The following is a 72,089-nucleotide window of genomic DNA, read 5'->3' on the forward strand; positions in this document are numbered from 1 at the left end:
TTCTAATTTTTCGAGTTTCACCTGTATTACATTTGTTTTCACTTTTGTTTAGATTCTTTTTATTTATCCGCTTTTGTATTGTGTTATTCTTAGGTCTGTGTCATGATGGACCTAAAGACTGCCAGTCAGTGGTGTGTGGAGCACTCTAATGACCTCATTGGTTCAGTTCAGCAGCCTCAGATTCTTTCTATGGAGGATGAAGAAGTTGCTCCATTGATATTTGCTTTTACATTTACGCAGGACATGCCTACATTTCTGGAGCATATTGTTGACCAAATGAAGCTAAAGATCTACTGCCGAACAGAACATTTTGAGTAATAGTAATAATAGTTTCTTTAATAATTAATTTTGTTTTGTGTTAATTTATCATGCATGTACTATGTTAAATAGTCCACATTGTTTCATAGTGGTGTTATAGAAGTGCCATGTTCTGTTTTATTATTATTATATTTATTGTATTATTATTATTTACTAAAGTCATAACAATCAACAACTGTCTTGTTAAACTCTTTTTCTTTCTTGGTATGCAATTGTTTGAAATACTGGTATGGCAAGCTTGTCAGCATATTAACGTATTGAACCTGACAGCAGCAGAGCTCATGCTTTAATGCTGTGTTAAGCATTCAATGATTTAAAAACAAGTTATTATAAAGAGATACATATGGTCTACAGTGAAGAAATATACACAGGTGCAATTTCAGTTTCAAATTAATTATTATTTAATAATTTGTCGGAGACATTAAACACCACGTCCCGTCAGATCTTTGATCTGCATAGTAATCATATTTTATTAGAGTAGACGTTCAACATAAAGTCCGTGAACAATGATTTATATAAAATCCCGACGGTAATATTAATAAGTCGTAAGCTCCATCCCGAAAATGGGGTGTTTAAAAATCCACCTCGTAAAACTGTCATTTTCAGATACATTTTAAGGCAGCGCTAATTGAAATGTCTTCTCGGCTGTACCTTCAGTTTGTTTGTAAACAGTAACTTGATCTATTTTCGATATCCCAGAGCGTGTTTCTGGATTCGACATAGCGAAGAGTATATGTTGTCACAGCAAAGAGTGCATGCATGACTGCATGTCTGAGAGTGCATCTGCATGTCTGCAGCCAGACTCCATTGATAGCTGATGCCTTTGACGATGTCAAGATGATATTTGGCACAAAATACCCAACTGGTATGAGTGCACAGATGAGGTTCTTTGCCAGAGAGATGTTGTCAACTGTTGTAAAGTCATCTTTAAAATAGTTGAACAACACAATAAAGTTCAAAGTTTGAAATCAAGGCATCTCAATGCTTTATTGTGTAGGCTTAACCCTAACCCTGCTTAACGAAAATTATCCCATAGTAGTACCTGGCGTTCTACCAGAGGTGTTCATCGTTTTCCTGCATATTTTATTTTTATTTTTTTTACCAACTGACCAATCAAAATTTGGACCAAGACTCTTCTCATTGACTAACGGTTAGTCGACTAACAGGGGGCAGCCCTAGTTGTAACCTTATTAGTATAAAAATATGGCAAAGTCATGTGCTGTCAGTGATGTGTCAGGTGGTGGAGGGGGAGGACAGAGAAGTGTGTTGAATGTTCTAAACAAGCTGCGAGTGTCTGTGATGCTGTTGATCTTGTTCTGGTAATAGGACGTTTTTTGCAAATTTATGTTATCTGAAAAGGTTGCAAGCAGAGACTGATACTTACCTCCCTAGATCTTTAGATTTACGCCATCACCTCTTCGATGTTCACGAAGGATGTCAGACAGCCAGGGGCTGGGTGGTGTAGTACATGCTGGCTAAGAGGAGAGAGGACAGATATTGTCTAGACAGGTTGTTAAAGTAGAGCTTAGTGTGTCTGTGGCAGTGTTTACATCAAGGGTGGAAAATACCTCTTGTGATGAAATTAAAAACTTGTCAGTAGTACCACTGTTGTATCCAGGCCGAATGCTCGCAGTACACCTGAAACCACTGTGGAAACAAGAAAGACAATAAATTATGCTACACTTTAGCAATAAATAATACTGTAAAATGAGTGAAACACTGTTTGTAGACATTTAAAACAACGATGGAGCGTGCACACACACACCAACACACCTTTAAGCAACGTGATAGTTCAAGACAAACAAACAGCACAAGTCTAGCAATAAATACCACTCTACAACAAAGTAAAAAATAAATAAATAAATAAACACACTTACAAGCAACTGCGGGCTCCTGTAGATAGATTGCTTCTCCTGGAGGGAGGACGTCCTAAATTTTTTATGTGAATACATTGTACAAAGGACCTTCCCATTCCCAATGTATTCACATTATCAAAAATACATGGTTGGTGGTAGAATATTTTTTTTCCATGAAATTAATTTTATACGAAACACCTAGTAAGTTATATAGGTGTTCTAGTGATTATGCTGATTGACTACATGAACATCCTATGGTCTAATGTAAAGAGTTTGCTTTGATTTAATAATCAGACTGTCCAGCCCTCCAGTATCAACACTTTAACTTTGACTATTGAAAATGTCATATTGATTTTAAAGTGTTTTATTAAGACTGTCCAGCCCCCCAGTGTCAACACTTTAACTTTGACTATTGAAAATCTCATATTTGATTTTAAAGTATTTTATTAAGAATGTCCAGCCCTCCAGTGTCAACACTTTAACTTTGACTATTGAAAATCTCATAGTTGATTTTAAAGTGTTTTATTAAGACTGTCCAGTCCTCCAGTGTCAACACTTTAACTTTGACTATTGAAAATCTCATAGTTGATTTTAAAGTGTTTTATTAAGACTGTCCAGTCCTCCAGTGTCAACACTTTAACTTTGACTATTGAAAATCTCATAGTTGATTTTAAAGTGTTTTATTAACACTAGAACTACCGGAATTCTATTACTACTAGAATGGCCATAGCGGTCATTCTGACCGTTCATACTAGACTGTACCAAATGTCATTTTTTTCATGTCATATTTACATTTGAAACTTCTATTGAGGTTTTAGAATGAAGCTTCTAATGTCTGTTGTCATGTTTCATGACATCATCACCCTAAAAAATAAAAAAAAATCCTCGAACAAAATCCTCAATTTGAATAAAAAAGAATAAAATGGATTAAATGGAGTGCTCCGTGCCAAGCGAACCCAGATAGGCCTACATAATACGATATTTTTTGTAATATATAATAGTGCTAGACTATATATATATATGTTTTTGAAAGTCTAAACGCCAACAAACATGGATTGAAGCAGAATATTTTGTTAGATAAAAACATGTTGTGAATTTTAGAAATTAATACATCTATCTTTTTTCAAAACATGTTGACTTTTGGACTTTACAACGCTCTTGAGTTATTGAAAATGTTTGGACAACACGAATTGGAAACAATCCTATGCAGCCACCACTGGAATCAAAATCCATGAATCCATGAATTGGTTCAATTTAAATTTAAATTTAAATTCTAATGAATGTGAAAATGTATTAGTTCATCGACAACCACAGAACTTGCTATTGTAGCTGATTACAGATACAAATTGTATACTATTATAATAGTATAATACTATTTTTTTCTTTGTAAAATAAAAACAAATCAATACAAAAGCTTATAAAAACATCACCAATGTGTATTTCAATGCATATTAAAAACCTTAGACATGTATGAAACACATATAGGCCTAACCCAAAATGGCCAAAATGGTAAATAAAGAATATGAACATTCGCTAAACTGTGGGAAAATGAACTGATTTAGAAAGCAATATTTGTTTTACTGTGAGCAAAAATATCATGCTGTAAAACTATAATGAAAATATTATGCTGTAAAATCATTATGAATGAATTCTCCTAAAAGGCTCACTTGAACAAGGCATCTGGTTGTTTTGGGGGGAAACACCGCATATCATTCACTAATGCTTGTGAATCGATTACTCACAGTCAACATAGGTACTCTCTACCTTCCATGTGCAGCTCCCACACACTACCTTTTGACATTTGTCACAAGTGTCCTTAGTTTTGTTTTTCTTGCAGTTCCTCCACACTTGGCACTGCCTTCCCCTCTCCATCATCAGCTGCTCCTGTCTGGGTCCTCGCACCGTCAGCTGTGTGGCTTTTGCTCTCATATGGCCGTAGCGAAGTTCATTTGCCAGTCACATTATGAAGTTCCTCCGTGACATTCTCTCATTTGTGCATTTCTTGAACATGATGGAAGCATTTATGGCCATCTACATGTCCATCTGGCCATCTACATGTGGGTGTTATCACATAGTATTTCCTCACAATTTGATCTAGCACATCTACTCCGAACTTGGTTCTGTTGGAGTATGTGACTGTCTCTGGTTTAGCCTTTTGGCCACTTGTGATGGCAACAGCTGTGGACAGTGCTTTCCTTCTTTTTCACTGATAGACTGTGAGCTTTGCATTGTCACTTCTCAGCACCTCCGTGTGAACGGCACCCTTTGTTCCTTTACATAGCAAACGCTGAAAAGCGTGCGGTCAAAATGACCGTTATGGCCATTCAAGGTAGAAACACTCAGGACTCTTTTTTGTTTTGAAATTTTAATAAAATAACAATTTTAGAATAAAATATACACACATTTAAGAAAAGTCATGGTCCTATTATAATATGGGTTTTATTTCAACAAAGTTATTACATTGCAAAATTTGAAAACAGTCAAAATGACCACCGTGGTAGTGTTAAGAATGTTCAGTCCTCCAGTGTCAACACTTTAACTTTGACTATTGAAAATCTCATATTTTTTATTTTAAAGTGTTTGATTTAGACTGTCCTGTATTTTCCACACTTTAACTTAGATTCACATGGTGGGACCTGGGACTGGTGGGTATCGAGCGTGAGCTCAGGGCCATGCAAAAATCCATGGTGAGAGGCGTGGTCATGCACCAACATGCAGTGAAGCAGCTGAAGGAGAAAAGGATAATTCCAAAATCAGTCCTTTTGAAATGTCGAAATCTGGCCAGAGAGGCCATTCCATTGGTCCGAATTAAGTTGTTTTTATGTGTTTTATCTCAAATTAATCTAATTAAAATTGACTCCATGGGAATGTATTATTTAATCACTGAATGCATGTCCCCTGTTGTCTGCTCTGTGTTTCTCCCCTGTCACCTGTCCAGAACTACACTTCCCATAATCCCCTGCCCTCATCACTGCCAGTGTTATTGTTCTCACCTGTGTGTAATTTAATCATTCATCCCTGTGTATTTAAGCACTGTTGTTTGTTCATTTGTTGTTGATCATTGAATGTAATGGTTGTTCTTGATTGTGTTCCTGCACGTGCCCGCCGTGGCTGTTTTTCATGTTTATACTTTGTTTTCCCCTCGTGGATGTTTTGTTTGTTCCCTGTGTTGTTTTATTTTTAGTTGTCCTGTTCACCGTTTGTTCCTTCATTAAAAAGAACTGCATTTAGATCCTCACTCCTCATCTGCCCTCGTCTGATTCATAACAGCATGCTATGTTTTGTGTGCAGCCAGTCTGGAGGAGAATCCAGTAGTGAAGATGCAGTGGAGCTTCTACGGCCACTTCGCTGCATACATTTCATCAATTTATGGTCACCGGTGTGGGGTCTACCTAAATATGACAGTAGAGGGGGCCAGCAAATCCACAACGGAGAACACCTACCTCATAAACGTAAATGTTTTTCAATTTTTTTATATGCCTCAGAACACTACACTATTGATTCGGTTGAATGTTGATTGTGGTTTGCTGTGATGACAGGTTGCATTGCACAAAACCAACCAGGCCTTTGGACCTGAGCCGATGTCTAGGTGAAATTCCTCGTAAGTTTCCTGGTAAACTAAAGCCTTTTTTTTTCTCTTTCTTTAAAAGGCAAATAACCAGCATGACCCAGCCAATCGTCCAAAAATTGCACAATTTATGTGTCACGACACCGCGACGGCAGATAAATTCAACGCGGCTAACCTCAACCCCCGGCAGGCCGTAGAACACCGTCGGCTCATTGAGGCTGCACGCGAGGGACCCGAACTCTCCCCTGTAAAGGAGATAGAGGAACCATCACAAAAAAGAAAGCTTGAAGCTCCAAAGACAGTTGGGCCCAGGAAACGCTGTGCACCAAAGGGTGCAGCAGCCGCATCTCCAGGCAGCACCACCCCAAGAAGACTGCCATTGTGTTCCAGGAGTCTCCTCTTCGGAGTCTGAAGAGGTAAGATGATCTCTCTCTTAAACAGTTTGAGTCAGTGATTGATTACAGGCTGGCATAATTGGTAATTTCTCATTTATTTTATTATGCAGTACTCCTGGGTTAGGCATACCGAAGGCTCTGTAGAAGACTTCCACAGAACCTTTGGTATGCCTAACCCAGCAGGAAGAGGACAATCCCAGAAAGACTTGATGGCACAGAAAGAAAATTTGTGGGAAATTTTTCACAAAAATTTGTGTTTCTGACACCACAAAAGTCCAGCCTTAAGATACACTTTAATTCAAAACAGATTTCACCTATGAAGTTGAATAAGGCGGTGGTTTCAAAGTCACACACAGTGACTGGGCTTTCACAAATCAAAAGGGCGAAGGAAAATAGAAGACACTCTCAGGAATATTTATTACGAAAGAAGTGATCCAGGTCTTTTTTGTCCTTTTTGGTGACACTGGATTGCCATGGACTTATTTTTTTGTGCATGTTCTGTTTATTAAACATTTTACACTGATTTTTCTGACAATGTGTCTCCATTGGTTCAAGTTTTGTATTTCTTATTGTTTACATATGTAGCTTTCGTATTGTTTGGATAATTTAAGTTTTGACATTTAAACTGACATTCTGTGACTGTTTCTCAGCTCAAATGGTCAGAATTGTTGTTTTAAAATTCCATTTTAATGTGTCAGATGTATATTGTGTGTTTGTTGTTTTTTTTTTTACTGTGATCGCTTGCCAAAAATGGTCTAATTGACCCTAACAGCTCTTTTACTTTCAGTTCTTTGCATCTGTTGCTATAATAATTTACACTCTTTTTGAACGTTCTGTTTATAACACTTTTACATCACCAAAACTGTTTGTCTCATTTGGGTCGTGGGGTCAGCTGCTCCAGCAGGGGGCCCCAAACTTCCCTATCCCGAGCCACATTAACCAGCTCTTTTTAACTGGGGGACCCCGAGGCGTTCCCAGGCCAGTGTGGAGATGTAATCTCTCCACCTAATCCTGGGCCTTCCCCGAGGCCTCCTCCCAGCTGGACATGCCTGAAACACCTCCCTAGGGAGGCGGCCAGGGGGCAGATCTGTCCGTCGAGGCCCACGGCCTCCACTGCCACCCATATGGCAGAGCACCCAGGGTAACTAGAAGGATCCCGATGTTCGTATGGGGCATTGGGGAAGGGTACGTGCAGCCGGGTACAGACGATGCGTGGCACTGGATGAATCCCTGCCCGCCTCTGTATCGGCAGTTCACGTACACGGTTCAGCACATGGCAAGATTGGAATGGGTCCCCTAGTGTCGCTTCTCCGACACAACGTGGAGAGAGCGACAGAAGGGGAACGTTTGGTTACGTATGTAACCTCCGCTCCCGAGGGAGGAACGACATGTTGTGTCTTTCCTCCGCCATGTCACTGAACCGAGCCACTGTTGTGGCCGGACCATTTCCGGCTCCTCAGAAAAATCCTGAATGAACTCCCGTATTTGCGCCGCTTAAATACCCGTATGTCCGGGGGCGGGACATGCAAATACTGGCTGCCAACTCTCATTGGCCTTTTTTCATAGATCAGAGGTGAATATCGGCACTCGAGGGACCCCTAGTGTCGCTTCTCCGACACAACTTGTCGTTCCCTCCCTCGGGGAACGGAGGTAACATACGTAACCAAACGTTTGTTTGTTTTTTCCCCAGGAGTAACAGAGCTGGACCAAATTCTGAAAAACACAATGAACCTGTGCAGGATGACATATTCAGGCTGCTGGTTAGGGATAGGTTAGTTTAGGGTTAGGTTGGGTGAAGGAGGAAATGTTTTATTCTTAAAAGTAGAGAAAATGTTCCTATTTATTTTTTAATGTTTCTAATCATTTTGAATTTTTTTTTATTTTAATTTTTAAATTCCATTTTCTGGTTTATGTACTGCACATATTTTTTTCCTTTTTCCCTTTTCTTGGAAGAGATATACACAATTGATTACCTCTCCCATAAATTACCATCTCCCAACTCCAAATCCCAACTCTCAGCCCATTTTACCTTTTTGGAGCATTTTTTTTCTCCAACTTTTTAACTGGTCAGGAGATACGCTAGGCAGGGTGCCATGTCGGTTACTCCCAGGTGGCCTGTCCACCTCGTGTGACGCCCAAAGTGGTTCTTCAGTCAAGCCTTCACCACTGATGACATAGCCCACCCTGGGGCCTGCTCGGTCACCTACCCAGCACCACTCCCTCCAATCTTCCCTTTCATATCCACCATAGCCCCACCCAAATAGATTTCCAGTGGGGACTACGTTAAGCCCTGAAGTAGAGGTTAGGTTTAGAGTTAGGGTTAGAGCTAGGATCAGAGTCAGTGTTAGGGCCCAGTTAGGTTAGGGTTAGGTTAAGGTTGGGATTAGGGTTAGAAGTCACATTCTAATTGTACCTAAGATTGGGAATTAATTTTATGTCCCTATTTACAGATCCTAAGTGTTAGGGTTAGGTTACAGGTAAGAACTGTAAGAGTTAAGATTCAGGTTGTCTCAAAGTTTAGGAACTCATTTTATATTAATATTTACAGATCATCTGTTTTGGAATCTAAATTAAAATAGGGTCAGGTTAGGGTTATTTTGTAACTCTATTCAGGATAATAAATTATTAGATAAATATAAGTTTAAAAAAAAAATACATATAAGAGAGTTTGCAGATGCTAAATCTTTAAGCACTAAACCTTTTAGTGCTATAAATTGGCGCAAGTGCTATAATTCATATCAGTGCTCAAAATCGATCCAAATATATTCACTTAAAAATTGAAAAATAAATTAAGAAAAGTTAAGGTTAGTTAAATCAAACCTCTAAGTGCTATTTTTCATAAGTGCTCAAGATCAATCAAAACAAACCCAAATCAAAAATAATTTTATTAGAAGACACAACCACACATATGAATGGAGTCGGTTTTTATTCAATACCTATCACTTAATATATATATATATATTTACACACACACATACAAACACACACACACACACACACATACACCTCTCTACATATACACCTTTACAAACTAACTACAGGAGTCTGCAGTTGATGCAAGTGAATTTATTTCATTGTTTTTAACGTTGGTAGAGTGGTATTCATTGCTAGATCAGGTGCTGTTTGTTTACTGTCTTGAACGCGCGTCGCATAAATGTGTGTTTGTATGTGTGCGCTATATTTGTTTTGACTTGTCCCATAGTATTCGCTGCTAGATTTAGGGTTGGTTATCTAGTGTGTGTAAAACTATAATTGTTTAAGTGTCTGCAAACAGTGCTTCACTTGTTTCAGAGTATTATCTATTGCTATAGTGCAGCCTAATTTATTTGCGGTGTACGGAAGTCACATTTGTTCCCACGCTTGGCACCTCGCGCGACCCTTAGTTTCGGTTGATCATGTGACTAGCTTTGTTGTGCTAAGTAGCATTAAGGCGTGGCTGCTTTTTCCACTGAACGGCTCATTAAGAGTGTGTATTTATTGGACTGAATGCCACCTTTGGTTTCCTTTCGCCGTAACCTCCATTCCCTCTCACCCTCTCGCCTTTTCACTGATGTCTCTACCTCTCTTCCCACAATAAATGTATTTTCCACGCTTGATGTAAACACTGCCACAGACACACTTAACTCTACTTTAACAACCTGTCTAGACAACATTTGTCCTCTCTCCTCTAGACCAGCTCGTACTACACCACCCAGCCCCTGGCTGTCTGACGTTCTTCATGAACATCAGACTGATCTCAGAGCAGCTGAGAGGAGATGGCGTAAATCTAGAGATCTAGCAGATCTAGGTAAATATCAACTTCTGCTTGCAACTTTTTCAGATAACGTTAAAGCTGCAAAAACCTCCTATTACCAGACCAAGATCAACAGCACCACAGACACTTGTAGCTTATTTAGAACATTCAACACACTTCTCTGTCCTCCCCCTCCACCACCAGACACATCACTAACAGCAGATATCTTCGCCACATTTTTTACAAATAAGGTTACAACCATCAGCAAAAAATTCACTGCACCACACCCTGTCAAACACCTGCAACCATTCTTTCTCTATGTTCTCTCCTCTGACTGACACTGAGGTCTCAAAACTCCTCTCCAACCAACCCACCACCTGTTCCCTTGACCCCATTCCACCACACCTTCTCCAGGCCATCTCTCCGTCCATCCAACCTGCACTAACACACATAATTAACATATCTCTACTTACAGGCACTTTTCCCACTACATTTAAGCAGGCTCGAGTAACCCCACTGCTGAAAAAACCTGCACTTAACCCCACACAGTTAGAACACTACAGACCAGTCTCTCTCATCCCATTCATGGCAAAAACACTTGAAAGGGCAGTTTCCAATCAGATTTCCGCCTGTCTCTCAAAGAACAAGCTGCTGGATGACAATCAGTAAGACGTCAAAAGTGGACACTCCACCGAGACTGCCCTGCTGTCTGTCACAGAGTCGCTGAGACAGGTGAAAGCTGAATCCAAATCATCCGTTCTGATTCTGCTGGACCTTTCTGCAGCCTTTGACACAGTCAACCATCAGATCCTTCTCTCCATGCTCTCTACTCTCGGCATCAGAGGAACTGTGCTGGACTGGTTGACCTCTTATCTCTCAGATAGGTCCTTCAAGGTAGCCTGGAGAGGTGAGGTTTCCAAGCCACATCAGTTACTTACTGGGGTGCCTCAGGGATCAGTGCTTGGGCCACTTCTTCATATACATCACTGGGACCCATCATTCAGTCACATGGATTCTCTTACCACTGCTACGCTGATGACATACAACTCTACTTGTCTTTTCAGCCCAATGACACCACAGTGACTGCTCGAATCGCTGCCTGTCTGGCAGACATCTCGGTCTGGATGAAGGAACACCACCTGCAACTCAACCCAGCCAAGACCGAGCTCCTTGTATTTCCAGCCAACCCTGCTGTTGAACACATCACCGTGCAGTTGGGTTCAACTACAGTATCGTCTTCCAAAACGGTCAGAAATCTAGGGGTAATATCGATATCAAGCTAAATTTCACAGACCACATCTCAAAGACTGCAAGATCATGTAGATTTACACTCTACAATATCAGGAAAGTAAGACCTTTTCTCTATGAACATGCCACACAACTGCTTGTTCAGTCACTTGTCATAACTAGACTGGACTGCTGTAACTCTCTCATTGCAGGGCTTCCTGCATGTGCAATTAGACCTCTGCAAATGATCCAGAATGCAGCAGCACATCTGATCTTTAACCCTTTGGGGTCTGAGGGTGTTTTGGGCCCTGGAGAATTTTTGACATGCCTTGACATTTGTGCTTTTTTTCAGTTGCTTAAAAACATATTAATGGCTAAAGTCTGATAACACTGTATTCAGCACAAACTGGGCTCCAGTAATATGTGAGCAACATGTATGTATAGGTTTGTATTTTTGAGAAAATAACGTTTATGCATGGTTTTTGAAAAAAAAACAAATTAAGTCACTGAAAAAAGGCCATATAACACATACTAAACATTTATCCACAAGACTTTTGAGAACTGGATTTTGCCTAGAGTTTTTGCTACAAAATGAGGTGAAAACCATCCTGATCACTCATTCATACAAAATAATATAGTAATGTAACTTTTGTATGACAATTTTAGTGTTGAAAGGTAATATGCGAGGAGGCATGAATGATCATGAATATGGAGGTGATTTACACCTGAGAAGACAAAGACCCTCCCCTGGGCCTATCAATGAGGGATAGAGAATGAATGCGAGGAGACTTAATGGTCAAAATCAAGTTTTAAGTTAAAAGAAGTAATCTGACTATATATTTTCTTTACATAAAGACTTTACTTATTTTTAGAACTACACAACCATTTAAAAGAAGTCTCTTCTGCTCACCAAGACTGGATTTATTTGATCTGAAATACAGAAACAACATTGATATTCTGAACTCTTTTTACAATTTAAAAGAACCGTTTTCTATTTAAATATATTGTAAAAGGCTATTTGTGATCAAAGCTGAATTTTCAACATCATTACTGCAGTCTTCAGTGTCACATGATCCTTCAGAAATCATTATAATATGCTGATTTTCTAATATGGGCATATTTAAAGTGCATTTTACTAATTTAACCTGAACAAATATTTGCAAACACAAGCTTTGTTGATGATAAAGAGGCATTATAAACACTAGATAAAATATAATCTAAACATTCATATTATTTTTATATCATACTACATATCATATTTATATTATACAGCATACAATTTAAATACCTGCTTTAGCCGGAACATCATTTAAATGTAACTAAATCTTGCTTATTATGAGTCATATTTCAAATGTCAATACTCTGAATCCTGGCTGGCAAATCTGGAAACAGTCCCACTAGTAAAATATGTACATGTTTATATAAAATAGCATGCCAACTAATGAAAACTAAATAACTTACTCGTCTGAAATTGTATCTTCGGCTGGATCAAGTCTCTTCAAAATACAACTGTTCAGAGGAACAAATGTAAAAAAAAAAGTATTCTGAGGAAACTGTTAACTCTTCCTTTATACACATTCGAGGAATCTCCTGGATATTGTTACAAACATGCAGAAAAGTTGAGTTGTGTTTACATTAAACCTCACAGTCGGGGGCGTGTACATTTGCGTTGATAGCCTCAGCACATTAGCGTATGAGTGGCACGCTCTGCTGGTGGGTGGGATCACATTAGAGATAATAAGTTGCGCCAGAAGAAAATGTACATCGCTTTATTTCATACAGATTACATTGCAGGAGAATATTTGTTTTAAATTTGAATTGTTTTATTTAAAAGTAGACATTTTAAGCTTTCTTTAGACACATGTTTCATGTTTATGTGATAAGTATTCGCAGAGTTTCAGTTAATTTTTCTGACGTGTTTCAGAAATATGCTCGTGAACACGGAGACTGCTGAAAGCTCACCCTTTTTATTTTCTTTATTTTACAAAAGCACAAGGTTTTGTTGTTCTTGTGAGTGTACACAAATAAAAGTAGACCCTTTATAGTCTCTAATGATGTCTTGCACTTATCTGAATACCCGAAAATGAAAGTATTTTAAATTGTTTCCGCTATAATGACGAAAATATCCAGCAGGACGCGCCTGCGACCCCAGAGGGTTATTGAACCAAAGAGAGCGCATGTTACACCACTCTTTGTCTCTCTCCACTGGCTGCTGGTTGATGCACGTATTAAATTCAAGGCTCTGATGCTGGCATACAAAATAGTCACTGGGACTGCTCCAGCATACCTAAAATCATTTATGCAGATCTACACTCTTGCCAGAAGCCTGCTGTCGGCTAAGGAACGTCGCCTTGTCATACCAACCCAGGTAAAAAAGTAGTATACTTTAGTGTATTGGAAATATGAATGAAGTACATGAAGTATAAAACAAGTATGCTTCTACTTGTTGTGCTTTATTTAAAGAGTACTTAATATGTACTTTTAAAAAGTATACTTCAAAAAAGATGTAATTAAATTCAACTTAAGAGTCCAAAAAAGTAAGTGTACTAATTTAGCAGTAATCAAATTATTTTTTAAATGTACTTTTTGAAAGTGTACTTTGTTGTTAATGTATTTTAAATTGTATAGAAGTTTATTTTTTTTAAGTGTATTAAATGTGACATACTTAGAGTGGCAATTCAGTGTACTTATGGGAAGTATATTTTTTTGGAAAATAATTGTAAGTAAACTGTTTTAAAGTGTACTATGATCTCACTTCATTAGAAGTGTGACTTCTGTACACTTTATACAGTACACTCTAAAATAAGTGTATTTTTAGTGGCATATCAGAGTACCCTCATAAAATATGTTAAAATACAAAAATGTATAGTGGTAATTTAGTGTACTTTTAGTAAGTACGCTTATTTGTAATACAGAGTTAGTATAATTTTTGAAAGTGTACACTGATTTCACTTCATTGGTAGTGTAATCTTAGTACACTAACAAAGTGCACTAAAATATAAGTGTACTTTTATTAGCATATCAAAGTACTGTCATGAAATATGCTAAAATAAAAACACTTTTAGTGGAAATTTAGTAATTTATTAATTTACTGTAGCCTACTAATGGAAAGTGTATTGACATTGTTAGGCTGATTTCTGCTAGGGTCATATGCTACAATGCTGCAAAGACAAGTTAATTTTGTTTATCTACACTGTTACCATCATGTATCAATGCACAAACACTTGATTGACAGAAGGGTCACTTTATGTAACAGGTAAAGAACAGTCATTATTTGTACAGGTATTGTATTTACATGTCAATTCAATAGGTCTCAGGGAATCTCTGGACTTCTTGGCAGTAGTACAGCAATTTTCTTGTAGTAGTAGTAGTAGTCCTTTATTGTCACATAGTAAACCAGTGAAATTGGCCATCGACCTGTCCATACAAACATACATATGACAAGGGGATAGACAGGACAGGAAGACAGGGAATTAGAAGAAATACAGCATGACATGAGGAGAGGAGAGGAGAAAAAAAAGGCAGCCCCCAGACTATGCTCCTTAAGAAGTACAGTGTGGGAACAGGGAAAAAAACACCTCAGCAACATTAGCACATAATCAGTACACTCTACAACATGAACAAGACTTGCAACAGGGGAGGGATTGGGGGTGGAGGTGGCCCAGCACAGGCAAGCAGCCATCCGGACCTGCAGCCATGTTCGGCGCTGGTCACAGACCCGCCTGTCAGACTGGGGGTACAAAGCGCAAGGCGAGGGATAGGGTATCGGGCGGATGATTGCATATCTTTATATATGTGTAAGAGTTCATGTGTGTGTAGGCCTGGAGAGTCACTATGCCAGCATCTAATCTAGGTGCTTCAGTCCGCAGGGTTGTCATAGCGATACACAGCAAGTTGCCATGGAGACAACCTTGATCAGGTCCCAGACATAGTCAACAATCACCAGGTGTCTGGGGAGTCGGGGAAGGAACGCAGAGTGGCTCACTGCAGTGCTCTTCCGGGAGTTGTTGTTCCAACAGCTGCCTTGGCCAAGGCCAGTGCTGGTTGAGGGTGGCCGAAACAGATAAGATTGGGATTGTTTGGTCTTAAGGAGAGTAGCCGCATTCTAATTTACACGGCTATTCTCCTGGTCCATTTTGGTCTCTGAAACGATCCATTTGCCTTTGCAAAGCTGTGAGCTTCTCCATGATGTTATCCGTATTTGGTTCATAGACCCAGTCTGAGTGCAGACAGCTCTGCCCACTGTTTCAATCATGACGGGCAGCCTTGTGAGGCTTTGGACAGCTGTCACCGTCTTCTTAACTCCTCGATAAACCAGGGCAATGCCTAATCCAATCAGCAGAAGACCTGTTATCATGGTACCGAATAGGTAGATATCTTCAACGTCCTCCACGGAAAGAGCCGCCAGACACACGACCCGCCACCTCTCCCACGCGTCCATCGTGTAGCCAGCTGCGTAACGCTCCGTCAGGGCAGACAGGTTCCCCGAACCCAAGCTTCGTCGAGAAGATGGTGTCAATTGCGTTGAGAGACCAGTTGATCAAATCCATGATGACTTAGTTTGAAGAGCAGTGCTGAGAGAGTCTCTCAAGTACAAGACAGTAGACTAGATATGACGAGAGGAGCAAAGCAGGGAAGATAAGGGTAGGGAGAGGGTGAGAAAATGCGACCGCCTTCGTTGAGAGCCAAGAGAGAATGCCACATTAGTCTCGTTCAATGTTGTTTGGCAGAGGAATAACATATACCTTCTCCCTGGATTCAACCATGACACATTTGCGTGTCAATGACTCTGGATGGATGGCATACACTATATTGCACTCAGACACTTCATACACAAAGCTTGATGCAATATTAAGTGTTGTGTCTCTGCACAGCTTCCTTCCAGACTTAACAAGCTCCTTGACCAAAACACAGTGTGTTGCACCAGAAACGACCAAATTCACAATTCTGACTAATGTGCCATTCTGCAACTCAACAACAGAGTTGATTCTTTTCTGTAGGTGGTTGTTTGTGTCAGAGATAAAGTATTCCATTCACAATGAAACGGTTGTAGTAGGAGGCTTGTTTCACTCTAACACCTATTAGGTCATCTATTGCAAGCATGTGTAAAACCGAGACATCTGTCTGTACTGATTTACCAAAAACTCTGACATGGGCACTGATCTGAACTGATTTGTCACTTGAACACTTTCTGCCCTGTAGTTCATAGAAAAGATCTTTGACATACTCATTAGCATTATGCATAACTGTTGCTCCTTTCTTTGTGAGACTCCTCTCCCTAAGGTACCTTTTCATTATTTGGACAGGGACATGAGTTGTGCCATTGAAATATGTCAACAGGGTGCCGTTAAAAGATTCAAAGGAAAATGTGGACGTGGCCCACAATGGTCCCCAGTTCCTCACACTCGCAGCCAAGTGTGTCATGAGGTGCACATTAAATGACACATTAGCTGTGCCATATAACCCCTGAAACTCCCTGACAAATTTTTTCAATGCCTGCTCAGCTATCACCACCTCGGCCTCTCTGATCCTTTCTTGCAGTAGATGATATACTGCAAAAACCAAAAGGAAAAGATGATTCCAGTATTTTCTGGGGAGGATGCCATTTAAAACAGGCAAAGCATAAAACAAAAGAAACGACCTCCACTCAGACGCTTTCCAGAACTTCCTTTCTTGCATAGATCGTGGTACTCTTGTGATCTCAGTTGGTGGTGAAATTTTTTTAAGCACTTTGTTGATCTGCTCAGTTTGGGTGCCTATGTACCAACCATGCTGATGGTTTGTGGAATCTAACCAGAGAGAAGTCAGCTGTCTTGTAACTCCAATTCTGGAACAAAGCCTTGCACCATTTGAAATTTGTCTAGTTTCATTAGTTGACTTGGGCCTTTCACTCCCATTATGGGCTGCTGAGGTGTTGCATTCATGGCATTGTCAAAATGCTCAACTTCTGTACGAAGACGAGGTTCAGGAATAACATATGGATAGGAGCCTCCACCTCTGTGGTAACAGAAGTCACAGCCATAAATGCCATTAAACTGCTTCTTATTTTGGAGAAGTGGCCTTGCAACTGAATCTGCACTACATACAAGTGCATGCACCTTTGCAGTGCAACCATCTCCCCAGGTGATCCCATTACTTTGAAGTTCCTGTAGCTCTTTTACAAATGGAAATAGGAGAGTCTGTATATTAGGCATGCTCTCTCCAAACCAAAGACAAGGAACACATATGTTGTTCTTCCTGTCTGTAGGGTGTAGTTCTATGATTTGGCACTGAATAGGCCATATTTGGCATCTAGAGCTTTTAAAAACAGGGATCCCATCACTGTTCCAGATCAGACTGATGTCATCATCACCTATTTCACCACTATCTTTAAGCCTCCTATACTCCCTCCACATTGCACATCACAAATTAAACCTGGAGTTGATGTATGTCTTTGGATTTTGATGTTGGGATTTTCCAGAATCTCTTTAATTTGCAAAGATAAACTGATAACCAAAAAATATGAACCCTTTTCTAGACTAGCATCCACATCAAATTCTGCCTCACACAGAACACACTGTGTCAAACCACATTCTTTTGTTCCAATATAATTTGAACACTGGTGGCAGTAGAAATGGGGCACATACTGCCATATTGGCCATAGGATTTATGGAAGAGATACGAGGTTGCTGGTATCAGTGCAGGGAAAAGTTCATGAAAAATCCGTAAAAGATGGTCCAGAGCAATCCCGGTCAAGTTATGCCTCAGGACGTAAGCCATTAGAAGCAGCAAACTTTGACCTTTGGTAATTGGTGCTCCAGGGTACAAAAGGTCATCTCCACAATTTCCATCCTACAAAATGACACATTGAGATTGAAAAAGCATTCAGTACAATGAACAAAACATTCTCAAGTATTCAGGTTTATCAAATCTTGTCACGTTTCTAATAATTAAAAAATGCCCTATATGAATGACACAGTACACATTAACTTTGCTCTACTACCCGAGCAAAATCTAACACGAGTAAAATATTATAATTATTTGTGATATGTTATTTGCTAAATATGATTACACATGAAATGTATGCATTATTCTGGGAACCCTTGAGATCGAGCTCTTGTGCATATGACTTCATCTAACCATTTTTAGTTAAGTATTAGTCTCTGATGGGTTTTGATAAGTTGTCATCACTGAACTTACATTTACAGATATTTTAGGGATTCCTTGTGTGTAGTTTTGGGTGGTCCAACACAGTATCTCAAATATTTTTTGAGTTCAAACATCAGACCATATAGTAAAATGCTGATGCTGAAAAATTACGTCTAATCATCACTATGATCAATATTTTCTAGAATCTTGTGCCTAATTGCTGCACTCTTTGGGCATGGTTTTATGTCAGCCAGAGATCTCAATTCAGCTTTATTGTGGCCTGCTGAGCAAAATTGAAGTGCCTGACATGAAAATAAAGTCTTTGTTATTCTATTCTATTCTATGGCAGAGGAATTAAATTTGTTGTTCAGATTGTGTGCATCAAGTCATCATAGCAAATCAATCCTGTAAAAGATAAACTAAACGCACAAAGATGAACGCTAAGTAATTGTAATCTTACCTGTGACAGATTTGGGTTGGGTCTCTCAGCCTCTGGTCCTCGCATGGTCTGGTGCTCTCCTATACCAACCACATCGTCCTCAGCAGCTGATCCATTCTGAAGTTGGCACAAAGTGTGTGGCAAGTTAGTCACTGAATCAGGTGTTATTTTTAGGTATTGAGTGGGATATTAAAGCACTACAAGTAAAGCAACTTGCTCCAACTGCTCCACTCTGAAATTTGAAAAATGTGTGAGCTAGTTTGTTACGTTGTAGGAGTCAGTTCCTCTAAATACAAAATATCAATAGACTAACATAGTGAACAAATGTGTATTACCTGTGTCCTGACCTGCATGTTTTTTTTTTTTTATTCTGCACACTATTGCCACTAACCTATAGGTTACTACTACTAGATATTTTGTTGTACTACACTCTGCCCCATATTGTATTACACACACACAAACACATATAGACAGAAACCCACTTTTTGGCCAACCTGAACAATTTGGTGTATGATTTATGTGAATATCATACATTGTTCCATGACTGTTTTGTTATTACTGGACATAAGTTTTCACACAGACATCCGGTACAGACATGGGTAGTTCATTACATTAGCCTATAGACCTTATGTAGCCACGCCCTTTTCAGCTTGAGCTCGTTGTCTTTTGACTTCCGGTCTGTATTTTCACCGCAATCTTGCGTAGTTATGAATGAATGAATGAGTTATAAGGAATGAATTATGCATTGTCAGCGTTCTGACCTTACTGTCAGCTCTCTTCCGTTTTCCTGCTGTTGGCTGCAGTGGTGCATCATGGTGAGCTGGAAGCTGTAAGCAAAACAATTGTCACCATCCATGTCAGTGCAGAAAATAAAATCTAACCAAGTGTAATTAATCTTATATTAAGATGAAAACATAATTTTGGTATTGTTTTTAGTATAAAGACACTTACCGTGCTCTCTTGAAAAATAATTTTGACTTTATTGAAGAAGACTTTGACTTATTTGAAGGAGTCTTATCAAGAACAATTTGCTCAACGCACTGGGAGCCACATTTACTTGTTTTCAGGATGAGAAGTCAAACTCTTCTTAACCCTTGTGCTGCATTAGGGACATTTTTGGTAGTATGTGTGGATGTCTGAGAGCAATGTGTGTCTGCGTTGACAAAAGTGTGTGTGTGTGTGTGTAGGGCCTAAATATAATACATGGTGTTTAGGCGAGTGACAAATCACAATATCCTGAAGGTCATATTTTACCCTTTCTGTCTACTATCTCTCTCTCTCTCTCTCTCTCTCTCTGTGTGTGTGTCAGTGGTGTAGGATGTGTGTGTAGGCGTGTGTGTGTGTGTGTGCATTTAGCAAGAGAAAGCGGCAATTTCAAACTCGACAAGATGAAGAAAAGCTAGTGGGTCTGCAGACACCCATGACAAAAGGAGGAGGGGGTGCAGTTTCTGCCCTAACAAAAAAAAAAAAAAATCTCCACCACCTGCTCAAAATGTAGCATTTACATCTGTAAGGAGCATGCATTGCAATTCTTGCAAATGAGCTGAAGAATGACCCCATTTTGTTTTGAAGTTTTGATATGTTTTATGTTTATAGAATTAAATTATTTATAGAAAAAATAAAAATTCATGTTCATGGTGATCTTGTAGTTTTGCTTTCTTTCTAGAGCAAATTTTGATGTGTAGTGAGACAGGCACAGGTTATAATCACCTAGTAGAAATCAGGAAAATGTTTGCAGTACTACAGATGTTTGCAGTATGTCAATTATATGATAAATGGTACCAACTGGTGGAAAACAGTAAAAAGTAAATATTTTACCCCAAGGCTTGGTAATGACAGGGTATTTGAATAGAAATTATGATTTTATGATATTATGACAGTGGGTTCAAAAATGGATATTTTAATGGGTTCAAATAGGACCAAATTTGTCCCTATGTGTGATTATTTATTTTTTTTAAATCTGACATAGCACATAAAAATAAAAATGCACCAAAAATAATGTTGCTGCTAATCTTTGACATATTTTGACATAAAATAAGGTTTTCACTTTGCATTTAGTATATGGAAAATAATTAAATTTTTGTGTTTTTTCCTCTTATACAAATTGATGGTATCGCCACCAAAACGGGTATTTAAAGGGTTAAAATCCTGAAATTAAATAAATATTTGGTAGTTATGATGAGGACTGATGGTAGAAGTGGAAAATAATAATAATAATATATAATATTTTAGGCAATGTTTAATATGTGACCATTTTTGGTCATTAATGCACTCAACAGTGTAAAATATGTAATGCAGCACAAGGGTTAAATTAAGTCAAATGATTTTACGAGAAAGAGCTAGGTAGGTCTGAAAACAATACCAACTACTTTTTTGATCTTGATATAAGTTTAATATCAGATGGTTAATTTTTTATTAGATAAGCAGTTTTTGCAGTGTGTCAAAGCAATTTGGGAATTAAGCTAGTTTTTTGGCTGAAAACATTACACGTTGTAATCCATGTAATGTCATAATCATAAAAAAATACTTTACATCATCATATATGCTAGCTTACTTCTCTGTCATGACGTCCTAAAATTCTGTCAGGGACTTCAACACCACTGCTGCAAAGGTACTGCTTGTACTGTTTATGTCTTCTGCCTTTTCCCTGAAACAAAAGACAATTTCAAGACAGTATAGCTACCCTATAAGATGGTGGCGCTAGCCTACTACTTATCATGAATATCAGGTAGGCTTTCTCCATTGCTTGGCCTGCTACCAGTTATTATCCTATTATTTACATTATTAATATTATTATTAGTACTGCTATACTAGGGCCTTATTTTTATTATTATTATTGTAGTAGTAGGCTGACCATAGACATCATATATGATGTCTATGAGGCCGACTACTACCATAATTATAAGAAGAAGAACAAGAAAAACATATCAATAATATAAAATAATGATACAAATTATAATTACCTTCCTGTGTCTGTATTCTGTTGTCCTTGGTATTGTCTTATTAGTGACCAATAAGTAGGACTTGTACTTTGATTGTACAGGTGGCATATTTTAATAACTATTGTTGAGCACTGCAACAGATCAAGATTAAAAAATCAAGAAGACTAGCAGTAGATGCTATGAATGGACCCAGGAATTGGACCTACCCACCAGTCGGTTCCCACATCCAATCAGTGTGCGCAGCATCATCGACATCCAATCACTATGTAGAAGTTTGGGCGCCAATTAGCTACACAGCTACAACATAGCCAAATAGTAACGGTTAATGTTTGAAATTATTCATCACTGATACTCAGGCGATAACAGGGTAAAGTTAGCACAATGTATGGGTTGTTTTATTTCATAGACGGGTCCGTTATTGCAGATAGTACATCTATTATACAGGATGCATATATAAATGCTGGTAGTACAGTCACCTGCAAGGAAGACCTCCAGTCCCAGGAAGGCTGGATAGAGGTGATTTTACCAGCTAAACGCAGGCAAGATCCGAAGCCGGTTGCAGCCAAACTGCTGTTCATGGTGGGTAAGTTCTAAAACATTGAAACTATTCTGAATACTCTTTGTAACATAACCGACTACTGTCATGTAATTTAACGTTACTGATGAAGTGCTTGAAACATAGACTGTAGCAATAAGGTACGAGAGGCTGTGCTCAGCTGTATCGTTAATAAGTAACGTCCGAAGGCACGACGCGAAGCGAAGCTTGCCTCGAGTACCTTATTGCTTTTATAAAACGGTTACCACACAATATTAAAGTAAAAAAAAAAATATTATTGCAACTTTCATGAAGTTAAATCAATAAAAGCATTCCTTCCGCTAGAAAAAAAAAGTCCCTGACCCTGAACAACAACCGTTCCAATGTGTAGGTAATATGCATGAAAGCTCAAATAAAAACAACAAACCGTTCTCAAACTTTGTCTCATTCGTTTTATTTTTTACCACACAATATTTGTGGAATTCCCAGACACAAATAGGCATATAGCTTATCTAGGGTGACTATATTTTGATTACCAAAAACCACGACACTCAGCCCGGCAAACAGATACTCAAATGATACTCGAAGTTTACTCAAAGATGCCTTATTAATTTCAATACATTTAAAGTAGGCTATGCCTCCTCTGTATGGATAGAAAATTGTTATATTACAAGACACAAATTCAGATAGGCTTCTCAGAGGTTACTCAACATGTTTTATTATGACAGGTTTAAAAAAATAATGAATGAAATAATGATAGAAATAATGTCTCTTCTGTATTAGAAAAATACATATTTAAATAATAAATAACTAAAAAAAATACCTCCAAATTGAACAAAAATAGCTTACAAAAACGAACTAACAAAATATATTTCTATCTTTAGTTTTCTTCCTCTTTATCCTGGTGTTCTTCCTCGTCCTCCTTGTTTGCCCATCTATATTTTGCTGTATAGCTGATCTTTCCCAGCAGTTTTTTGAAAACCAGGACATTTTCATCACTTTATAAAAAACAGCCAGGACAGGCCGTGAAAGCAGGACATGTCCTGGGAAAATAGGACTGTTGGTCACCCTCGAAAACGTTAATTCTTTTGTTTATTCCGTTATTTTCTCTCTGCACTAAACTAAATATTTACATAGCCTAAATAAAAACACAAGGGCACACATTTTGATAGATAACAGTTAGGTCTTAATCTATTTTATTAATGTCATTAATTTAGTTGCTAAAATGCTGCCTAACAAGAGATACTAATCAATACATATTTGATAAATAGATAATTTTGATAGATCAAAATTCATATTTGTAGAAGTCTCTCCAAATTGTTCCTCAAACCACTTATCCATCGTCATGATGCCACCTAGTAAACAGAAATTTACTTTAAACATTTTAGACTTTTTAATTCTTACGTTTTTTTAAATGTTTTTTTCTATGTTTATGTTGATACGTGTGATTGCTAAGGGCGCATTCCTGACTTAAAATTATAATTTTTTATTAATAAAAGGTCACATTGAATTTGTATTTTATGTGTCTTCTTCACAGAAAACTTTTAAATGTTTTTTTCTATGTTTATGTTGATACGTGTGATTGCTAAGGGCGCATTCCTGACTTAAAATTATTATTTTTTATTAATAAAAGGTCACATTGAATTTGTATTTTATGTGTCTTCTTCACAGAAAACTACAAAGAAGTAGTCCAGAAGCGTGTTGCTTACCTCAAAGGGGGGGGATAGTCTTCCTTTGGTCAGTCTGGCCAGGAGAAGGGGGTGCTGAAGCAAGGAATGACCGTAAGCTTGATTTATGACTTAACAGTTATGGAACATTGTGTTTCCAGTTTACAAATAATGCTGTGTCATCGTAGAATATGTTTGCCATGGGAGTTACATTGTGAATTTTTGCAGACTTTTCCAAGCTGGGTGCACAAGCATTTAGCAGATTTAGCCAGCAAATATTTATTTGAAATGATAAATATTACTTAAAAGACTGAAACAAATCAAGTTAGCTATTTTGTAATGCCAGGCATGTTAAGTCAAGATTCAGTCTCCTGTTACAAATACTGTCAGAGTGATGGATGGATGGATGGAGGTGGATTCTTGGAAAGTGTGTCGCAATATGAAGAAATGCACTTGTACAAGCTATTAAAAAATGAGTCTCTGCAGTTACTTAAAGTGGTGGTGTGGACATTTTCAAAATCATTCTCTTAAACAAGATGTACGTTGTCAGTCTGGTTCACAGATGGCCAAGATGGGCGAACAGCTCAAGAGTAACCTCAAACGGCAACCTACAAGACAACAAAGTTCTACTCCTGCTAGATATCAGTCTGATTCCGACGACACATGTTGTGATATTTTTGATCCACCCAAAAAACAAAAAATGGTAAGTTTAAAAATGTAACTGACTTCATCAAATAATGAGCAGTGTTCCACAGATCATTTTACAGAGTTTACAGTGGTGGATTATAGCCTATTTGTGCTGAAATGCATGCACTAGCGCACTTTGTGCTCGAATTGAACAGTACCAAAGTCCAAACCAAACCTACAAACCAATGCCCTTGGTGCTCAGGGTAAAGCTTGTGATGTAGCAGAACTGCATTTTTGTGAAAATTAGTTACTATTTAAGAGTGTATGAACTCTGTTGCTTTCTTCACACACTCACACCATGAAAATTGTGTTTTGGCGTGTGTATGATTAGGAGTGTATAGCTGCCCTTTTTGTTTAAGGTAATTAGGTTGATGTTTTCTGCATAGGTGACTGACACCAGTGAGGAGGAGGAGGACGCCATCCCTCAGGCGGAGTCTCAGCTGCCAGGGACGGTGCCTGCAGTTTTTGTTGAAATGGATGAGGACAGTTTGAAGGCTCTGAAAGGTGGGTGGGTGTATATGTATGCTAGTGATGCCAGGGTTATCTCTGCCACCACCTGAACCCTCCCATACACCTGCAGTCATTGTCATTGAGGTCATGAAGTCAACTTTATGAATTCAAGACATGCATCCCACTGTTAATTTGAAGAACATGCATGTTACATGTTATGTCTTAGAATACAGACCTGGCTTCCCACATTACAAATTTGAAAATAATCCACTTAACTCAAGTGGTACGGATATAACTACAAGGCCTCTAGCAGAGTGGCGCAGGTACCAATACTGTGACCACAAGTGTCATACTGCTTTTATAAATCTCTTCCCCTTCCATCGCGATTAAAGATATAAAATTGCGTTTTCAATCATTTATGTAGACTTATTTATTTCATCCACTCCAAGAAATAGTTGTAATCTTCCATCTCTGTTGCCAAGCATCGCAACATATCAGTCAAGAGAAGGGTCCAGTGAGACAGGCTATATGGTCTTATTCACATACGAATTTGCAGCAGTTGCTTGCAGGGTTCCCACAGGTCATGGAATTTTTGTAATATCATGGATATTCAGGAATAGTCAGGAAATTTGTTATTTTTTGGGGCAAAGTCATGGATATCAGGGATTTTTGTTTTAGCAGTTTAAAATTGTCTTGCCAAAATACATTAATACAAATATATTTCCACACAAAATTGGTGTATATCTGGTTATTAGCTTTACTGCTTGCTTGAGCAGTTGTGGTTAACCCAACTTTCAAATTCAATGACCATTTATTCATCTCTCACTCTAAAAAGTAAAAGATGCTTGAACGCTACGAGGGTGCTTTGAAGTCTTTGGTCAGTTAGTTTATTGCACCATTCATAGTTGGTCATGGAAGTTAAAAAAAAATTTGTCTGGGAAATTAATGCAATTTTACATTTGACTTAACTTGGGAACCCTCTGCTTCTCTATACCGTATATACCCGAATATAAGACGACCCTGAATATAAGACGACCCCCCCATTTTCCAGACTTATTTTTGGGCGGAAAAGAGACACACACACACACACATATATATATAGATAGAGAGGCGCGCGCGCCCTGGAGGGAGGCTGTCACGCGCTCTTTGCACGTGAAGAGCGTGCGCTACAGTGATGTTTCCTCGCGCGAACCGCTTCACCTGTTTGTCTGAGGTTTAAACTGCCCATTCTAAGTGGGTTTTGTAACTTTTCTTAATTTTGTTTTACTTTAATACACAAATAAAGTAGCTCACGGAAATGCTTGGCAAGTAATTTCTCCCTTTCCCCCCGTGATTTGTCTATATCGCGAATATAAGACGACCCCCCATTTTTCAGCCTATTTTTAGGACAAAAACCTCGTCTTATATTCGGGTATACGGTACTTCACAAGCTAAACTGAACATTCGCCCTACTCCATCTTCATACTCAATAATGGAATTACTGCCCTGTCACTTTGAGTGAGTGGAACATTCATGTCAGACATGCATGCTAGAGGTGAAAAGTATGAGTAAGGATCCTCATCCAATCAGAAATAAATAAAAGTTAGGGAAAGTCTTCCCTAAAAACAGTCCTAAACAAAATGGAAGATTCACCTTCGTCTTCCATGACTTCCAGCCAAAGCGAATCACCGCACACTGGCAGTCACACTGGCAGTGAAGAAGACATGGTATGATTTCAAACCAATCCTTGTCTTTGTTATGATTGGGTGCAATAAACCTACACACAATAAATCTTACTAATCTTACGTACGTGGAGGTACGGTTTGTGTTAAAACACTTGAAACCAAGACACGTGCCAACCTGCCCTATAGAGAAGTGTTTGTAATTTACCTTTTGTCTTAATCTGCTTGTGTGTTTTCACAGGTGTCATTGGGCAACTCATTAGTGCAAGTCCCAAAACGCCTCTATCAGAGGCTGAGTGGGAGGAGGATGTCCCTCTTCACACAGGAACTGGCCACATTGGTGTTTGGCAGGGAAACCTTGACCAAGGCAACCCTCACAGGGAAAGGAAAAAAGGCGAGCTGAAGGAGCAGCTTGAGCCAGAAAAACAAACGCAATTATAGGTACAGTAATGTCATAGTTATGAACCCAAATCCATTGTCATGATTGATTGACAAATCCATTATCATCAATGATTCTATTTCAATGTTATACATCTTGTTTTAATTCATGCCCTCTTTCCTGTTTTCACAGATGCAGTGAGGGAGCGATTCCCCAACACCGAGGTGGCAGAGATCCGGGCCCTTCTAAGGAAGTGCAACAATGAGAGCTACAAGGCCTCTAGTAATTCAAGTCAGAGCTAGATGTGCATTGTGTAGTATGTTGTTCGCCATTGTTCTGTTCCCGGCATTTCAGAGAAAGTCGACTGTTCAAGGTTCCTCCTTTTGCCAATAACTGCTTTTGTATGTTATTTTTGTGTCAATAATAAAGATCCTTTTCTGAAATGCAATTTGTAATCTGTTGATTTAATGCACTTGAACTGAATTGTAATATAATACACTTGTAGTGTAATAGCAACATTCATGCTTAAGTATAACAAAATGGGGATAAAAGTACAGATAAAATATACTTCAAACAATTTGTTTCTACCTTACACTATAATAACATTGCACTGAAAGTACGTGTCTATGATGTTTAGATTGTGTGAGGGTTCTTGTCAAGGAAGACACGGGAAACAGCGTTGGCTTCAAAGGTAAGATTCTTTTAATTCTTTTCTGACAGTTTAAATGTGGGTATCTCTTTCTGTGTTGGCGACGGGTTCTCTCTCCCTCTCCTCTGTGGCTGCTGGCATTTTAACCGCTCTCCTCACTCTACTGCAATTAGAGACAGGTGTTAGACATAATTTAGCCCAGGTGTGAGCGCCTTACCGCTTTTCTCTCCCGGACGGGCGCTTGACCACGCCCCCGCTGCCACATACCCCCACCGCCCGACTCAGGCCGGGCGTCATCCGGCCTGCCTACCACTCCCCCATTTCTGGAGAGGAAGTCGGCGGCAGCCATCTGCACCCCGGTCTGTGGACCACCTTGAACTTAAAAGGCTGGAGGGCCAGATACCAACGGGTGATCCGGGCGTTAGTATCCTTCATGCGGTGGAGCCACTGGAGTGGGGCATGGTCCGAACAGAGGGTGAAGGCCCGCCCCAGCAGGTAGTATCGGAGGGTGAGGACCGCCCACTTGATGGCCAGACACTCCTTCTCCACGGTGCTGTACTTAGTCTCCCTTAAGGAGAGCTTCCGGCTAATGTACAGCACCGGGCTCCTCCCCTCCACCAGCTGCGAGTACGGCCCCCAGCCCTCTGTCTGAAGCGTCCGTCTGCAATAAAAAGGGAGAGAGAAGTCAGGTGCATGCAAAAGCGGCCCCCACAAAGTGCAGCTTTAATCTGCGTGAACGCCTGTTGGCACTGCTCCGACCATTGGACCGGATCTGGAGCCCCTTTTTAGTGAGGTCAGTCAGTGGGCTGGTGACGTCCGAATAATTAGGTACAAATCTTCTGTAATAGCCAGCCAGCCCCAGGAACTGCCTCACCCCCTTTTTGGTCTTGGGTCTAGGGCAAGTCGCAATCGCCGCGGTCTTATCAATTTGGGGACGCACCTGGCCATGACCCAAGTGGAACCCCAGATACCGTACCTCCACGCGCCCAACCGCGCACTTCTTAGGGTTTGCTGTGAGCCCCGCTCGCCGCAGCGATCTCAGGACGGCCCTCAGATGTTGCATGTGCCGCTGCCAATCATTGCTATAAATGATGATGTCATCTAAATAGGCAGCGGCGTACGCGGTGTGCGGTCTGAGGATCCGATCCATGAGTCGCTGAAGCGTGGCTGGTGCCCCAAACAAACCGAAAGGAAGTGTTACAAATTGGTGTAATCCAAACGGCGTGGTGAAGGCTGTTTTCTCGCGGGACATTGGTGTCAAGGGGATCTGCCAATAACCCTTTGTTAAATCCAGGGTCGAGTAAAATCGAGCAGTACCTAACCGATCGAGCAGTTCATCAACACGGGGCATTGGGTACGCGTCAAATTTAGACACCGCGTTGACTTTTCTGTAATCCACACAGAACCGAACAGACCCATCACTCTTGGGAACAAGAACAACCGGGCTGGACCAATCACTGTGGGATTCCTCTATTACGCCCATATCAAGCATTGCATCTAATTCTTCCCGAGCGATTTTCTTTCTATGTTCGGGTTAGCGATAGCGGCAACGCACCACAGCGCCCGGCTCGGTCTCGATGTGGTGCTGTATGAGGTTTGTACGGCTTGGGAGAGGGAAAACATGTCCACAAACTCTTTTGTAACTCAGAAACCTCTGTGAGCTGCCGCGGTGAGAGTTGGTCTCCACAAGTGACCGGAGTGTTGAGATTGTAGTCTTTGTTTATCTCCGGTCCGAGTTCCGCCCTCTCCGGCACTACCGTGGCCAACGTCACAGAGGCCGCCTCCTCCCTCCATAATTTCAGGAGGTTGAGGTGATAAATTTGACCGCGCCCCTCTATCGGTACGTACAACCTCATAATCGAGATCCCCACTGCGTCGTGTGACCTCAAAGGGTCCTTGCCACTTGGCGAGTAATTTAGAGCTCGATGTTGGGAGTAGTACGAGTACCTTGTCTCCGGTGCAAATTCCGTAGCCGAGCACCCCTGTCATACAGCCGGCGTTGGCGTTCTTGAGCTTGGAGCAAATTCTCCTGTGTTAGTCAGCCCCAGTGTGTGGAGTTTTGCTCTAAGATCAAGAACGAATTGAATTTCATTTTTACTGTTAGAAGGTCCCTCCTCCCATGCTTCGCGGATGACGTCAAGGACACCGCGGGGCGTCGCCCGTACAGCAGCTCAAACGGGGAGAACCCGGTGGAGGCTTGCGGGACCTCTCGTACCGCAAACAACAGGGGGTCTAGCCACTTATCCCAATTTCTAAGCGTCATCGGTATGCAATTTACTGAATCATGTTCTTGAGCGTTCTATTAAACCGTTCCACTAGGCCATCTGTCTGAGGATGGTAAACGCTAGTGCTTGAATCGATTTGATGCCCAAGAGCTCGTAAAGTTCGCGAAGTGTTCGTGACATAAAAGTTGTGCCTTGATCGGTGAGGATTTCTTCGGAATCCCCACCGGAGATTATCTTGAAGAGTGCCCCTGCAACACTGCGTCGCGGAGATGTTGCTCAGAGGCACTGCTTCCGGATATCGCGTCGCGTAATCCACTAGGACTAACACGAGCGATGTCCGCGTGCTGACCGTTCTAATGGCCCGACGAGGTCCATCCCAATTCTTTCGAAGGGGACCTCGATTAATGGTAGAGGGCGCAATGGCGCTTTTGGGGTGGCCGGTGGGTTTACCAGCTGACATTCACGGCACGCCGCACACCACCTGCGGACGTCACCGCCAATGCCCGGCCAATAGAAACGGGCTATTAGACGGAGAAGTGTTTTCCGTTCCCCTAGGTGACCGGCCATAGGATTATAGTGAGCCGCCTGGAAAACCATTTCCGGCGGCTCCGTGGAATCAATAATTGCGTTACTTCCTCCTTTGTTTGGGCGTCCTGCGTCACCCTGTATAGCGTATCTTTAATAAGCGTAAAAATACGGATATGAAACGGCGACACCGGCCGGAGTTGTTGACCATCGATTACTCTCACTTGGTCAAAAGCGTGCTTAAGGGTTTCATCTCGCGACTGCTCCAAGGGGAAGTCCCCTCCGAGAATTCCCGGAGAGGAGGAGCGTCCACCTCGCCCCTTCCCACGTCATTCGAGCAGCCGAGGATGGCCCCGGCTCCGCCTCCCCGCCAAAGCATCGCACATCACACACCCCTTCACTTCCATGCAGGACCCATCCGCACAAACCCCTCCAATAATTTTCTAAAATTCGGCCAATCCGTACCCAAAATTAGCGGATGGGTGAGGCGGGACTAACCGCTGCCTCTACACTATGTTTTTCTCCCTGAATTTGATCGCCAGAGTCACCACGGGATATTTGTGAACATCCCGTGCACACACCTTACCCTCACCAGTTTAGCTGAGCCCAAAGCCCGGGTTGAACCAAGCGTTGGTGGATGGTGGTCTGGTTACAGCCGGTATCCAACAAAGCTTGGTATGTACCCCTGGATTCTTACCGAATCCGTACGCTCCAGCCCGATCGGGGCAGCCTGCGGAACATCGGAGACCCACACCACTGCCCCTATTTCCATCAGCGGACACTGATCCCGGAAGTGGTCCGGGTCTCCGCACCTCCAGCAGACCGGCCCAGGCGCTGCGGCCGCACCCGTGCTGGCGGGTGCCCCCACCTGAGGAGGAGAGCGGCTGAAGGATGGGGAAGGGCTTGGTGGGTGTTCCCAAGGCCGGGGAGCTGGGCGCAGAACGCTCCGTGCCTGCGGGGGGCAGGAACGGACCCTGGGGAGAGAGCAGAGCGAGAGGGAAGAGGGAGGGAAAAAAACAGGGGAAGACACAGGGGAAGGGGAGACAGACAGAGAGGGCTCATCCGCCCTGGGAATCGCCGCCATGTGGTCCTCCGCGAGTTGGACGGCTTCCTCCAGCGATGCCGGGCGGTGGCACTGGACCCACTCGGCCGTCTTCCGGGCAGACGCTGAACAAACTGCTCCAGTACCACCTGGTCGATTAGTTCCTCGACGCCGCGGTCCCGCGAGAGCAGCCACCTCCGACAGGCATCACGGAGCCGCTGAGCTGAACGCAAACGGGCGGTCGGACTTTTCGAGCTTCAGGGCCCGGAAGAGCTGGCGACTTTCCTCCGGGCTCCGACCAACCCGTTGCAGGATGGCTTTCCTCAGGTCGTGGTAGGCCAGGAGGCTTGTTGCCGGCAGTTGTTGGGCCGCGAGTTGTGCTTCCCGGACAGAAGAGGGACTAGGCGGGCCGCCCATTGGTCTTGGGGCCACCCCAAATTTCTGCTGTCCGCTCGAAGAGGTCGACGAACGCCTCAGGGTCATCTGCCGGCCCCATCTTCTGCAGCGGGTGGGGGCAACGTGGCGCTGGTGTCCGGGGTCGCGGCTGCGGCTGGAGCGGCCTCCTGGCTGAGTAGGCTCGGATGGCGTGTCGGTCCTCTGCTTGAGCCCGCATGATTTCGAAGAACCGACGATCCTGGTCTTGCCGGAGCTCAAGCAGGGATTGTTGGTGGCTCTGATGGAGTGTCGCGAGGGACTGGAGGACTTCCGCCAGCTGGGAGGACTCTATGGGGCTGACTCTGGTCCATAACGGGTAGACGGTCTAATTTTCCCGGGTTTCGGCACCAGTGTGAGGGTTCTTGTCAAGGAAGACACGGGAAACAGCGTTGGCTTCAAAGGTAAGATTCTTTTAATTCTTTTCTGACAGTTTAAATGTGGGTATCTCTTTCTGTGTTGGCGACGGGTTCTCTCTCCCTCTCCTCTGTGGCTGCTGGCATTTTAACCGCTCTCCTCACTCTACTGCAATTAGAGACAGGTGTTAGACATAATTTAGCCCAGGTGTGAGCGCCCTTACCGCTTTTCTCTCCCGGACGGGCGCTTGACCACGCCCCCGCTGCCACAGATTGTAATTGAAATTCACTTCAAAAACATTATTATTGTCATAGTGGGACACTTTAAAAGCACTAAATATAGTTAGGAAGTGCATTTGTAGATCACTTGAAATATTACAGAGGCATACTAAATTAACATAGTTTATAGTAATTATAAGTATGATAGCAGTATGCACAAAATGTACTTAAACACAACTATAATTTGCACTGCAATGCCTTTTTAAGTGTATTTTTATTAGAATGGCGATACAATGCAGTTGTACTGTAAGTGTGCCTAAAATCTTGATTTTCATTAGTGTATTTTAGTGCACTTGAAGTTTAAAAAAAGTTGTTCCATTTTAGTATACTATTTACACTTGAAGTGTAGTCAAATAGATGTTAAGTTGAAGTTAATACATAATTTAATACACTTAACTATACTTGGATTTGACGAAAATAGTACAAAATGTAGAAAATATACTTAGTACACTTTATTAAAGTATATTTTTAATAGAATTATTTTTCACCTGGGAACACAAAGAGGCACCAAAACACTTTCCCGGATTCTCAGTTTCATCATACCACGTTGGTGGAATGACCTTCCCAACTCCATCCGTGAAGCTGACTCACTCTCTGTCTTCAAAAAACGGCTAAAAACACATCTTTTCCAAGAGCACTTAACCAGTCACAAAATTTTTTTTAAATAATAATAATTCTTGCTGCATTTAAATCTGTTTTGAATGCTATTCTGATGCTAGTAAAACTTTGTAGTATGGCACTTTTCATACAAATGTCTCCTTAAGATGAATCGCTTATGTTTTCCTCTTTTGTAAGTCGCTTTGGATAAAAGCATCTGCCAAATGAATAAATTTAAATGTAATCCATATTCTCTAACCCCCACTCTCCCTACCAACACACACACATACACCCATATATACTATTATAAATACACACACACACACACACACGCGCGCATGCATCCACATACCCACACGCAAACATATATGCACACACACACACACACACACACACACACACATATACGTACATACTCAATACCTATTCATTTATTTATTGATTTTCATCATATACACCTGAATAGATCACCAATTCCGTCAGAACCATTCCGTCAGGTATTCAAACTTTTGGAAACCAATCTATTTATCCATGTTCTGATATTTTTATTTGTTGAGTGGACCATTGAGGATCAGTTTTCAAACCTGCTATTTGAAAATGTTGTATCCCATGTTGTCTAAAATGAATGGCTAAATGTGTATTACATTTATTCTTTTTTATGTTATAAATATGTTGTTTTATTCTAATTTCCATAGAATATATTGTTTCCACAAAATATAATTTATTACAGTGTTTACAAGAAATAAGATACTTATGAAGCATCTACACTGCAAAAACTCAAAATCTTGCCAAGTATATTTATCTAATTTCTAGTCAAAATATCTCATCACACTTAATATAAGACAAAATCACCTAAAGAGCAAGATTTAAGTGAGATAAAGGAGCTTGTTTTTAGACAGTGCATCTTGAATATCTTGTTAAGTGAAACTGTCTTGAAAACATCTTGTTTTGAGTCATATCTCAGATAAAACAAGCTTTTTTGACATGTCATAAGGTTTTTAAGCTGCTGTGTTATTTGTAAAAGATGAATCGTCTTGTTTCAAGAAATAGACTTAACTTGAATTGAGACAACAGATCTGCTTTATTGAAAACGGCAGGTCATGCCCAACTCACAACAACTCACAATGCACAGTACAGTGTGGCTATTTTTCTTACATTTCATCAATCCATGTGGTGTGAAAAAATAAATGCTGTCATACAGTGTTTGTCAGTGCTTAAAAAAATAAATCGCTCCCAAATACCCACACTCAATACAGACTCAAGAATGATGTTTGATGATGTCTGTGAGATCATACTTCAGTGGAATGTACTTGCTATTATTAAAGTTTACATAGTAGTATGGTGTATAGTCAATAAGCTTTTCAGCATCAATGAAAATACTGGCTTGAGCTAGGTCGGGAACTTCTACCTCATAAGCTAAATAATTATCATTCCATCCAACTGTAGAGAGAGGTTGGCATTCAAAACAATAGACTGACGCATTTAAAATATAAATGTTTTTCACTAGTGTAAACTCTGGAGTATCATTGATGACATTAGAAATAACCAAAGATTTTCCACATGTATGCTTATTTCCATGTTGCATAATCCACTGTACTGAAACTATATATTCAACATGCTCTATTCCTAAGAAGTCTCTAATCTTTCCTTCTACATAGTGAACATTTTTCACCTCAGAGGCTGGGCCCATGTCAACTTCACTTGAACAAATTGGATGTTTCTCATGCACATTCTGACTACATTCATAAAGTTGGTTGTGCTTCACAAGAGACTTGCAGATATTTTTAAAACTACTTTTCAAAGCCCACTGCTTAAAAAAGCAATGCTTTGACTCAAAGCGCATACACATATGCCTCACTGTAGGACCAAGTGCCTTAATCTGAGAAGGAAGATGCAGCAAGTAATGCTGTTTAGGTATAATATTTGCATCTGGAAACAGTTGTTTGAAATGGTTTAAATGTTGCTCTATTAAAAGTTTCAGCCTTGAAAGAGTTGAGAGAGCAATAATAGGTGAAAACAGAATTTTGACTATCTCTAACAACTTAAGTAGCATTTGTGTGTAATCGTTTTCTCCAATTTTGTCAATGAGAAATGGCAGGATCTTTAACAAAACCAGCATCTGCCCAGCTGACTGTTTCAATTTATTGTCATTTGATGACAGTGTATTGACAGATATGGGGCAAGGCTTATCCCTTGCATCCACAGGAGAATAAGGGAAACAAATAATTGCACTGTTGAATGCATCTAAGTCCATATGCCCTGAAAGCACAAGATGCTTTAAAACACATTTGATTTCATATGGGGCAACACCTTCAAGAATGACATGCATGATGTCCTGTGGGGTTTGATTGATTATATCAAAGTGAGGAAATTCTGTTAATTTGCTTCTCCTGTTTATGCCATATGTCATTTTTAGATTGTCTTTCAGAAAGTCAGTATTCGCCTTTTCAATGTCATTACATTGCCTGTTATGACTTGCCATTGTCCTTTTAACAAACAGATCTTCATTAAATTGCTCCTGCATGTCTTCAAAGTTGCATTCGCAGTGCCTGCATTTACTGTAGGCAAATCCCACTCCTATCTTAAATCCAGCCACTTCATGCTGAGCTAGAGTGTCTCCGCACACAGACATAAGTGCCCCATAAATTGTCCTCTCACCATTTGCAGTGACAATCTGGACACCTTCACACAACTCAGTTAAGTCACAGTTAATCCTCTCAAATATCTCATCAATACCACAATGGGAAAGATCTTTTGATTTTACCATGGCAAGCAGATCGAATGGCAGCAAGTCTTGATCTGTATTTAGGGTTGATGTTACCTAAGGTGTAATAAATCAATAACAATTTGTTTTTGTTTGCCTGAGATCCAAGAGGATTGCATAGCTCAATTTCATCTGTATATAAAACCAACTGCAATGCTGTGGGAAATTTCAAAAACAGTGGGTGCGACTTAAAAATGTCTCCATCAACGAAATCATGAAAAAATCCATCCTTGCATGTCTGTGGCCTCTTATCAATCATTGCAATTATTCTTGGATGTGATAGCAGCTGCTCCAAACTTTTCACCAACGGTATATAATGAAAATAATGGTCCTTAATGGTAAGAACTCTGGAGTCTCCATTTTTCACATAACATACTGTTTGTTTTGCGACAACAATCTCTGGTTCAATTGGTTCTAACAGTTCTTTGATGGTCTTATCCTGCAAATGGGTGGAAGCAATTTGACAGAAAGGGTCAACAAACTGGTCAAATATCCCCATTGCATCACTCTTTAGTTGATCCAGGTCCCCAGAATGTCTCTCAATCATGTTGCTCATTTGCTGTTTTAGGTGCTCCAATAATGCGGCCTGATATTGCTGGACTCCACTCACCATTTGGTTAACCGCTCTCTGGGGAATAGAAAACAAACAAACAAAAAAAATTATACATTATAAAATTCATATAAAAATGCAGTCAACATGCAAACTCACAGACACTTTTTTTTTTTAGAAGTAACCCTTCAATTACATATTGTTAGTGTCATGCAATTATCAAAATAGTCTATTTCCAGCAAAACTATCATGAAATAATATTTCCTTCTGCAGCTTTAAGACCTTGTTTACACTTGGTCTTAAAATGTGTTTTGAGCAATAGGATCACAAGTGGACAGTGCTAAATAAAAATGTAAGTGTTGGGTGTATTATGTTGCCTCTATTCTTAGCTCATGCTCAACAAATATAGTGGATGGGCAGATTTTGTAAGCAAACTATGTGTATATTTGCATATATAGCGGGAAGTGAGATCCGATCACAAGTGGTCACTGAAAAAGCGTGTTTCTCTGACATACCTTTAGCTGTTCACCTGTGATCGGATCAACCAAGATGCCAGGTCTGAACAGTGGCTAAGTCATTCTACAGTTTAAGCTTATAGCTTTTAAGCTTGCTAATAAAAATGAAATATAATTACATGGAAAATCAATGGCATAAATTACCTGTGTCAGTCGATGGGTTTCTCTGGCTTGAAGAAGAAATGCAGTTGCATGTTTAGAAAGGTCAACATTCATGCGACCCTCTCCATCTTCTTGAAATCCACTCTGAAAGAGATTAACAACAAACATAACTATTAAATTAGGGAAAATATTGGCATTTGTATGTAGCACCACCAGACAATCTGACAACTACCTGGGTTAGCTAGCTAGATTTCTTCCTATAAAAAGGTACAAGATGGGTGTATTTTTACTGATTGGTGTCTTTATTTTGAGTATGTAAAATAACAACAAAAACAAAATCTAATAAAAAACAAAACGGTATTACAAAAAAACAATGACTTTGACAGCATCAGAAAAAATCTGCACTTCATGAGTGTTAAGATTGACACACATACTAAATTGTATCCCTTCACTTGCTCTCTTGCCAATAAATTAACATTCCTAAAGGCCTTTGATCTGAACTTGTATTCCAATAAGCTATGAGACAACTTCCTGTCACACACTATCATGAAGACCTGCCTAACCTGCAAGTTACAACTTTGTGAATGATAAGCTAATAATACACATATTACAGCCTCTAAGTTATGCTTGATTCAAACTGTTGAAGGATAACCTGTATTTTTTTATTTGTTGTTTAAATGTTAAACATTAACATTACTGATTTTTTTTCCAATGAAGTCTGGTAACTGAATTACATAACTAATAATTAAAATAAACAAATTAAACTAATAATCAAACAACTGAATTAATTTATCAATTACTGAATATAAAACTCAGTAGGCTAGTTGTATTTGCGTTATTACTCGTTACTGACAAAAGTTGTGGAATTACAGTAACGCATTACTTTCAACACTGCTATTACTTTATCTTAATTACAAACTGAGCCTGTCTTTGACAAAAACAAACAATGTTTAGTGGACGCGCTTGGATCTGGCACAGTTGACCTAAATAAATGTTATGTTAAATTTTAGCTTGTGTAATGACTTACCGCTGGAATGACGATGCTTGAGCCCTCTGCTTCAGCCACAGGGCTTGCATTAGTTTGGTCGTTTGTGGCTGTCCTTTCACCTGCTCCAGGTAAACCGTGGCGAGTCGGTTCTTCCTCCTCAGCCGCTTCAACGTGGAGAAGATGATGCGCGTGTGTCCGCTTCACGTGATAGTAGAAGGAGTTATACACCCTGTACTCACTTGGACAGCCATCAATCCCGCACACGACGCGAAAGTCAGGGCTGCGACTGTGCATTGTGTTAATGTGACTCAAAAGTTGTTTCAGAGTCAATGCCACAAATATGTAGCATATGAAGCAACGCCAAATCATGTTGGAAGCAAAGATGTCACAGGCAAGAGAACGGTAAACTGGTCACAGGTCGGTAAAACTCGTTACTATGGTTACACCCGCCAGCTAGCTGCTGCAAATGAGAATGTGGGCGTAAACTAACGGACGGTATGGGACCGACTTGGATTTGAACTTGGATTGACGTGTTTCATTGCAAGTAAGTTAAATTAAAGCGCTGTATCCAGTGCTCATTCTTTGTAGTTCATATCGCACACCCTTTGAATGTTGTCGACGTTTCAATGTGTTTGTGTATCGTTGCAGTCGAACAGAGACGGAGAGGCAAACTAAAGTTAACGGAGCTAATTAGCTAACCAAGTCAGCCAACAGCATGGAAGAATTGGATGTTGTCGCAGTGTCGATTTTAAGGGGTAATGTATGCAAATATTATTCTTTATCATATATGAACGTACGAATGCAGAGGCCTAATTGAAGCTGAAAAAAATAAGCTAACTTAGTTGCTTCCTGGCGCTGCTCCCGCTACAGAAGCGCTGTGGGCCTCAAAATCTTTCTACAATTTGTCACATCACGCTCCTTCTGTCACCTGTTGTGTGAAGTGTTATGTGTGGTCGGTGAACTGTAGAAAATGAATTGCGCTTTGGGGATAATGTTGTATATTATGTTGTGTTCAGACCAATAGCAAAATGAATTTTCGACTCCCTTTATTTGCGCCATTTTGTTCCCGCTAAATTCATAAACTGTGAAGAGTCAACTCATTGCGATAAATGACAATTGTTGGTCACTAGAAAAATTCTTAGTTGGTGGCAGCTCTTGTTCAGGGTTCGTACGGGACGGGTGCTTGAAATTGTAACTGTATTTGTTTCACAACAAATACCTATCTGACTGAATAGTTCGTTTATTAAATGGAGAAGTAGGCGGAGTTTTCATTTTGATTTCCGCGCTTGTTTGGATGCCCCGTTTTTATTGGCCGTGCGGGTAATCGTCACAGAGCTTTGGTCGACTCGGCAACAAAACGTCCTCGCACTGCGCAAGCCATTGAAATAAACGGGTTCCATGGACCTTGAAAGTGCTTGAATTTGACATTGGAAAAGGTGTACGAACCCTGTAGTTATACTAGTAACGTCTATATGACATACAACAGCAGCCAATGAGGTATCTACATTTCTATACTAAGCTGGTTACTAGCTACCTAATTTGAACGAAGTGTCAACTTCTAATAGTTTCATGCTGTTTCATTTCTAGGGCACAGTTTCATCTTGCTATATTTGTCTTCCAATGTTTTCATAGCTGCAAACATCACAGAGACAATGATGAGCACCCTGTCTCGTGAAGACTTGCGTGATCTTTTCCCAGGCCCAGAGAACTTTTTACGGAGAAAAGCGGTCTGGCATGCATGTCATGGTGCGTCGGAGGAGGTCAGTTTCTCAGTTAAGTGGCCTAAACTAACCACCTATTTAAGTTGGCAGCAGCACATTGAGCTAACAGTACAGTGTTTTGGAGCAGACATGGTAGTCTACTAGGTGGAACCTACACTGGTTCATGATTGATCGATTATCATGTCATCGATTCAGTTCAATTCAATATCTCGATGCATTACGATGCACCGCATCCTCAATTTTCAATTTTACTTCAAAGTGATGTGCATTGCAATGCATCGTGATATCGAATTGAACTGAATCGATGACATGATAATCGTGAATCGAACCGTGAGACCAGTGTAGGTTCACACCCCTAGTTAGTTGATGTAGCGATTTCACCCCTAAAATGGAACATTGCTTATTTATACGTGTGCAGAGCTGTCAATGCTACATTGCATTTTGTGTTGTCACAAAAAACAAAAATGTTGCTTTTTGCAGTAGTTATCTTTTATTTTACAGGAGTCTGGCCAAGAACACTCAAAATTATCGGGCAGTTCCTCCTTTAATGCATCACCCATGCGACAGACATCCACTCCTGTGAATGCAAGTCCTGTAAAGTACACAACCCCTGAAAAGGTTGTGAAGTTATCCTTTCCAGAATATGTATTGCACACCGACACAGAACTTGAGCAAGTCCGACAACAGTACTTTGAGTTGTCGAAGAGAGGCTGAACAGCGCAACTGCCAGATGTCAAAGGAGCTCAGATGCCGGCTCATTCGAAACACCATGACCAGTATGATTGCAATCCTGAGGGCAAAGGGGATGCAGAATCACACAGATACCCGTCAAAGCCAGAAATTACAGCAATGGCAAAGAGAATAGTACTGTACTACCCCATGCTGCAGGACCAAGGCCTACATACATGGGTAAGTGAAATGCATCCAGTTGATGACTGTTTCATGTTGGACATTATTAGTAGCAATTTGAAAAATTGATTAAATGTCTTGTGCAGGTCACTGTGTACACACAGCTGTACAAAAGATTGCAAAATGTGAGATCCCCCCAAAAAAGAACTCCAGATGGGAGACATTCAAAGAGGTGAGCTGTAACTAATGATTATTTTCATCAAAGATTCATCTGTTAATCATTTTTAAGATTAATTGATCAGTTGTCTGGTCAATATAAAGTCCAAGGTGATGTCCTCAAAAGTCTTGTTTGGTCCACAACCTAAAGATATTAATTTCACTGTCATAGAGGACTAAAGAAGCTAGAAAATATTCAAGTAGTTGACAACTAATTGATTAACTGACTAATCTTTGCAGCTCTACAAAGAGGCGCTGTCTTGAGCAGGCAACAGACACGGATGAAATAGATTCAAGTGACTCAACAGTCATTCTAGATCGGTCCACAGAAGGAAGTGGCAGCCCAAGCTCAGACAGAAAAGAAAGTGAGTTAGAAGGTGAGTTTCAACTTTGCATTTACATATTTGCCCTTGTGAGGTATTTATATTTTAGATAAACTAATAAACCCACTTTATTGGTCAAGATGACAGTCCTGACATGACAGAAGTAAAAGGCTTTAAATTGGACATCAGAGGATAGGTATTTACACTTAATTTCTACAATAATGTTAATAAATTATAAAAATAATAAAACAGTACAAATGTAGTTTTAACAGAAATCTGGTATTAATAAAAAGCTGGTATTTTATCATTTTGAACAGCTGGGTACTGCAGTACCTTTTAGTATCAGTCTACTTTGCAACATTACTTTCTATAACCTCTCCAGCATATCAAATAATATTATGCATTTAAAACCCATGTGTCTCATTAGTGGCATTTTTGCTCTTTTTAATTTAATGTAATTTTTGGTTCCAAAATACTGAAATGATCCTTAAAGTACATTATCCTATCAGAAATATGTCTGTGTTATGTGTTGAAGGGAAAAGAAGATCCCAAAGCCTACCTGAAGAAGCATCCTCTGCCCTGTCCAGTCCTGATGGTGAGTTTGTCTAACTGCCTCATGACTGTGTGTAGTGGGGGTGTGCGCATATTTGTAGGGGTGTACTTGTGTGCCTACATGCAATTGTATATGATTGCATGACCATATGAGTTTCGAGCAAATAGTTCTCATGCATTTATTATACAAAAAATTATTAGATTTTAAGAAAATATCATTTAAATGGTTAAAATTCCAAAAATGAATAGGTATTTGGTAGTTAAGATCAGGGCTGATATTTGTTAAAAGATTTAATTCCATGAAAGTTTAAGCTAATATTGATGTATGATTTTTATGGCAGTGTTTTTTTTTTTTACATTTTTTGTCATGCAACAACATGAGATTAACTTTTTTCTAAACTGAGCCATATTAATTATGTATTTTTGTGTCTTACAGCTAACAATTCTGCAGGTGTTGACAGTCCAGACACCAGTCCAGCAACCTTGGCCAAGCACTACAAGACCCTACAAACTTTGTATAAAAGAAAAAATCCAAACCACCAGGATGTCTCTCATCTCTTGGATTTGGAATTTGTAGCCAGAAGAGCATTCATTGATTCAAATACAGTTCGCGAGGAGGACAGGCAGGAGAAGGTTCTAGAAGCATATCCTTGTTTCAAGGACGTTGGACATGTAAGTCATTATTGACTGTGCATGATTAAAACCATGGTATCACACACAATGTTTAAAATGCCAATATCCTCTTAAATTATGTATTCAAATGTCTGTATTGGTATATTTGATATTTCATAGGTGATGGAGGAGCTTCAACGCATTTTGGATAAGGATAATACCAACTTCATCGATGAACTGAAGGGAAGATGGCATGACTTCTGCCAGAATGTGCAGTTTTTTGGTGTATGGAAAAAGGCGCTGAAACCCCCAATGGGAATGGACAAAGGTAGGGAATGCTGTTTTGGTGTTATTAGTGAATAGGGTTTAGGGTGAACCTTCAGGCATGTTAATTGTGAAGTACATGAGCTAGTGTTTTGTCGTCCTTCTTTTTCATCTATGATGGCTATCCCATTATTTACTGAAAGTTTTTCTTTTTTTTTTTTTAAGCATTGTGTCTGTTGTATACCTTTTGATCAGATTTGACCTTGTGCACTTTGTCCAAGTGTTAAAGTAATGAATCTTTTCCTGTACAGCTGATCAGGCTCTTGAGATCCTACGTGTGCTGCCATCACTGTTCCCCTCCACGTCTGCTCCTCCAAAGAGGGTACGAGATGCGAGTGAGGCTCTGGTGCATGTCCTCGAGGTGAGCTGTCTAAAATGTTGCAGGATCATTTTGACTGCAATATCGGAAAAAATTATAACGGAAGGTGCTGCCCCTGACGACTCCCAATGTATTTCTGTTCTAAGCCTTCAAAAACACCTAAAACATTTGTTTTTAGAAGGATGATTTTCACTGGGTAGATGTCTTGGCTATGTCACAGTATGTACAAAAGTGGGTGCATTACATGGTAGCAGGTTTTATCACCCTAATGATAACCAAGCAAGACTAGCCTAGCCTTGGTTTTTACTTCTTTTGGAAGGCTAGATGTGTGTAAACAGTAAATGCATTGGGGATAGTTAAAAACAGCACTTTCAGATGGAGCTTTCTCAGTACTGTAACTTTTGTAAGAATTTTGCTTTGTAAAGTTATGTGTTTGTAAACAACCCTCTACCCTAGGTTCCAAATGAACAAAATGCATTATCCTAACAGAAGAATGTCTGTGTTATGTGTTACAGGGAACAGAAGACCCTAATTCTTACTTAAAGAAACGCCCTCTCTCCTGCCCAGTCCTGATTGTCGGTCCGTCCAACTGCCTCCTAGCGGTAGGAGATGTGGCAATAACCACCTTTCCAAAAGAGAAGCTTACCGAGAGTGCTTTATACCTTATGGCCTACTATTATACCCTACACCTGACTTATCCAAAGTGTGTAGCCACTCTGCTTTCAGTCATACAGACAGAGGTCCTCTTAGACAAAATCCATGAGAGAGATCTCACATCGTCTTACAAGAAGAGCATGGCTGAGTGGAAAGCTTTTATTGGCCAATAAAACCAGTGGTCAGATTTGGTGTAGGATAGCACTTCCTCTCTCCCTCCAAGGGCACTACAGTCCGTGTTCATTGTTATTCATTCTTTGTTACAATGGTTAATGGTGTATTGAGGGACAAGTTGTTCATGTAAGCCCAGAACCTTTCATTTGAATGTTACAATATTAAGCATTTGTATTAAGAATGAATGTCACTGTTGGAGCAGTTTTAGTGTGCCTATATGCTTTGAGTGTGCCTGTGCAAAGCACAGATTTTGTACGTGTATTGAGGGGCACATTGGTCAGATGTTTGGACCTCTGCAGTCCTCTGGGACTTTTTGCTGTTTAAATAATAAATTTTTTAAAAGTTGGTTAAATGAAAGACTAGTTTTCATTTTTTCTGTCTTATAAGAAGTAGTTAATGTCTTGAATCTAGTAGGGGACTGTCTTGAATCTAGAACAGTATTACTTTTGTAGAGCTTACAATAAGGTAAATACACTCAATTATGGCAAAAGAGCACTGCCTAATACGAGTCAGGAATGCTAACTTCAAGACATTTTGTCTCAAAATGCCAGTTTCTAATCTTATTTCAAGTAGGTGGTGGACTTAATTCTAGAACAGTGTAACAATTTAGAACTAAAAATGAGTTAAATACACTTGAAACAAACAGGATGACAAAAAAAAGAGGCTACTTTTGAGGGGAAAATACTATTTTTGAGCATCACAAGCTTATTATGAGACACAAACCATCACAATTCTAGTAAAATATAGCTGAAAATGAGTTTTCCCAGCTAATTTCAAGATCACTCTTATCTTGTAAGGCTTAAATATAATGTCTTATTTCAAGAAATCTTACCAAGAGAATTTTCACTTGTTCCATTGGCAGATTTTTTTGCTTATTACAAGCAAAAATATCTTGTATTAATTTTTTTTTGCTTATTTTTGGAGAGGCCGTTTTTCCAGTGTACTTTTTACACAAAAAATGTGGTATTTTTAGTGTAAAAAGTAATGTCATTAACTGTCAGATACTCCAGCATTTTGAAAAAAGTTGCATAATTCATATTGGTTCTCAGAGCATGAGGTCTGTATGAATCAGAACAAAATTTTTACCTCACCAATATATCTTTCAAATTTTGTTTTTTCTTGTACGCTGAGACCACCTTCAGTCTTTGTAATGGTTCATATATCTGTTGAATCTTGTAAAATTATTCCTTCACTCCTACCATCGCCTGACCTGAGAAAGTGGTTATCAACGGGATAACATCCTCAGCGTCTGGCTCCACGTGACCATTACCCACCCCTGTCATCGCCTGTAATGTAGTGGATTTAATAGATCTTAGAAATCTTTTTGAATAGCCCCTTCTAAGAGTTTGAAATAATATTGTGATAGTTTCTTGAAAATGTTGTTTTTGAGAGCAAATTCTATGGAATCGAATGATTTGTGATTTGATCAATCCTTTAAAAGTATGTTTTGGATGGAAACTACTCTTTTGTAGCAAGGTGTGCATGTCTGTAGGTTTGAAATATATTTGGTCTGTAGTATTTTATTTCCATTTTCAAAAGGTACAAAGAATGTTGTTGTATCCAAAAAAGTAACCTCCTTGAAACTACTGCTATGTTTAATTTTAATTTGTGGATGATGTGTGATGGCTAATTGAATGAACTCATTGAAGAGGGCTGCCCGTGGTGCCAGATCCCGAAGATGTCATCTAATTTCTTAAAAAGGTTAGGTTTAGGGTAAGGGTTAGCGGTTAAGGGTTGGGGGTTAGGTTTATGGGTTGGGTTTAAGGTAAGGGTTAAGGGTTGGGGATTGGGGATTAGGGTTAGGTTAAGGGGTTAGGAAGTGTTAGTTTAGGAGGGCAGGCGTTAACCAGTGTGCACAGGCTATCAATGTCGCTCACTTGACTGGATTCACTTCTCATTCAGGCCTTGGGGATATATAGTGCCTAATTTATTAATCCAAATTCTCTCTGCTCTTTTTCTCTGGGGCACAAACCACTGAGGGTTGGCCTGTAGGACCGTGACCCGGAAGGATTCCTTCCGTGTTTAAGGAAATGTTGGACCAGGTATGTGTTCTTTTGTCTTCCTCTCAGGATGTTGTATTTATGTTGAGTCATTCTGAAAAGAATGGTGTTGCCCGTCACTCCCACATATTGAGCTCCACATTGTTTACAGGTGATGAGGTAAATGCAGTTTTTACAGTGTACCGTTCCTGATTGGTAAGTATTGAAAACCTCTTTTGTGAACTTGATTTGTACGTATCCTTTTTATTCCAAATATTGTCCCTGATGTTTGGATTTCGTGTTTTGAAGAGGATGGAGTTTGGCTCTAATTAGATAGTCCTGTTAACGTTTGTTTTTTCTAAATGCAATAACTTTGTGGTTCTTCAATATTTGTGTCTGTCTCAATATGTTCTGGAAGTTAGACTTTACCTCTTTGGTCAGTTTCACAGCGGCCGAGAAGTAAGTCAGGACGAGTAAGTCTTGTCAAGTATGATTTAAAAATCTTTCTCAAGAAGGACCTGTTATATCCTCTGGGCCTGAGTGCTTTGAAGAGGATTTGTGTCACTTCTCTGAAGTCCCGTTCCTGGGTGCATATGCGACGGAACCTCAGGAGTTGCGACTTGACCAGGCTGGAGTAAGTATGTTTGGGGTGAAAACTCCTTTTATGTAGTAGGGCATGTGTATCGGTTTCTTTGAAGAAGACTTTTATGTCCAATTTGTGTGACGAGTTGAAATCTGGACCCTTGTAAGTTGTGGTGTCCAGAAAGTCTACCGATAGGTGACTGGTGGTGGATTTTAGTTTTATAGATGGGTTATGGTTATTTAGTGTGGCCACAAATTCCTTGAAACCCATCTTCAGAGTGAGTCCATACTCCCCAGATATCATCTAGATACCTAAAATAGTGAAGGGGCTGTTTGTGGCATCGGAATAAGGACGAAGAAAAAGGCCTCCCATTCTGCCATAAATACGTTGGCATAGGCTGGGGCAAACTTCTTGCCCATCGCCGTGCCTTTGATTTGCAGGAGAAATTCCCCATTGAACTCAAAATCGTTTCTGTTTAAATTTATTTCTAATAATTGGATAAGTTCTTTATCAGGCCTGGAGGTGTCTGGATTTAAAAAAAATATCTATTTTAATGGCCTGAATTCCTTCTTGGATGTCGATGTTTGTGTAAATGCCATCCACGTCCATAGTGAACAGGATGGCCTTTTGGGGAATTTTTAGTCCTTTGACTTTCTGGTAAAAATCATATGTGTCTTTTATATAGCTGGGGTGGCCCATCGAGAGGGGAATTTAGTAAAAATAAAAAAATTCGGCCGTATAGTACTTTTCACTGCCACAATCGGATACTATAGACCTTCCTGGGGGAATTTTGTGAGGTTCGCTCCATTTGGCCGGGTATTTGTTGGGGAGTGATATGGAATTTTTTAGATAAAATTACAACATTTCGATGCCCCTCCTGCGCATGCAGGCTTGTGGGGAGATTTATTTTAAATATCGAAGCCAGTGCTGGAGCATGTTTCTGGCGGTGTCCACTGTCCAGTGTATATGGTCAATTTTAGTGTGAAACTCAGATCTGGACAGGGCCGGAATGTGTTTTAGGTTGGCAGAAATATAGGCGTTCAGGATGGTCAATCGTGTCTACTCCTTTGTTAAAAGCATTCCTGAAAAGTTCACCTCTGGAACCCAAATTTCTGCCAGAGGAAATCTTTCTTTTGCCGCTATTAAAGCTTTTCTTTGGCAAAAATCTTTTGTCTTTGGCATTCTGCGCCTGGCATTTAATCCCTAATGATAAAATGACTTGTTCCACATCAGTGGAGACTGCGTTTTTATTGATCACAGCCTCCATGTGTCTGAACGTGGCCCCTGGGTATTTTGGACAGATTGCAGTCCCCGATAATGAGCCATTTTTTTCGGACAGTCAGCTTCCATTCTATAATTTCTCTGGTTGTGTTTAGGAGTCTATTTGGTCCGTCCTCCTGGGAGTCACGTTGTGCTCCAGAAGGTGTGTTGAGTTCAACACTTAAACAAGCCTGTGTGGCTGTCCTGAGGCTGGTGACTTTGTCGGGGCTTAAGGTGACTCTTTGTGAGCCGAGAGTATCCTGTTCGCACTCCCCTTGTTCCTCAATAAGGATGAGGTCTTGTCCCTGTCTGACACAGGGATTGGAACGTACGTGAGGAGTGTGTTGTTCTTTTGGGGAGGCAGGAAAATTTAAGGTAATATCTGAATGGCTGTCCAAGTCCTCCTCTCTAATAGAAGACCAATCGTTCAGCAGGTCTGTCATCGTGAATGCTGTTTTGGACGGTTTTGTTACTAACGGGGTAGATATTTCAGACCGAGATCGTGAATCCGTCCTAGTGTGCACCAAAGCCTGCACCGTAACGGTATTAGCCGTTGTGTTTTCTGGGGGAGGAGCAGCGGGAGAGAGATTTTGAGTCTCCACTTCCTCCCTCGTTTCTCCAGAATCCATGGAAGGAAGGGAGGTGTGCCATTTATCCCCCTCCCACATGTGAGCCTTGTGTATTGCTTTGTTTTTCAGTCTTTTACCTATGTTAAAATAAGCTAAAATAGCTTTTCCTATGTTTTTTTATGTGAAAAATAGTAAACTGAACAAGCCGTTGCAACGTTTCGGTTCTCTTGGAACCTTCTTCAGGCAGGCTTGTTCTAATTTTGAAAAACTAAAATCCCAAAATGAATAAAGAAATTAATCCCAAAATGAATAAAAAAAACAAATAAAGAAATGAAAAGAGACCTATGCGTGTTGAGGATCAGAATAGTAGGCTTTAAAATGCAAAGAGTGTTAGAGGCTTTCTCGTTCAGAGCTGGAAGCAGTGAGTAAGCTTCTGCATCCTCAGTTGTCCCTTTTTATAGTGTGGGTGGGCGGGACTCAATTTGAATGAACCAATAGGAGCCTTTCCCATATTCTTGGTTTGAAAAGAAACAGTTCCCAGCCAGTCAGAAAATTAGCTGTCTTTTCAAACAATTGTAGAAGGGCTTTTTTTCATATATTTGATTTTAAATTATAGTTATATTGATGTGATGGATTTAAAAGGATTAATTATTATTTTTTTTTAATTTTGGATTGCATAAATGCACACCTATCTATATTTGTTCATGATCATTGTAATTATAACACTGTGTAAATTACCCATCTTTCTATGTTCCCATGTATATGGTTTATTATGATTATGATTATTATAAGTAGACTGATTATTAGAAGGAAGTTGTAAACAGTCGAGTTAATTGCAAGCATGAGGCACGGGCTGGTAAGGTTTAGGGTAAGGGTTAGCGTTTAAGGGTTGGGGGTTAGGTTTAGGGGTTGGGTTTTAGGTAAGGTTTAGGGTAAGGGTTAGCGGTTAAGGGTTAGGTTTAGGGGTTGGGTTTAAGGTAAGTGCTTTGAGTCTTCTCTCAGCACAAAAGCCTCGGGTTGCGCTTTTGCCTCCCGACGCAACACTTCCTGCGAAGACCCGCCAGGTATGTCAAAAACTATCGTCCCCCTAGTGCCCCTCGCACAGACCTTGGACGCATGTCTTTCACATCCCAACCAGTCGCGCAGGCTGGCCAGGACCATCCATCATCCATTTCGCCAGGGCCCCGCCCGCTTTTGGAGGCGTCTGACCTTGGTGCACAGTGAAGACATCCAACAACCTACGTGCAGAGATCACGACCCTTTTACTCAAAGACACGATAGAGACTGTTGCTCCAGCCAAGATGAAGAAGGGTTTCTAAACCCCTTACTTCATTGTACCCAAGAAAGGCGGCGGCTTACAACCATTCCTTGACTTGCGAGTTTTCAACTGGGCCTTGCACAATCTCCTGTTTAAGATGTTCACACAAAGACACATTCTAACATGCGTCCGGCATCAGGATTGTTTTGCAGCAGTAGACCTGAAGGACGCATACTTCCACATATCTATCTTGCCTCGACACGACCCTTCCTACGGTTCGCGTTCGATGGCTAGGCTTATCAGTACAAGGTCCTCCCCTTCAGCCTGTCCCTGTCCCCTCGCGTCTTTAAGAAGGTCGCAGAGGCAGCCCTTGCCCCGCTAAGGGAAGTGGGCATCCACATACTCAATTACCTCGATGACTGGCTCATCCTAGTCCACTCTTGAGAGTCCCTGTGTGCCCACAGGGACCAGGTGCTCAGGGACCTCAGCCGTCTAGGGCTTCAGGTCAACTGGGAAAAGAGCAATCTCGCCCTGGTTCAGAGCATCTCTATTCTCGGCATGGAGTTAGACTCAGTCTCAATGACAGCACGCCTCACCAACGAGCACACTCAGTCGGTGCTGAAATGCCTCACCATATTCAAGCCAAGTGCAGCCGTTCCTCTAAAACAATTCCAGAGTCTCCTGGGGCATATGGCATCCTCTGCGCCGGTTGCACCGCTGGGGTTGATGCATATGAGACAGCTTCAGACTTGAGTCCCGAGATGGGCATGGCGCCCCGGCTCATACCATGTGTTCATCACCCCCACCTGTCGCCAGACTTTCAACCCCTGGACAGACCTCTGTTTCTGCGGACAGGAGTCCCCCTACAGTAGGTGTCCCGATGCGTCCTGGTCACCACAGACGTCTCCAAACAGGGTTGGGACACCGTGTCGAATGGGCACGCAGCTGCCGGCTCCTGGATGGGGCCCCGGCTGGGTTGGCACATCAACTATCTAGAGTTGCTGGCTGTAATTCTTGCCCTGCGGAGGTTTCTCCCACTACTTCGGAGCAAGTACGTCTTGATTCGCTCAGACCGCACCACCACGATAGCGTACATAAACCGGCAAGGCCACATGCACTCTTGTCACATTTCGCAACTCGTCTGGTTCTCACGGACTTGGTTCTCGGATCTCACGCTCCTTGCGACAGTCCCTCCCTGGCGAATTCCCCTGAGGAAGGACCTTCTTTCTCAGGGATGGGGCAACCTCTGGCATCTGCACCCAGACCTCAGGAACCTCCATGGCCCCTGGACAGGGTGCAGAAGATCTAATTGGCCTACCACCTGCTGCCGTAGACATGATTAACCAAGCCAGAGCTCCCTATACCAGGCTACTTTACATCCTGAAGTGGTGCTTATTCACGATAGGCTGGAGGGGAGGCTGTCACCCTCCACCTTTAAGGTTTATGTAGCCGCTATATCGGCTCACCATGACGCAGCGAACGGTAAGTCCCTAGGGATGCATGATCTAATCATCAGGTTTCTTAGAAGCGCCCGGAGGCTGAACCTTCCCAGGCCATGCCTGTTCCCCTCATGGGATCTCTCCCCTCATGGTCCTTTCAGGCCTTCAGAGACCCCCCTTCGAGCCGCTAGAATCAGTCGAGCTCAGAGACCTCTCCTTGATTATGGCCCTCCTAATCACAAGCTTTCTCTGTCAGAGACACATGCCTGGAGTTCGGTCCGGCAGACACCCATGTTGTCCTAAGACCTCGACCGGGCTACGTGCCCAAAGTTCCTATGACCCCCTTCAGAGACCAGGTAGTGAATCTGCAAGCGCTGCCCCGGAAAGAGGCAGACCCAGCCTTTTCGTTGATGTGTCCGGTGTGTTCTTTGCATACATATGTGGACAGGACGCAGAACTTTTAGTTGTGCTGAGCAGCTCTTTGTCTGCTTTGGTGGACAGTGGAAAGGGAGCGCTGTCTGCAAACAGAGACTTTCCCACTGGTTCATTGACGCTATCGCTTTGGCCTATCACACCCAGGTCATGCCCGTCCCCTTGTGGGTTCGAGCACACTCAATGAGAAATGTGGCATCCTGGTGGACACTGGCCAATGGCACGTCCCTAGCAGACATCTGCAGAGCAGTGGGCTGGGCAACAACAAATACCTTTACGAGATTTTACAATCTCAGGGTTGAGTCGGTCTCGTCCCGTGTTGTCTCAGGTCCGAGCACGTAGAACTCGGGAATACGGAACGTGTGACCAGGTGTTCTGCTTGCACATGGTGCCTTTCCCTTCTACTGATGTGATCATGTGCGCTCTTTTGCCCAGGAGAGTCCACTAAACTCGTGCTCCCTGGATGTTCTTCCTTCCTAGCCCTCTGGTCCGCGAATTCAGTGGAGGAATTATCCAACCAGACAGGTACTAATTACTCTGTACTGGAATAGGTGCTCCACAGGATGGGCCTTCATGGATTAATCGCCCTGTGTGTATTTTCCATGGTACAGTCCCCCTACTGGAAAATCCGCATCTCCCTTGGGCAGTCCCCACTGCCCCCCGGTCGGCGTGTTTGTAGCAACTCCTCCCTCGCAGCAGGTAGGATCTACCACTGCGCCATTTCCACATGTGGCCTGAAAACCCATGTGACGTATTTTGCCACACTTTACCTCCCCCCAGCCTGGGCATGTTTGGTGGTCTCCATGGGGTCTTTTCCCCCTGAAAGAATAGGAGTTGGAAAAGAATGACTTCCCCAATGTTTGTTATTGTGTTAAATAGCCACAGCCGCTTTAACTCTATGCAAGAAACATAGAGAGAGAAAAGGCATGGCTCCCATGCTTGGCACGTCTCTTTGTTCCCCCCATTGGGAATGCGGGAACCTAAAAAGTTTATGATGTTTTTTTATGTGGCATTGGTGAAGGGTACGTCCAGTCTGATGCAGCCTGTTGCTTTGGCACGCAACTGCCTGCCCGCACCTGCGTCAGCAGCTCACGTACACGGTTCAGCGCATGGCGTGATTGAATAGGGACCCCTAGTGTCGCTTCATTCGACACAACATCGAGTGAGCGACAGACAGGCAACGTCTATGTTACTGTTGTAACCTCTGTACCCTGATTGAGGCAATGAGACATTGTGTCCCCCTGGCCACAACACTGATCCGAGCCACTGTAGCTGCCGAACCTTATTCTCGGCTCCTGAATGAACAGATGCATGATTCCCTCCTTTTATACCCGTATGTGTGAGGTAACCGAGGCCTTCAAGAAAGTCCCCTAGTGTTGCTTCATCCGACACAACATCTCGTTCCGTCCATATTGATCTGTTTCTTAGCCACACCTATTATATCACTTCAGTAGACATGGATTCCACTTATGGATTACTTTATGAGACCCTTTTGTGATTTTGACCTTCTGAGTTCTGTTTACCATTCATTTGCATTGCACAGATCTACTGAGCTTCTAAAAAGGTTAAAAGCTTACTGAGCTTACCACACACAAGGGAGGAGGATGTTTTCCCTTTACCACACAGCGTTAAGATTGCCTGCAATGACAACAAGCTCAGTCTGATGATACTGTGACACACCCAAACCATGACGGACAGTCCAACTCCAAATTGATCCTGCTCCAGAGTACAGGCCTCGGTGTAACGCTCATTCCTTCGATGATAAACACGAGTCCAACCATCACCCCTGGTGAGACAAAACTATGACTCTGCTGTGAAGAGCACTTTTTGCCAGTCCTATCTGGTTAAGTGAAGGTGGGTTTGTGCCCATAGGTGACGTTGTTGCCGGTGATGTCTTGTAAGGACCTGCATTACAACAGGCCTACAAGCCCTCAGTCCAGCCTCTCTCAACCTATTGCTGACAGTCTGAGCACTAATGGAGGGATTGTGCATTCCGGGTGTAACTCGGGCAGTTGTTTTTGCCATCCTGTACCTGTCCTGCAGGTGTGATATTCGGATTATCCTGTGCAGGTGTTGTTACACATGGCCTGCCACTGCGAGGATGATCAGCTGTCTCCCTGTAACGCTGTCTTAGGCATCTCACAGTACAGACATTGCAATGAATTGCCATGACTAAATCTGCAGTCCTCATGCCTCCATGCAGCATGCCCAAGGCAAATTCATGCAGATGAGCAGGGACCCTGGGCATCTTTCTTATAGGGTTTTTCAGAGCCAGTAGAAAAGTCTCTTTAGTGTCATAAGTTTTTATAACTGTGACCTTAATTCCCTACCGTCTGTCAGCTATTAGTGTCTTAACAACCGTTCCATAGGTGCATGTTTATTAATTGTTGATGGTTCAAGCATGGAAAACATTGTTTAATCATTTTACAATAAAGATACAGTGTGCTGAATAAGGAACATTTCTTTTTATATACTGTATATGCTGTAAAGAAATAACAGTTTGCATAAAGAAAGCCTTCATGAAGGACCGTTATGATTTTTTTGCATTGTGCACAAAATTTTTAGGACATTTAAGCACAATATACTCCCCAATTCTCATTACTGTAGTGTATTTAAGACCTTTTACTTTTCCGTTCCCATTGTTTTCAGTGATAACATTGTTTTCTTATACAGTATTACAGTAAAAAAATATGCTCTTGTTCAATTAAATAAAATGTTCGTAACTGTAATGCAAATAATGTTGCGATGTAAAAATTGGCTTCATTTTCTATATGCAAAATTGAATATCTTATTGTGGCAGCGGGGGCATGGTCCCGTCCGGGAGAGAAAGCGGTAAGGGTGCTTGCACCTGATCTAAATTATGTCTAACACCTGTCTCTAATTTCAGTGAGCATGGGGAGAGCGGCATAAAGTTGGCCACAGAACCTCCAGTTAGGGAGAAGAGAAACACGCGCCAGTCTAGTGTTGGCATGATATGAGAGAGTCTATTCATATAAAACTATTGTGTTATTGTGAAGCTACTGGAGATCATTAATTAAAGGCTGTAACTGTGAAATGAAGAAAGCAGTTTCCTGTGTTCTCCTTACCCTCCTGGCCTTAAGTTTGTTACATTTATGTATTTATTTTGAGTTTGAATTAAAACAAGGGCCAATCAATTTTTTTGACAGTTTTCATAGGTTACCGTTACTGTACATTCACTGATATGCATTCCTAGTTATTTTGCGAATATATACAAAAATGTTGGAACTGTGCTACCATGGTAGTAAATATTATGTCTAATGACCATTTAACTGTATAAATGACTTGTCCCAGGCAGTTGTAATAAGCTAGATAATGTACAGTTGTGATCACCTTGTCTTGGTTTATTTTGCAATAATGACCAATATTAATCTTTACGGCGATAGAAGAGTAGCACATGGCCACATAAACTGAAAAGAGTTCATTGTCACTCATTTAGGGACCTGAGCAACACATCATCTATACAACCAGTTCTTTCGTGGAAAACCTTTGACCATACCTTCTCTTTTTCACAGTGCTAAGTAACTGCTGAGCTGTGTCACTACAGTTCTGGATGGGGATTTAGTTAACGTTGTGCTAAATGACTTTGCCCATGGTTAAGTCAGGGTGCAGCCTCTCTGCTGTTTAAATCAGGTTAGTGTTATGCACTTCTATATTCACAATGACACTATTCACAGAGGCTCTTCTGAGATATTAACCTATTTGAACAGCCTTGCCTTGGGCATTTCACCTGCACATTCATGGACAATATTGAGCCCTATTTTATAAAAATATACAGGAAACTGTTTTTGACAGTGCTTTAGACATCTGGCTTAAGTAAAATCTCATCGGAATGTACTGAGTTCACAGACACTGTTTAATGACTGTTGGCTATTTATCCAACCAGTTTATAGAATTTAAGCCTTGCAATATCTCCCATTGGTCCTGCCAGCTGCAGAGGAGAAAAGGCTCTAAATGCTTCAGGATTTTCAGTAAGTCGTTATGAGTGCAACAGTCTTGGTAAAATAAATCCAAAAATATACTTCAGTGTTGATGCAAACGTTTAGCATCTGCATACAATCGAATGCTCAGCTTTCAAAGTATACTTCATTTGACTAAGCGTGCACACAGGCAGTTGGCGTATGAGTGCTATGACTGCCATGAGATACTGGACTATATCTCTTCAGGTGCTTTGACCCATAAAGATGTCTTTATATTCCTTCAGACTCAAGTTATACAAATGCATGTATCACCTGACCTCCTCACATTAACTCTTCACATGCACATCAAATGTTGTTTTCACCTTCTTCTCCTGTCATTTAGCGGCAATTAAATATTCTTTTAGCAGCTACCCAACACATGGCACGCAGGCCACATGTGGCCCTCGAGCAATCTTTTGCAGCCCACATTATGATATCATCATCAGAAATATATTTAGCAGCAGCCTATCAAATCTGTATGAATTGTGAGGTGTCCGTTTTAATGAGGATTTACACTAGTTATCTACATTGTTGAATTACATTAGAGAGGGAATTCAACTGCAAGAGGATGTTACAAATAAATAAATAAAATAAAAACAACAAATAATATCTGCGCATGGCTGATGTTATGAGAGCGGTGGTCGGTCTGTGCGTGCATTCATACACAGTACGTGCACTCACACGCGGTCTGTCAATCAATCTCAACTGAGTTACTCAACACGGTGTGAATCTGTAGGTCCATACAATCCAAGTTAATGGTGACCAGAAATTTGAAGCTCCAAATAGCACATAAAGGCAGCATAAAATGTATCTATAAGTGAAATCTAGCAGTCCTCTAGGTATTACTGGTCTTCTGAAGTAATATGATAAATATTGATCTGTTTCTCACTTACACTTAAGTCCTTTTTTACTATAAATCTCCACTTTCACTTCTGTAAGCCACACGTGGCACGTGCTTAGTTTCACTTTTTACATCTGAAAGTGGAGATTCATAGTAAAAAAAACAATGACTGAAATATTGATCTGCCTCTCATCCACAGAGCTGAGATATTTTTTTCAAAAAATGTTTTTGTCTTCAGCAGAAAAAAGAAAATGATGCACATCTGGTACAGCATGAAGTTGAGAAAATTATGAGAAACTTTTCATTTTTAGGTATGAAAATGAATAATGTTAACTATTCCATTAACTAAGATTCCAACATTCTTACAACAGAAATGTTAACATATATTTATATTAGGGCTGTTGATTTAACACGTTAATTCAGTGCGATTCATTTTACAAAAAATATCATGTAAAAAAAAATTACGCAATTAATCGCAATGCCCCCGGGCCATAATAAGGAAGATTCCTGAGAACTGCAAGCTTGTAGTACCACCTGTTTACTCCAGAAGGCAGTTCACTTCAGCTGTATGAGCAATGCACAGTTTATACAGTGAAGAAAACAAACCACAACACAGACATGCGTTAAGTTCTTGCGTTCAAAACACTTGAAGGAACGCAAATGCGAACTAAGGTAGTATTAAACTATATTTAACTTGACACAGTGAACTCAACATTTTATGTTTATGACGCAACGCACCTGAGACACTACACAAGCATGTCTGACGTAGGTTTAAGAACAAGCCCTCATAATAAATCTCCAACTGATTGACAAATTCACTTGTGAAATGGATTGTTCTGACCTGTATGCCAATGATTGACTTATGTTCAATAATATGGTAGTAAACAATACATTGTATTCTAAAGTCTTTTTGTATTGTCTTGTTGATGATTAACTCTTCTGCCACAAGAATGTAAAGCATTTTAATTATCTGAATATTATATATATATATATATATATATATATATATATATATATATATATATATATATATATATATATATATATATATATATATATATAGAGATAACTATGTATAATTATATATTGATATTAATATGTATAATCTTTATATATTGAATTATTGTTATATGAGGGGCTTTCTCAGCAAATATTTATATATGCGATTAATTAATCGGGACACCATGTATTTAATTCGACAGACAGCCCTAATATATATATATATATATATATATATATATATATATATATATATATATATATATATATCTCATAAAAACTAAGCGTGCTGCCCTCGAGGGTTCAGGGATCCAGCTTTGCGGCCCCTGACCTTTCCGAAGTTGAGTAGCCCTGTTCTAGCACTTGTACATGACAGCAACGGCTCAACGGTGAGAGTTGCCACCTTGTGGTCTCACTTATTAGTGCAAATAATTCCAGGTGCATGCTTATACTGTGTGTTTAGAGAACGCAATTTTAAATATTGGCCCACACACGTTCAGTACACAAGCACTCTCAACAAAATTTGTGTCACGCGTCCTAAACGCCTAGTGTTCACGTCTGACCGAAGTATACTTTGGGCTTCAGTAACAACTTTTACTAAAAACACTGGTTATTACTGTCAAATAACTTAAATGAAGTACACAGGGACAGCACCAGATATAAGCAGAGTTGTAGCATTGCCTCTAAAAGACATTGAATATGAATTTGGTAGTTAGCCTTACCGGTGTCGTGATGATTTTCCGAAACGTACGATAGCATGAGAAGGCTCTCCAACATATTTGCCTAGGGCTTTTGTGACAGAGTGAAAAGGAATCTGAATTGAATTTCTCCACTTAGACCGCTGTAAAGGAGGTTTTGAGTATATTCTTGTGGTAGTGGACCATTTCACCCAATTCGCCCAAGCATACGCCACTACTTCCAAATCAGGTAAAACCGCTGCAGATCGAATCTTTAATGATTTCACCTTAAAATTTGGCTTCCCCTCTCGCATACACCATGATCAAGGTGGGGAGTTTGAGAATGCATTGTTTAAACAGCTCCAAAAGTACTGCGGCATCACAGGCTCCAGGACAACCCCGTATCACCCACAAGGCAATGGCCAAGCCAAGCGTTTTAATAGGACACTATTACAAATACTCAGAACACTCGCAGAATTTAAAAAGTCGAACTGGAAAGACTCCTTGAATAAGCTACTGTATGCTTACAATTGTACCCGCTCAGAAGTAACAGGGTTCTCTCCTTTTTACCTGTTATATGGGAGGTCTCCAAGACTGCCTGTTGACATGCTGTTTGGGCTGAAATTAGAAATGTCCTCCTGTAACCAGAAAGAGTATGTAGAAAAATGGAAACATGGAATGGAAGAGGCATATACAATTGCCAAAGAGTGTGCTAAAAAATCTGTGGACAGGAGCAAAAATAATTTTTACAACAAGGTGAGGAGCACCACACTGCAGCCAGGTGATCGTGTCCTTGTAAAGAACTTAACACCACGAGGAGGCCTGGGTAAACTTCGCAATTTCTGGGAAGATGGCATCCATACAGTTGTGTTAAATTAAATTAATTGTAACACATTGTGGTTGTCAAATTTTCACTCTAGCATCATTTGTTTGCAGATGACAATCTGTAATCTGTTGCAATGACATTCAGACATTTTAAAGTGTGACTTAAGTGCCTGAATTTATTATTTTGGTGTCCAGAAGCCTCTTTTTTATCTGTAAAGAGCACTCTAGAAAATTAATTCTGGATATTTCTAATTTGTCAGTTCTCTCCTATCTGTGGTTTTAATGTCATGTGTGACACCTAAGTTAAGATGCTTGTATATATTATGTGTTTGACACTTCATAAGTTCTGCTCACTTAGGGAAACAAAAAGCAACAGTATACAGTATATTCATATTCATCCTGTATGCACAGGTGTTTGCCGCAGACATTGGACGGTGTGTAAGCGAGGCCATGTCTCCCCCCCTCACTGAAGAAGGTTTTTGACCAAAACACTGTGTGTTAATATAGATTTGCAAGATAAACTACAGTGTGTGGAGCTTTTTAAAATAATAATAATGATTTTAATTCAACACATTTAAAATTTTTACATTTAATTTGACAGCCTTAAATTATAAAATATTTCATGCCCATTTATTTACTCACCGACCACTTTATTCAGAACACCTGTACACCCACTTATTCATGCGATTATCTAATCAGCCAATCGTGTGGCAGCAGATACGGGTCAGGAGCTTCAGTCAATGTTCACATCAACCATCAGAATGGGGAAAAATGTGATCTCAATGATTTGGACTGTGGCATGATTGTTGGGATTTTCACACACAATAGTCTCTAGAATTTACTCCGAATGGTGCCAAAAACAAAAAACATCCAGCGAGTGGCAGTTCTGTGGATGGAAACACCTTGTTGATGAGAGAGGTCAGAGGAGAATGGCCAGACTGATTTGAACTGACAAAGTCTACGGTAACTCAGATAACCGCTCTGTACAATTGTGGTGAGAAGAATAGCAAATCAGAATGCACAACACATCGAACCTTGAGGCGGATGGGCTACAACAGCAGAAGACCATGTCGGGTTCCACTTCTGTCAGCCAATATCAGAAAACTGTACTGGGCCTACCATCTGTGTTCCTCAGTAAAATTGAAGCCTTTTAAAATTTTAAGTGCTGGCAGCTGCTGTAAACATGGCGCTGATGGAAACATTTCCCTCATAATTGTTTTAAAGTGTTCTCGTATAGACAATTGACAGCAATTATTTTTGTTACAGCAATTATATTTGCTAGCGCAAGCATCATTATTACTATTGCTTACACGTTGGCGATTTGAACAAACACCTAACCCTAATCGGCATGTTACAGTTTGTGCTTTGGACATGCAGGATGTATCACATAATTTTTTTATGTCATTTATATAATTAAATCACAGCATTTGCACTTTAATGATCACACTGAGCCATATAGCGAAACTGTTTATCCGGAGAAGTGAAACTTCCGTCAAAAATACACATCAAAATAAAAGCTAAATGCCTGAAATTGAAGAAATCCCAACAGAAATATAATATAAATGTATAGTAAAATTAAATCCTCACTGTTGAAATAATAATAATAATAATAATAATAGATAATGATTAATGAATAGAGATTGTAATAATAATACAAATTAAGCAATATATCACAAGCAAGAGTGATTTTGTACTGAATAAACGTTTGTTAAAAATGCAATGTTATGTTGATAAGTAATTGTTCTTTATTTTACTTTGTGGCAGGGCGGAGGGCCGGGTCGTGATCCTACACACCCGGTCCCGCCCTCCGCCCTGCCACATACTTGTTAAAAGTTGTTCTCACAACAAGAAAATTGTTTGATTAGACACTATTTTGATAATGAAATGAAACCTTTAAAACATGGAATTCTGGAAAAGTAATAAAAATAAAAAATATAAAAGGAAAAAAGTATTTGGGGAAACAATAATACAGATTTCCTATCGTTTAATTTATTACTTACATTGAAATGCAACTTTAAATAGGCTAAACAGGTGTGATCAATGGCACATTATCATATTAGCAAATTCTTTCTGGGGTATCGAAATTGTTATCAATACTGTAAAATTTCACAGGTATCAGTACCGACTACAGATACCATGACAACACTATTTTGCAAATGTTATTTTTAGACGATCTTAAACGTAATTGATTACCAGATTTGATTGACTTGGGAACAGCTAACTAATACAAATATAAGAACAGTTCTCCGGAAAAGGTGGGAGTAAAATCTTGTTGCACATAACTTCAGTTTTCAAATAAATTTTATAGCCAAAACTATAGATTAAAACTTACATGAACAGTTCCTTCTCTAGGTTTCCAAGTGAAGACACAACAAGCTTTGTCCGGTGTTCTCCTTGTGATTTTGAGTCAGATTTGCGAATCTAATCATTCAGGGCCTCGTTACTCAAAAGCATCGTAAGCTTAAGTAGATCGTAGAATCCATCTTACGATTGATCTTTGTTTTGTGGTCTGTTTCCCAAAGCCATTGTAACTTAAGTAGTACTTGATAATGCTCGTAGATTAACGAGTGCTCTGGAGTAGTCGTAGATCGCTGAGTGCATCTTAAGCAAAGAGACACCAGCAGGCTAACCCTAAAATCTACATGGATGCATAAAGATAGGTATTATAGATGAAAAGAGAATATATATATATATATATATATATATATATATATATATATATATATATATATATATATATCCCTGCTCCTCACATGGCTCTGTAAGAAAGATAAAGCATGTAAGGTTTGGACAGACATCTTCATATGAAATTTTTTTGTAGTGAATGCACTGAATATATGAAACAATACACATAAAATTCAGCCTCCACCAATTAAAAAAAAAAAAAAAAACAGGCTAACCTTGATATTACACTACCTTGTTGGTCAGGTCTTGTTGGATGGGCTAGCAAACTCCATTTTAAGGTGAGCCCTCTTGATCCTGAGCACCTCCTCCTGGAATTTTGCATCTCTCTCAGATGCCTCCTGTGTCTTCTGGATATATTTAATAGATCCTGGCCTCAACAATTTTAGATGTTTGGGGAACCTCTGAGGAAGTGTGCAGTACAGGTGGGGTACCAGGGGAGACAGGAAACTCATGCTGGGCGAGAAATGGGGAACCTGATCTTCCCTCATCAGAAGTTATTGCCACTGTAAGCAAAACACCCCAATGGACATCCACACCCACAGTAATTCAACTGTGGAAGTGGCACCCATTATAATCAGGGCCCTGTCCTCCTCTGGGGTAAGAGAACTGTTAGAGCCAGTGCCACCCCCAGTTTGAATTAAGGAAGATTTTTGTAAAGCCCCCTTCTTTTGGCAAGATTTTTTCCTTAAGTCTTGACCACTTTTTTCACACCTTTGGTCATTTTTTAAGCAATTACTTGCCAAACCTGGCACTTCTCTTTGTTGGTGTGGGCACCTTTAAATCTACTGAATAAAACCATCTTGTGGTTCTCAATTTCTTCCAGCATAATCTGAACTTCCTCAGACCTAAAAGCAACCTTCCACTTTGTCTCACTCACTTTCTGTCTTTCATTATGGTGTGCATATTACATAAGCATTTTATAGATGCATAACACTGATTGTAAAGTCATGACACCTGCTATATGCATACATCATATGTGAACTATTTTAAACTATATACGATATAAATGATAACGATAATAATAATTATAATAAATGTAAACGGTTTTCTTTACCGACAGAAAATGATAATTTTAGTGGACCGTGATTAATCAATTATTTTCTTAAAATTTTATAAAAAAAGGTCTTGAAGTTGCGACAGAACAATCACATTTCAGCACCCTATGAAAACTTGTTTAGTAGTACTTAAGTGACGCGTACAAGCTTTCTTGTTACGAGCATGTTTGGGAACGCATGTAAAAAATAACGAACGTCCGTTAAATCGCTTGTAGAAAACACTCTTAACAACGAAGATCAATCGTTAGTGGGAAATGAGGCCCAGGCCATTTTCGAAACCAATTTGAACATTTGAAAATTGAGTGTCAAATTGATCAAGAGATTCAGTCAATTTTATTAGTGAAACAGATGTCACCATAAATGCAGTTAAAATTTGCAGCTGTTATTTTTGCTGTTATCAGTCACAAAAGTAACTGAAATTTCTGGAGAAATATATCGGAAGAAAAGTATTCATTTTCTCTTCAAATTGTAGTGAAGTAAAAGTGAAAGTCAACAGAAATATTTATACTAAAGTAGATAAGTATTTGTACTTCATTACTGTACAACTCTAGTGTAAAATGCATGTTTAGGCCTGTCTGTACAAAATCAAGCACCTCCAGTCATGTGTAAAGTTATCCAATATTTAGTACAATATGCAAAAGTTAGGAGAGTTGGTGTGCTAATTGAAGGCTTACTGCTACATCTAATATTGTGATATATGGATTAAAAGTTGACATAAGTTTATATCTCAATATCTAGCACCATTTGATACTGATAATATCAGCCTAGAGATATAGATCATTCTAATTAATAGCTAAAACTGTGTTTGTATCTGTGTTATCTGATGTCCTTCCTCCTGTACTTCATTTAATCTTCTGTTTATTTGACTTTTCAGTGTGATTCATAGTGTATTATATGTGTTTTGAGCTCTCTGTTTCTGGATAATCTGTCTCTCTCACACTTGACTTTGCTTTTATTGGGGTTTTGAGGCAACAGAAGGCCACTCCTCGGCTCAGCTTCAAACGTTTCTTCGTCTGTAAATTCAAATCTTCTTATCGTCACAGCCGCTGTTCTAGGACGGAGAGCAAAAGGTGCAGGTTTATCCAAGCGCTCGCTCTATGAGTTTTAGGAGGCACTAAATTGCTAATACAATGGCAGGGTGTTAATTTCCTTACTGGACCGGTGACGTGACCTATTGAACACACTTCACATACTGAGGCGCTTATTCAAATAACCTCCTTACTGTCTCCTTCCAGCTGTGTGAAAGTGTTTCATGAAGGTCCAAAATGATAAAATGCTGTCACATTGCCTTTGGCTTCACTGATCCTTCTTTTTCTCACATTATTCTAATGGCTGTATCTCTCGAAACATTCATGAACATGACTGGGTCATGTTTCACCCTGAAATCAAAAGAAAGAAGTAAGACATTATATTTTGCATAAAGGCAAAGGAGCAAATTTGTAGGACCATTAAGCACTTTTAAATGGTGACATTATTTTAATGACAATTAAGTAGGTATGCACCGGTATATTGATGTTTTTAACCCCACACTAAAAGCTGGTACTGATATTTTGCCACTAAATGACCTTATTTTGTCATCAGATCACTATTTGCATACAAATTATACTTTAAAAATGCATAAAATATATGTTATTCTTCCAACAAAAAGCAATTTCCATTGAACATGGATTGGATCTGTTGGTCAAACTTTTTATAGAGCCACAATGAAAGATAAATACAAGCTAAATAAAAAACGGTATGATAACATGATGATTGATTGATGAAAAAAAAGATTAGATTTCACTTCAACAAAATGTTTGCACATCTGTGTTTTAAGTTCTGAACAACAGAACTCACATTTAACATATTATGCATATAAACTCAGCAAAAAAATACAAAATATACAAATAACTTTACAGATCTTTATTGTAAATGGTTTAAACAATGTTTTCCATGCTTGTTCCTTGCACCTGTGGAACGGTCGTTAAGACACTGTTAGAAATAAGATATTCTAAACCTCAGTGCCTTTTTCCTCTCCGGGTTTTTATTGAGTCGTGAATCAAATCAATACAAAACATCCAACGTTGGGGAGCGAAATAAAGAATAGAAAAGCTCGCTCTTCTAAAGTCTTGCATTCAAAGATATAGTGCGAAACTAAAAGGGAGGTTTACAGTGTTATCCAATGAGAACACGCATTACATCATACAGATATCACAGATAACGATTCCATATGGTGAAGGCTCCTATATTCCTTGAGAGCCTTCGGACCTCTGGCATACACACTATTACAATCTACACACAACACAATGTATACACAGAGGAAGAGAGAGAGAGAGAGAGAGAGAGAGCTCCATGCTAACATGAAACATATGTCTGATAATGTATTCGGAATGGAATGCAGCAACTCAGCATTTCTCTCTTGGACAGGGCTGAGATATACCTATTTCTAACAGTGCCCACTTTGATAATGACGTTATATTATAACATAATTATCACATTACATGATTCTCAGTATGTCCATTATTACATAATAATACATGAAACATATTTCAATCAAACATTTCTTTCAAAATCATTAGTAATTGTAACAAACATAGGCCAAATAATAACATAAGTAGAATGCATACAGCAATCGATATAATGGAAGACATTCAGGGTGCGAAACCACCCAAACACATTGGAAAATGTCCCCATATTCCCTAACGTTATCAGCTAATTCTTTATTCAACTTATCTCCTTTCATACCTTCATGAATTTACCATCATCATCAATGTGACCCAGGAGGTATGTATAGCATTTGTCACCAAATATTTTACATATTCCTCCTCCATATTTAGCCAAGAATTAATCTAAACATTTAATACCTCTTGGCTGTCCAACACGGTAAATATACTTCAGGGTCACTTGAGGCATCACACTCTATGTACCTTCGTTTCTGGGTGTTTACCCGTACCTTCATAACAAAAACATCTTCATTTAATATTACCATAAAACATAAACCATTATACATTATTTCTAGGAATTGGAATTACACTTGTGACTCCTTGCTTTTGTTTTGATACTAAACGGGCATAGGCAAGCACGAACACCTGCCCTATGCAGTGTCAGTAGGAATGTTTTCATGTTGACTGTTCCAGGTTCCTCCTCAGGTCCTCCTAATTCAAAGATTCCGGTTCGGGCACTGGCGCTGCGTGTTCAGCTCCTCCAGTGCTTTCACCGTTCACATTGAATCAGTAAGGCCTTCCTCTGGAGCAAGCTTCACGCGGCTTGCGTGGATCCACTGTGGTTGAAGATCAGTCAGCACCTCCGTTCGGGTCACCGGCAGTACAGTAGTTGGGCCCACTTTAGTTCACCTAACTTCGTTGGTTTCAGATACTTCCACAGAACCTGCTGAATCGGAACAAATGAGTAGAACTTTCAGGCAGATGGAGAGAAATATCATTATTTATGTTGTTTAAATATTTTAATGAGGAAACCCACATAATCCGCGATGATCACCTCCGTGTCACCTGTGGAGAGATTGCCAGCGCGACCTCTGACCCAAGGGGTCGGGAAAGGTCTACCCATGAGAATTTCAAAGGGAGACAGTTTTGTAGTGGCTGACGGAGACATTCTCATTTCCGTCAGTACGGCAGGCAATAAATCAACCCAATTTCTGCCCGTATCTAGACACGCTTTATTAAGACGTTCTTTTATTGTTTTGTTCAAACGCTCCACGTTTGACGAAGACTGAGGATGATACGGGATATGAAAATGCCAATTAATACTAAGTTCTTTAGCTAACAATTGTGTTACTTTAGAAGAAAATGGAGTTCCATTGTCGCTTGCTATAACAGTTGGAATACCGAAACGCGGTATAATTTCTTTGGCAAGAACCTTCACTACTGTCTTTGCATCTTCTTTTCCACACGGAAAAGCCTCAGGCCACTTAGTAAATCGGTCAATAATCACGAGCAAATACTTGTGATTTCCACATGGAGGCATGTGTGTAAAATCGATCTGTAAATATTGGAAAGGAAGTTCAGGATGCGGTAAAGCATCATGGCTGATTGCCTTGTGCCTGTTTGTTTGCGCACACACCAGGCAAGCATCCAATATCAACAAAGTATTTCTTCGAACGTTCGCAATGCAGTATGATTGATTCAAATTTTGTATCACTTTCTCTTTTGACACGTGTGATACACCATGATAATGCCTACACAGCATTACAACAGTAGATGCTGGTAGCGCGATTCTATCTTGTTTATCTCTTAAAATACCAACTTGATCTGGTTTTACTTCATTGGCTGCCCAATGAGTCAAATCATGTTGAGTAGGATTCGCTTGTAAGATTTTAACATCCAAATCATTAATCAATGATGAATTTATCATCGGCACTTCATTGTTTTGTTCATTTACATGCGGACTACGTATTGCTTCTTTTGCTGCCCATTTCGCTACTTCGTCCGCAAATCTGTTACCTTTGGCCTCGTCAGATTCACCTATTTTATGACCAGCTACTTTAATTACAGCAAGCTTCGATGGTTGCTGTGCTGCACTAATCAGCTCGGCCACAATGTTATGATGCGAAATAGGTTTTCCTTCGGAGGTTTTGAAATTTCTTTCCTCCCACAATTTAGCAAAATCATGGACTACGCCATACGCATTTTTGGAGTCAGTATATATATTGATACACTGACCTTTTGCCAATTGACAAGCTCTTGTTAAAGCAATCAGTTCTGCGACTTGTGCTGATTTATGTGGCAGTGAATACGCTTCAATTACTTTATTAGGCAATTCAACAATAGCATAACCACACAAATATGTATTGTCGTTTGGCTTAAAGCAGGATCCATCAATATACCAATGGATTCCCTCCTCCAGGACAGACGTGGAAGCAGTCTGGCCTGCAAGCAGTCGAAATTTGAATCCTTTTCAGGCAGTCGTGGTCGTCGCTCTCAAATTCACCTTGTGTCAGCAACCTATGCAGATGTACAGTAGGGCCATGAATAACAGAAGTTACTTTCAACGTTACATTAGCAGTAACTAACAATATAGCCTCATAGCCAGAACGGCGTTGGGCAGTCATGTGTTGAGTCGAAATATTATGCATAATGGCTCCTACCTGATGAGAAACATGTACAATAAGAGGATGTGACAAAACAACCTTTTCAGCATCCTGTATCATAATTGCTGTAGCAGCCATTGCACGCAAACAAGCCGGAAGTCCCTTAGCGACCGAATCAAGGGTCTTAGATAAATAAGCTATTGGACGGAAAGTGCCCCCATGCTCTTGGGCCAGGATTGCTGCGGCTGTGCCACCACTTTCGTACACGTATAGATGAAAGTCTTGTGTGTAACAGGGTAGGCCAAGGGCAGGCGGCCTTAAGAGTGATGCTTGCAAATGTTTGAATGCTTGATTCATCTCACTTGTCCATGTAATATCGTCTTTGTCACCCAGCGTAGCTTCTCGCAGGATTTTGTCATACATGGAGCAATTAGGCACCCACAGGCGGCAGTAATTGACCAGTCCCAGGAAGCTTTGCATTTGCTTCCGCGTGGATGGATACTTAAATGTAGCGATGGCTTTGATCCTGTCCGTGGACAGACGAACTTGGCCTTGTGACAATTCATGTCCAAGGTAAGTGACTTTTCTCTGCACCCACTGCAGTTTGTCTCTAGATGCCTTGAAACCAGCTTCAGCCAGGACATTGCAAACAATCTTTGTTGCAGCAGCGCACATGTCCTCAGAGGCAACGGTGACAAGAATGTCGTCAGCATATTGGAGCAAGCAGGTGTCTGGAGGAAGTTTGACATCTTTCAGTGTGTCGTGCACTACAGCGGAGAAAACAGCCGGAGAATCTCTGAACCCTTGAGGGAGACGTGTCCAACTGTATTGACAATTCTGAAAACAAAATGCAAACAGTGGCTGAGTATCAGGATGAACAGGAATACTGAAAAATGCGGAGCTTAAATCAATGACAGAATAAAATTTATGTTCTGAAGGAATAGAATTAATTATCGCCTGAACTTCTGGTACAATAGGAGCAAGTGGTTTGATCAAATCATTAATTTTTCTTAGGTCTTGCGTTAAACGGCAAGTACCATTAGCTTTCTTAATTGGATTGATTGGTGTATTATAAGGTGAATGAGTTCGCACCAGAATGCCTTGTTCCAAAAATCGAGCAATGAGAGGTTTAAGCCCCTCCTCTTTATCCTTAGAAAGCGGGTATTGTTTCTGAAACACAGGCTTATTATGTATCAAATTCGCCCTGTAGGGCTGGATATCTATTAACCCTACGTCATCCTTGTGTTCCGCCCACAATTGAGGGTTGACTCCCGAAATTTCTGGGATCAGCACAGTTGCAGACGAATCTTCCACAAGAGCACTTCCGGTGTCGGTTGTAATAGAAAAAACTGAAGGGAACAGAAGTGTCAAAGAGTTAGAGTCAAAATTCAATTTCATACCAGTTTTGTGCATCAAGTCTGCACCTAACAGGCAGAATGGTGAATTCGGTATAATTGCAAATGAATGCATTTTAAACAATGTCGGTACATCCTTAGAGGTAATTGGTAAGGTGGGCGTCAATTCGCATTTCACAGGAACATTATTAATCCCTACAGAATTAATTTTCTTTCCCGTGTCGGAGCCTGAGTACACATCGGAAGATAACGAGGACACCGAAGCGCCGCTATCAATTAAAACATGTAGGTTTATGGTCAACATTTAGTTCAAGGAATGGCAAAACATTTGATTTATTTGGATATTGCATGGAAAGTTTTGAAAATTCAGATTCTTTGCTCTCGCACCGTCAGGCGCGATTCCATTCAGTTGGATATCTCCTTGAATTTTTTTACACTCTGTCTGTAGCTAGGAGAAAACGAAGGTGGGGGTTTTCTGTCATAGACATTTGAGCGTTTACACATCTGGTTTGTATTAAACTGTTGCTTTTTCCCTCTCCCCTCAGGCAGTAAGCCTGACTGTGAACTGAGATGAGCCCTTTGTCTGCAAGACTTTGCAAGATGCCCTGATCGACCGCAGCAATAACATTTAACATGCTTTTTTGTGTGAAAGAATGGATTTTTCTGAGCCGCATCAACCTGTAACATAATTAGAGTTTTTTCTTTGAAGGAAGCAAAGGCTCCAGCAGAGGAAAGCTCACGTAAACGCTTGTCAAAGTCATCAATTGACATCGTTAAAAAATTATTCGTGGTGATAGCTATAACATCAGCAAAAGGCAACGTATGAACCTTAAATCCTTCTGAAGTTTCCACGAACGGAATTGCAGTTGCAGCCTTCAAACATATGTCTGATAATGTATTCGGAATGGAATGCAGCAACTCAGCATTTCTCTCTTGGACAGGGCTGAGATATACCTATTTCTAACAGACACTAACAGCTTACAGACGGTAGGAAATGAAGGTCACAGTTATAAAAACTTAGGACACTAAAGAGACCTTTCTACTGACTCTGAAAAACACCAAAAGAAAGATGCCCAGAGTTAAATTGCAATGTCCGTACTGTGAGACACCTAAGACAGCGCTACAGGGAGACAGGAAGGACAGCCGATCGTCCTCGCAGTGGCAGACCACGTGTAACAACACCTGCACAGGATTGGTACATCTGAATATCACACCTGCAGGACAGGTACAGGATGGCAACAACAAGTGCCGAGTTACACCAGTAGTGCTCAATCCCTCCATAAGTGCTCAGACTGTCCGCAATAGGCTGAGAGAGGCTGGACTGAGGGCTTGTAGGCCTGTTGTAATGCTGGCTCTTACCAGACATCACCAGTCATCTGCGCTCCCAGTCTGGGGACCACCTTGAACTTAAATGGCTAAAGCTCCAGATACCAACGGGTAATCTGCACGTTGGTATCCTTCATGCGTTGGAGCCACTGCAGTGGAGCGTGATCTGAGCAGAGGGTGAAGGTCCACCCTAGCAGGTAGTACCGGTGTGTGAGGACTGCCCACTTGATGGCGAGACACTCCTTTTCCACGGTGCTGTACTTAGTCTCCCTCAGGGAGAGCTTGGGGCTGATGTACAGCACTGTGCTCTCCTCTCCCTCCACCACCTGCGAGAGTGTGGCCCCCAGCCCTCTGTCCGGAGTATCTGTCTGTAACACAAAAGGAAGAGAGAAATCGGGTGAATGTAAAAGTGCCCCCCCCCAAAGTGCGGCTTTAACACGCATAAATGCCTGTTGGCACTGCTACATCCACTGGACAGGGTCTGGAGCTCCCTTTTTATTGAGATCAGTCAGTAGGCTGGTGATGTCCGAATAATTAGACACAAATCTCCTATAATAGCCAGCCAGCCCCAGAAACTGTCTTACCGCCTTTTTGGTCTTGGGCCTCGGGCAGGACCCAACCACCTCTGTCTTGTAAATTTGGGGACGCAGCTGCCCGTGGACCAAGTGGAACCCCAGATACCGTACCTCCACCTGCCCAATCGCTCACTTCTTGGGGTTTGCTGTGAGCCCCGCCTGCCGCAGCGATCTCAGGACTGCCCTCAGATGCTGCATGTGCCGTGAGCTGAATGTGGTCTGAGGATACGGTCAATGAGACGCTGAAATGTAGCCGGGGCCCCAAAAAAAACGAATGGAAGAGCCACAAATTGGTGTAATCCAATAGCCAATGCTGGCAGGTGTCACAGAGATGCTGAGAAAAGGCGAACGGGCACGCGGCCAACACCAGATCTCGGCGGTCTGCTCGAACAGGTCGAGGAAGGCACCGGGGTCATCTTCCGAGCTCATCTTCATGAGCGAGGGCAGATGCAAGGGACCAGAGTCTTCCAGGGTCACAGCCGGGGCTTTCTCCTGGCTGAGGAGGCATCGGATCGCCCGCTGGTCCTCTGTTTGAGCCATGAGGATCTCGTCGAAGCGCCAATCCTGGTCCTGACGAAGCTCAAGCAGAGATTGTTGGTGGGAGTGTAGATCGGCTACAGATGACGGTCAGCAGGAAGAACTCCATGGGGCGAGCAGTCATCAAACCAGTTGCCAGGTTTCACCACCAGTGTAACAAAGAAGGACAACTGGAGCTGGAATCTTCCAACACAGGTTGATCACTTTTAATTACCACTTCCCTGGCTTACAGCTTCACAATAACTTAACAGCTTCACAGGCATGTAGTCACTAAGACACATTCGTTTCACATTAACATCTTAGCTTCACAGTAAGGCTCTTGAGCCAGTTTCTCTCTCGCTGCTGGTGGCGTGGCTGCTTATATATCGCTCTCCCCATGCTCACTGGAATTATAAACAGGTGTTAAACATAATTTAGCAATTCCTGCAAGACAGGAATGTCAGTGTTCTGCCATGGCCAGCAAAGAGCCCAGATCTCAATCCCATTGAGAATGTCTGGGACCTGTTGGATCGGGGGGTGAGGGCTAGGGTCATTCCTCCCAAAAATGTCCGGAAACTTGCAAGTGCCTTGGTGGAAGAGTGGGGTAACATCTCACAGCAAGAACTGGCAAATCTGGTGCAGTCCATGAGGAGGAGATGCACTGCAGTACTTAATACAGCTGGTGGCCACACCAGATACTAACTGTTACTCTTGATTTTGACACATTATTCCATTTCTGTTAGTCACATGTCTGTGAAACTTGTTCAGTTTATGTCTTAGTTGTTGAATCTTTTTATGCCCATACAAATATTTACACATATTAACTTTGCTGAAAATAAAAGCAGTTGAAAGTGAGAGGACATTTATTTTTTTGCTGAGTTACATGCTTTACTTTTTCTTGTTTACTTGATTTTGTTTCTTTATTTTGCACAAAGAAACAAAGTGCATACTCTCATGAG

The 72,089-nt window shown here is 40.6% G+C and overlaps 1 protein-coding gene across 1 annotated transcript; it reads left to right on the forward strand.

Annotated features, from left to right (window-relative positions):
• Positions 1 to 40,477: 40,477 nt before the first annotated feature.
• LOC127658284 (uncharacterized) lies at positions 40,478 to 43,752 on the forward strand. Its single transcript, XM_052147488.1, has 8 exons — positions 40,478 to 40,639; positions 40,726 to 40,811; positions 41,036 to 41,172; positions 41,654 to 41,713; positions 42,107 to 42,342; positions 42,463 to 42,610; positions 42,858 to 42,967; positions 43,441 to 43,752. Exons 1-8 carry the CDS (start codon positions 40,478 to 40,480, stop codon positions 43,750 to 43,752), a joined length of 1,251 nt encoding a protein of 416 aa, XP_052003448.1.
• Positions 43,753 to 72,089: the final 28,337 nt, after the last annotated feature.

The sequence above is a fragment of the Xyrauchen texanus genome, chromosome 17 (genome assembly GCF_025860055.1).
Source record: "Xyrauchen texanus isolate HMW12.3.18 chromosome 17, RBS_HiC_50CHRs, whole genome shotgun sequence".
Lineage (NCBI taxonomy): Eukaryota > Metazoa > Chordata > Actinopteri > Cypriniformes > Catostomidae > Xyrauchen > Xyrauchen texanus.

Excerpts from the sequence above, each read along its gene's own strand:
- LOC127658284 (XM_052147488.1), top strand. The coding sequence starts at position 40,478 with ATGCCGGCTCATTCGAAACACCATGACCAGTATGATTGCAATCCTGAG. Across the intron at positions 41,173-41,653 it reads AAAAGAAAGTGAGTTAGAAG|GGAAAAGAAGATCCCAAAGC; the intron begins GTGAGTTTCAAC and ends TATGTGTTGAAG. Across the intron at positions 42,968-43,440 it reads CTCTGGTGCATGTCCTCGAG|GGAACAGAAGACCCTAATTC; the intron begins GTGAGCTGTCTA and ends TATGTGTTACAG.